Raw genomic sequence first — 72,089 nt, 5'->3', positions numbered from 1 at the left:
TTTAAATAAACCACACACAAATCTATCTCGAAGTGCCTCTGTCAGTCCCGTTCCAAACTGACAATATTTTGCTAGCTTACGTAATTCCATCAAATATTCAGCATTGCTTTCATTTTGCAGCTGTCTTCTATCGTAAAATTTAAATCATTCCGCTAGCATCAGCGGTGTGGGGTTAAGATGATTTTTTAGGACAGTAACAATCTGTTCGAACGTCTTATCTGCCGGTTCATCTGGTGATAACAGGTGTTTCAATTGCCCGTATGTCTTCGCACCCATTAAGTTTAGTAATGTTAGTGTTTTATCTGCCTCAGGAATTTTATTTGCCTTACAATAGTTTTGTATGCATTCTACATACATAGCCCAGTCTTCGATATCACTGTCGAAGGCATTAATGTTCCCATGTTTAGGCATTGTAGCAATTTATCGTATTTTTAATGTTATCTAAGATGGCAGCTTCCCGCTCTTGCCGTCGTCCTCCGCCCACAAAATGGCGGTTTTCCCACGCTTGGCGGTCTTCACCCGTCCCCCGACGTTGTCTCCGCTTCACCGCGGCTCTCGCGCCTTCAGTTTCCCCAGACGCTGCGCCTTTAGCCCGAATGCGGCCCTTATCACCGGTCGCGATCGATGTCCCGCGCTGCGCCTCTCGCTCGAAAGCGGCCCGGCCCTTATCTCTGGTCGCAATCGACCTCACCGCCCTTATTCCTCCGTCTTCCCAGCCCCGTCTGTACAGCCAACGCGGTTGACTTTCTGTCGCGTCGCTGCCCGGCTTACCCACCACGAGGTAGTAGAAGAAGCTGACAGTCGCTGATGGAGGCTTCGAGGTCAGGATGTCTTCTGCACTCCGGTTGCTCGATGCCTGCCGCTCGACGTGTCTTCCCGTAGGTGATGAGGGTGGAAACCTCTCTTCGACGTCCTGTCTGTGGACGAAGTCGCCGTGGAAATTACTGCAGCAGGGTAAGAATCGGACTCGTCGCCACTGTTAAGTCTGTGTGTTATAGTGAGAATTACTACACAGACCACAAGAGTAAACTCAACAGGTCTTTACTGGTTGGAGGTCGGACTATACTGAATACAATATTATTACACTGTGCTTATATACCGGTGTGGTCACCACCGGTATTACGTATACAGCAGCCAAAGAAAGTAGTACCTTTCTTAAGGTGGAACAGGCTTAAGTTCTCTTAAGGTGGAACAGGTTACATACACCACAACTACCATAAGTTCTTGCCGAATTTGTCTACCGTACTACACCCACTGAACACCCTACTGCAAACGGGAGTACCATGGAAGTGGAGTGACGAATGTAAATGAGCTTTCCAGAAGAGCAAAGCATTGATCACATCAAAAGAGGTGTTGGCTCATTTCAACCCAGCACTACCAATTCGGTTGGCGTGTGATGCATCACCCTATGGCATTGGAGCGGTGCTGTCGCACAAATTCCCGGACGGCTCAGAGAGGCCAGTAGCCTTTGCGTCTCGGTCACTAACCTCAGCCGAGCGTAACTACGCCCAGATTGACAGGAAGGCCCTCAGCTTAGTGTGGGGAGTGAAAAAGTTCAATCACTATCTGCACGGGCAGAAGTTCACCTTGCTGACTGACCACCAACCACTTGTCTCCATCTTTAATCCAAAGAAGGGCGTTCCGGTGATGACTGCGCAACGGCTACAAAGATGGTCCCTTTTTCTAGGGGCGCACCAATATGAAATCGAGTATAAGGGCACGAAACAGCATGGAAACGCTGATGGGCTATCACGCCTGCCACTGCCTACTGTGGAGGAAGCACCAGCAGTGGATCCTGTCGAAATATTTCATTTGACTATAATTGAATGCTTGCCAGTAACTAACGCTGGTATAGAGAGGGAGACTCGAAATGACCCGACACTGTCTCGGGTATATGATTTGACGGTGAAGGGATGGCCAGCACATGGCGACTCACTGTTGCCAGCATTCTCATCCAGAAGAGAACAGCTGTCAGTATGCCAGGGGACCTTGATGTGTAGATCCCGAGTGGTAATTCCACCCAAGTTAAGGGAGAGAGTGCTCAATGAGCTTCACGAAGGTCATCTGGGAGGGGTGAAAATGAAAAGCCTTGCTAGGGCTTATGTGTGGTGGCCGGGGATCGATCAGCAAATCGAGGACCTGACAAAGAGCTGCTCAGGATGCCAGAAGGTCCAAAATGCACCACCACATGCCCCTCTACACCCATGGCAGTGGCCCTCAACTCCATGGCAACGGGTGCATATTGATTTTGCTCGTCCATTCATGGACTCAATATTTTTAATAGCCGTGGATGCACACTCGAAATGGCCTGAGGTGATCAAAATGTCCTCCACCACCACGGAGTTACTATTGCAGTCCTACAGACCATTTCTGCCAGGAACGGCTTGCCAGAGCAGATTTGCTCTGATAACGGACCACAGTTTGTGTCCGAAGAGTTTCGAAGATTTATGAAAAGGAATGGGGTAAGGCATTACACATCCGCCCCGTATCATCCAGCCACAAATGGATTGGCTGAGAGGTTCGTACAAACCTTTAAAAAAGCAGTAAGGGCCATGTGCGATGACGACATTCCACTGCAGCATAAGGTGGACAATTTCCTGTTAGCCTACAGAAATGCGACACATGCAGTCACCAATCAGGCCCCGGCCATGATGTTCTTTAACCGAAGGTTGAGATCTCGTCTGGATTTGCTCAGACCAAATGTACGAAGAGATGTTGAGAATAAGCAATTCCAGCACATCAATGAGAAGCCGACAAGGAGCTTCAATGTAGGGCAACCAGTATTGGCCCGCGACTACCGAACAGAGAAATGGCAACCAGGAACGATATGCACACGGCAGGGGCCACTAATGCACACAGTGGACGTTGGGGAGAGCATCGTGAGACGCTATGCTGACCAGATTCTAGAGTCACAGGAACAAGCCAAAACCATACCACGAGCATGTGCACCTGGTAATAAACCCGAAGTACAGATTGCGTCTACCTCAGAAGCAGTGGTATTGGAAGCTGACGAGCCAACCAATGACAATGAGCCAGAATCGACTCCGCCGCAAGAACAGGATACTCGAGAAAGGCGCTATCCAGTCAGGATCAGGAAGCCTCCTCAAAGACTGAACTTATAAATGATTATTTCAGTTGCTGTATATAGTACAGAGAAAATTGTAATTGTAATTAGTTATCATTTAGTTGTTAAATGAATGTTATGTACTGTTTATCTAAAAGGGGAGGAATTGTTGTGTATGTACCTTTAAGAGAAGAACTGATTTTATACTGCAGTACTGGCAGTGACCAAACCTGTATATAAAGCCATAGCAGGCTTCTGTACTTCAGTCTTAAGTTACCCTCCGTTCAGTAAATACCTGTTATTATTGTTCTCCTGCAGTCCATGTATTTTTGATACTCAGCTAGTCCCACATGCTGACCAGATCCTAGAGTCACAGGAACGAGTCAACCCCATGTCTCGCCCATACGTACCTGGTGATGAACCCGACATACAGGTAGCATCTACCCCAGAAACAGTAGCATCGGAAGCGGATGAACCAACCGACGACAGGGGGCCAGAATCGCCTCTGCACCAAGAGAAAGACACTCGGGAAAGGCGCTATCCAGAAAGGATCAGGAAGCCTCCCCAAAAACTGAATTTATAAGTAGAGTATTTTCAGCTAATGTTGCATGTTAAAAGTGTTAATTGTAATTAGTTTGATATTTAATTGTTAAATGAGTGTTATGGACTGTTACTCTAAAAGGGGAGGAATTGTAATGTATGTACCTTTAAGGGGAGAACTACTTTTTACAGCTCCTGTATACTGTAGTACCAACAGTGACCACACCTGTATATAAACCCTGAGTAGTGATCTGTACAGTTAGTTCTAGAGTAACCCTCATTCAGTAAACACCTGTTGAATCGTTCCCTGCAGTCTGGTTGTCTAATTATTGAAGGACACAACATCAAGATACACGGATCTAACACTGGTCACCACACTTTAGGAAGCATGTGAAGGCCCTTGAGAGGGTGCAGAGGAGATTTACCAGAATGGATGGGGGATCTTAGCTATAAGGACAGGTTGGAGAAGTTGGATTTGTTTTCATTAGAGCAAAGGAGGTTGAGGGGTGATTTGATAGAGGTGTACAAGATTATGACGGGTTTGGATAGGCTAGACGGGGAAAGGCTCTTCCCACTAGTTGATGGCACAAGGACTAGGGGACACAGATTTAAGGAATTGGGCTAGAGATACAGGGGGGACGTGAGAAAAAACTTTTTTACACAGTGAATGGTGATGACCTGGAACTCGCTGCCGACGGAAGTGGCGGAAGTGGAGACACTCAATGTTTTCAAGGGGAGACTGGATAGGCACTTGAGGGAAATAAACTTGCAGGGCTATGGGAATAAAGCGGGGGAATGGAACTAGAACATAAGAACATAAGAACATTAGAAATAGGAGAAGGAGTAGGCCAATCGGCCCCTCGAGCCTGCTCCGCCATTCAATAAGATCATGGCTGATCTGATCCTAACCGCCAATCTACTATCACAGAACTATCTCCTGAATCTAACAGAATTAGACACATGAAATAGGAGCAGGATCAGGCTACACGGCCCCTGGGCCCGCTCCGCTACCCACAGGGCCATGACCGATCCGAACCTAGACTCATGTCCAAATTCCTGCCCGCTCCCCGTAACCCTTAATTCCCTTTACTTCTAGGAAACTGTCTATTTCTGTTTTAAATTTATGTAATGATGTAGCTTCTACAGCTTTTTGGGGCAGCATATTCCATGGACCTACCACCCTCTGAGTGAAGTAGTTCCTCCTCATCTCAGTTTTGAAAGAGCAGCCCCTTATTCTAAGACTATGCCCCCTAGTTCTAGTTTCACCCATCATCGGGAACATCCTCCCCGCATCCACCCGATCCAACCCCTTCACAATCTTATATGTTTCAATAAGATCGCCTCTCATTCTTCTGAACTCCAATGAGTAGAGTCCCAATCTACTCAACCTCTCCTCATATGTCCATCCCCTCATCCCCGGGATTAACCGAGTGAACCTTCTTTGTACTGACTCGAGAGCAAGTATGTCTTTTCTTAAGTATGGACACCAAAACTGTATGCAGTATTCCAGGTGCGGTCTCACCAATACCTTGTACAACTGAAGCAATACCTCCCTATTTTTATATTCTATCCCCCTAGCAATGAAAGCCAACATTCCATTGGCCTTCTTAATCACTTGCTGCACCTGCATACTAACCTTTTGAGTTTCGTGCACCAGGACCCCCAGATCCCTTTGTACTTCAGTACTTTCCAGTTTCTTGCCATTAAGATAATAATTTGCTCTACGATTTTTCCTGCCAAAGTGCATAACCTCACACTTTCCAGTATTGTATTCCATCTGCCAAATCTCTGCCCATTTACTTAGCCTGTCTATGTCCCCTTGCAGGTTTTTTATGTCCTCCTCACTCACTACTTTCCCTCCCATCTTAGTATCATCTGCAAACTTTGATATGTTACACTCGGTCCCCTCCTCCAAATCGTTAATATAGATTGTAAAGAGTTGGGGACCCAGCACTGACCCCTGCGGAACACCACTAGTTACTGATTGCCAGTCTGAGAATGAACCATTTATCCCAACTCTCTGCCTTCTGTTAGATAGCCAATCCTCTATCCATGCCAGAATATTACCCCCAATCCCGTGATTTTTTATCTTAAGCAATAATCATTTGTGTGGCACCTTGTCAAATGCCTTTTGGAAGTCTAAATACACTACGTCCATTGGTTCCCCTTTATCCACCCTATATGTTACTTCCTCAAAGAACTCCAGCAAATTTGTCAAACATGACTTCCCCTTGATAAAACCATGCTGACTTTGTCCTATTAAATTATGATTATCCAAATGTCCTGTTACTGTCTCCTTAATAATGGACTCCAACATTTTACCTACCACAGATGTTAGGCTAACCGGTCTATAGTTTCCAGCCTTCTGTCTACTGCCCTTTTTAAATAAGGGTGTTACATTAGCAGTTTTCCAGTCTGCCGGGACCTTTGCTGATTCCAGTGAGTTTTGGAAAATTATTACCAATGCATCCACAATCCCTACCGCCACTTCCCTCAAGACCCTAGGATGTAAGCCTTCAGGTCCAGGTGATTTATCCGCCTTGAGTCCCATTATTTTACCGAGTACCACTTCCTTAGTGATTTTGATCGTGTTTAGCTCCTTCCCTCCTATAGTCCCCTATTTGTCCAGTGTTGGGATATTCTTAGTACCCTCTACTGTAAAGACTGATATAAAATACTCATTCAGTATTTTTGCCATCTCCATATTTCCCACCATTAATTTCCCGGTCTCATCCTCTAAGGGACCAACATTTACTTTAGCCACCCTTTTTCTTTTTATATAACTATAAAAACTCTTACTATCTGTTTTTATATTATTTGCTAATTTACTTTCATAATCTATCTTCCCTTTCTTAATCAATCTTTTTGTTATTTTTTGCTGTCTTTTAAAGTTTTCCCAATCCTCTATCCTCCCACTAGATTTGGCTACCTTATATGCCCTTGTTTTTAGTCGAATACTATCTTTAATTTCTTTACTTAGCCACGGATGGCTGTCTTTTCTTTTACACCCTTTTTCTGACTGGATTGCTCTAAAGAGAGACGGCAAGGACTGGATGGGCTGAATGGCCACCAGCTGTGCCGTTATAACTCGATGACTCTACAACTCTATTCATGAATCCCAGGATCCCGTAAGCTTTTTTAACTGCTTTCTCAACCTGCCCTGCCACCTTCAATGATTTGTGTACATACACCCCTAGTTCTCTCTGTTCATGCACCCCCTTTAGGATTGTACCCTTTAGTTTATATTTCCTCTCTTCATTCCTTCTACCAAAATGTATCAGTTTTCTGCGTTAAATTTCATTTGTCACATGTCTGCCCATTCCACCAGCCTGTCTATGTCCTCTTGAAGTCTATCACTATCCTCCTCACTGTTCACTGCACTTCCAAGTTTTGTGTCATCTGCAAAGTTTTGTAATTGTGTCCTGTACAAACTTTACTCTGGCTGTGCAGTTTGGGTTTGATTGATTACCTACCGCAGTGTTCGGGCCACATGGGAAGAATGGGGTGAATCGATTCATTAGCCACCCAACAATGTGCATTTTAAATCCTAATCAAAGATTTTCTGTCTGCGGTGAGAATAAATTGCCCTGGAAATAATGATTTGGCGGGCACAAACTGACCCTTAAGTCTCATGATTTTCATTGCTTTGTATACAGCCCCAGTGGCCTAATGGATAAGACATTGGCCTCCTAAGTCAGGGATTGTGGGTTCGAGTCCCATCTGGGGTGATGTACTTTTAAGATTGGCACTACGGTATTGCCGTCAAGGCCCAGAATGTCAATGCAACCATCCAGAATAAACTCGTAGATGGTCAGGGCAGTGTTCGCAAGTTGATAGACATTTTGAAGGGATTTGGGAGGGCAGAGAAACCGAGAGGTACGCTGGAGGTGTTAATGTGGAGAAGTGTTATGTGGCAGAAAGCACTGGTGAAGTTGGAAGCCACCATAAGATCCAGAAATGGACGTCGGCCCAGGAGAGTGAATTTCTGGTCAGGACCCGGACAGCAGCAAAATAAACCAGTGGGACAGTCACAGACACAGCCGCGATGGGGGATGGGCTGCAAACTGGACAAAGTTACCTTCAAACTTAAGCAACTGATTCGAAGATCAGAGTCACAGCAGCTGAGTATTCCAGTGTAGTATTGATGGCAGAGAAGGCCAGGAATTGGGAATCAAATTTGAGCAAAGTTCCAGGGCTCACTGATGAAAGCAAAGACCAGGCCGGGTCGGGGAATGGACAGTGGGCACGGTATCTCCCTAAACATCGCTGCCTCTCTCTCCTCCTTTAAATGTTCCTTAAAACCTACCTCTTGGACCAAGGTTTAGGACTCCTGTCCTAATATCTCCTTATGTGGCTCGGTGTCAAATTTTGTTTGATAATGGCTCCTGTGAAGCACCTTGGAATATTTTACGAGGTTAAAGGTGCTATATGAATGCAAGTTGTTGTTGTAGGTGGCTCTGGTATGGCGCGAGCAGTGACAGATATGATGGGTGAAAATAGCTCCTATCTGTGCTTAACTTTCGAAGACTCTGAAAGTGAGGCAGATGTCACATTTCAGAGCGGTCAATTGTCCTTAGGCGGGTTTCATTGTGTATTCAGCCCCAGTGGCCTAATGGATAAGGCACTGGCTTCCAAAGTTAGGGATTGTGGGTTCAAATCCCATCTGGGGTTGATGTGTTTTTAATGATTGACACAACGGCAGTTTAGACGGGGCAAGTGGTGGAAGGTGCTGCCAGGCGGGGAGGCTGCATTAAGGAGGATTGTATTATCACCTGTAGCCAAGATTCCATCAAGACCGTAAGGTCAATGCAATCATCCACAACAAGGAGGGAGAGAGAAGACAGGCCAGTTAGCCTGACATCAGTCATCGGGAAAACTTTGGAATCCATTATTGAGGAAGTGGTAACAATGCACTTAGAAAATCATATGATTAGGTTTTTGTGAAAGAGAAATTGTGTTTAACAAATTTATTGGAGTATTTTGAGGATGTAACTAGCAGGGTAGATAAATGGGAATCAGTGGATGTTGTATATTTGGATTTCCAAAAGGCATTCAATAAGGTGCCACGTAAAAGGTTTTATTTTTATTTGTTCCTGGGACGTGGGCGTCGCTGGCAAGGCCAGCATTTATTGCCCATCCCTAATTGCCCTTGAGAAGGTGGTGGTGAGCCGCTGCCCTGAGGAACTCCTGCAGCGATGTCCTGGGGCTGAGGTGATTGACCTCCAACAACCACAACACTACGCAAGATAAGGTATCCTGGGGTTGGGGTAATATATTAGCATGGATAGAGGAGTGGCTAACAGACAGAAAACATCGGGTAGGGATAAACGGGTCATTTTCCGGTTGGCAGGCTGTAACTAGTGGGGTGCTTGGGCCTCAGCTATTTACAATCTATATTAATGTCTTAGATGAAGGGACCGAGTACAATGTATCCAGATTTGCTGACGATACAAAGCTAGGTGGAAAAGTAAGCTGTGAGGAGGACACAAAGAGCCTGCAAAGGGATCTAGACAGGTTAAGTGAGTGGACAATAAGGTGGGAGATAGAGAATAATGTGAGGAAAGGTGAGGTTATTCAGTTTGTTAGGAAGAATAGAAAAACAGAATATTTTTTAAATGGTGAGAAACTATTAAATGTTGGTGTTCAGAGAGATTTAGGTGTCCTCGTACAGGAAACACAGAGAGTTAGCATGCAGGTACAGCAAGCAATTAGGAAGGCAAATGGCATGTTGGCCTTTATTGCAAGGGTGTTGGAGCACAAGAGTAAGGAAGTCTTACTACAATTGTACAGGGCTTTGGTGAGACCACACCTGGAGTACTGCGCACAGTTTTGGTCTCCTTATCTGAGGAAGGACATACTTGCCTTAGAGGCGGTGCAACGAAGGTTCACTAGATTGATTCCTGGGATGAGAGGATTGTCCTATAATGAGAGATTGTGTAGAATGGGCCTATACTCCCTGGAGTTCAGAAGAATGAAACATATAAGATTCAGAGTGGGATTGACAGGGTAGATGCTGAGAGGTTGTTTCCCCTGGCTGGAGTGTCTAGAACTAGGGGTCACAGTCTCAGGATAAGGGGTCGTGCATTTAAGACTGAGATGAGGAGGAATTTCTTCACTCAGACGGTTGTGAATCTTTGGAATTCTCCACCCCAAAGGGCTGTGGATGCTGAGTCGTGGAGTATATTCAAGGCTGAGATCGATAGATATTTGGACTCTAGGGGGAACAAGGGATATGGGGTCGGGTGGGAAAGTGGAGTTGAGGTCGAAGATCAGCCATGATCTTATTGAATGGCGGAGCAGGCTCGAAGGGCTGTATGGTCGACTCCTGCTCCTACTTCTTATGTTCTTATTGCGATGGACATTGAAGTCCACCTGATGGTATGAGAATTCATGGGGTCAGGAGTCAGCGTTTAGGACTCCCAGGGCCACTCCCTCCTGTCTGTGTACCACTGGGCCGCCACCTCTGCTGGGTCTGTCCTGCTTGTGGGACGGGACATACCCAGGGATGGTGATGGAGGAGTCTGGGACCTTGGCTGATAGGTATGATCCTGTGTGGTTGCATTCTAGCCCAAGCTACAAGTTTAAAGTTACCTGGGCCCACTGACCATCCACCTCTTTGTTTACGTCAGTCAGCCCTGGAAATTTCCACGGAAATACCTCCATAAACCCTCTTGGTCACTCGGCCCTCCCAAATCCCTACTCCCGCTTCCTCGAATTGTCAATACACTTGTCCACAAGGCCCTTACCACCCTTGAGCTTATTGCGGATGGTTGCATTGACATCACAGCCTTGACGGAAACTTGGCTCAACAAGTTACGATTAATGCAGCCTCCCCGCCTGGCTGTACTTTCCACCATTTGCCTTGTCTAATCCGCCATAGTGTCAATCATTAAAAACGCATCACCCCAGATGAGATTCAAACACATAATCCCTGGCTTAGGAGGCCAGTGCCTTATCCATTAGGCCACTGGAGCTGAATACAAACAGCACCCCACCTGAGGACAATTGACCGCTCTGAAATTCCTCACATTTCCCAAATCCTGGAAAGTTAAGCACTGAGGGAAGCTATTTTCACCCATCATATCTGCCGCTGCTCACGTACCGTGCCAGAGCCATCTGCAGCAACAACTTGCATTTATATAGCGTCTGTAAAGTAGTAAAACGTCCCAAGGTGCTCACAGGAGCGATTATCAAAGAGAATTTGACACCGAGCCACATAAGGAGATACTAGGACAGGTGACCAAACGCTTATCATAGAATGGTTACAGCACAGAAGGAGGCCATTCGGCCCGTCGAGCCCGTGCCGGCTCTCTGCAATACCACTTCAGTTAGTCCCACTGTCCCTGCCCCTTCCCCGTAGCCCTGCAAATGTCTTTCCTGCAGGTACTTATCCAATTCCCCTTTGAAAGCCGTGATTGAATCTGCCTCCACCAGCCTTCCAGGCAGTGCATTCCAGATCCTAACCACTCGCTGAGTGAACAAGTTATTCCACACGTCACCTTTGGTTCTTCCACCAATCATCTTAAATCTGTGTCCACTGGTTCTTGACCCTTCCGCCAATGGGAACAGTTTCTCTCTATCTACTCTGTCCAGACCCCTCATGATTTTGAACACCTCTATCAAATCTACTCTCAATCCTCTCTGCTCTATGGAGAACAACCCCGGCTTCTCCAGTCTATCCACGTAACTAAAGTCCCTCATCCCTGGAATCATTCCCGTAAATCTTTTCTGCACTCTCTCTAAGGCCTTCACATCCTTCCTAAAGGTTCATCATAATTTCCACGATTTTCTACTCTATACCTCGGTGGCAGGACATATTGAGAGAGTGGTTAACAAAGCATATGGGATGTTGGGGTTCATAAACAGAGGCTTTAGGTTTTGAGTACAAAAGTAGAGAAGTTGTGCTGAACCTTTATAAAACGCTGGTTGGACCACAACTGGAGCATTGCATCCAGTTCTGGTCACCACAATTTAGGAAGGATGTGAAGGCCCTTGAGAGGGTGCAGAGGAGATTTACCAGAATGGTTCCGTGGATGGGGGATCTTAGCTACAAGGACAGGTTGGAGAAGCTGGATTTATTTTCATTAGAGCAAAGGAGGTTGAGGGGTGATTTGATAGAGGTGTACAAGATTATGACGGGTTTGGATAGGCTAGACGGGGAAAGGCTCTTCCCACTAGTTGATGGCACAAGGACTAGGGGACACAGATTTAAGGAATTGGGCAAGAGATACAGGGGGGATGTGAGAAAATCTTGTTTACACAGTGAATGGTGATGACCTGGAACTCGCTGCTGACGGAAGTGGCGGAAGTGGAGACACTCAATGTTTTCAAGGGGAGACTGGATAGGCACTTGAGGGAAATAAACTTGCAGGGCTATGGGAATAAAGCGGGGGAATGGGACTGACTGGATTGCTCTACAGAGAGCCGGCACGGACTGGATGGGCTGAATGGCCTCCCTCTGTGCCGTTATGACTCTAAGGCCAAAAATTGGGTATAGCCCCGCTTGAGGCGTTAGAACTGGCGCTGCGCAAAGTTTATAGCCAGACGAAACTTATCGCTGCCTGGCGAGATATTGGGTTGCATCGCCCCCAAAGGGGATTGAGGCGTTAACTCAGACGTTGCACGGGGCTCCTAAGGTGCAAAAGTTCAGGCGCTACCCAATATCGTCGCGGACGGGCGCAGCGCAGGTGATCTCAATTACAGGAAACCACGAGACTTCCAGGCGCAGGCTGGCTCTTAAAGGGGTGGGTCAGTCAGCCTGAGCTGCTACACTCAACGCCCTGTAGGCCTCAGAATCGGCGCTCGCCCTTCTCTGGCGCAACAAACTTGGTGAGGATGGAGAAGGTGAGACAGAGAGCAGAGCGCTTCAGCACTGAGGCCCTGGACCACTTGGTGTCTGCAGTTGAGCGCCGTCGAGATGTTCTGTATCCTGACAATGGCAAGAGGCCGAATCAAAAGGCTTACCAGCGATCTTGGAGGGAGGTTTCTCGGAGGGTCAACGCCAACAGCTTGGCGACCAGGACCCCTGTTCAGTGCAGGAAGAAATTCAACGACCTCACTCGGGTCGTTAGGGTGAGTGTTGGCTATGCAAACTTCTGATTCCCTCCATCTGCACCTAACTTCGAGGACCCTGTTGCCATGATGCCCCAATGGCCATCTGCCAGCAAGCACCCATGGCCCTTTCTGGGCACACACATGGACATTTCTCTCAAGGCCACATGTAAGGGCTCTTGCACCATGGGGGGCATGAGATGATCTCTCAAGGCCACATGTAAGGGCCCTTGCACCGTGGGGGGCATGAGATGATCTCTCAAGGCATCATGTAAGGGCTCTTGCACCATGGGGGGCATCAGATGATCTCTCAAGGCATCATGTAAGGGCTCTTGCACCATGGGGGGCATCAGATGATCTCTCAAGGTATCATGTTACAGAACTTCCCCTTCTTTCCCCTGCAGTCCAAGCTGGCGACGATGCGGAGGGAGCAGCGTCGAACTGGTGGCGGACCTCCACAAGTGGTCACTCTCACGGATCTCGAGGAGAGAGTGCACCAGATTCTTGGAGGACGTCTGTCTGGTCCTGTTACCACTGCAGCTGCCGACCCCATTCTCGACAGCGAGGGTAAGGCTCTCACCTTATGCAACTGTCTCCTTCCACTTAGTCCCCCCGCCAGCATGCTTCCTCAGTGTGCCGCAATCTGCCATGCCTTTCCGCCAACCTGTCCTTTTGCTAAAGTCACTCTTCCACCTCCCTGCTTTCAGATGATGCATCACCAACTGGGGCTCCACGCCCTGAAGCTGCCAGTGCCAGTGCCTCCAGAGTTGAGGATCAGGAGGAAGCCGGATCATCCGCTCCAATCTCAGAGCAGCATACACATGTACAGACTGGGGATAGTAGTTCCCTGGAGGGGAGGCGGGGGGTGCTCTGATGATCAGGTAGTTGCTGGACCAAGCGGCATGCAGCAACGCAAGGGGGGTAGGCAAGTTCGGCCACCGTCTCCCCGGAGGGCAAGGCAGGTAGTGATGACTGCTGCACAGAGTGCAGAGGAGGTGTGTCGCCTGGCTGAAATGAGCACCCAGGCCCGGCTCAGGCACACTGAGCTGATGGCTGCAGTGGAGAGGATGCCTCAATCAATAGATTCACTGGCAAAGATTGTGTTGGACTTCGGGGCAACAATGGAGAGGACTCTTCAGGGCTTCGGGGCAACAATGGACAGGACTCTCCAGGGCTTCGGGGCAACAATGGACAGGACTCTCCAGGGCTTCGGGGCAACAATGGACAGGACTCTCCAGGGCTTCGGGGCAACAATGGAGAGGTCTGTCGAGGGCTTTGCACCAACAATGGAGAGGACTGTCCAGGGCTTCGAGGCCGCTATGGAAAGGACTGTTGAGGGCTTCGGACAATCCCTGGAAAGGTCTGTCCAGGGCTTGTCCGAGGCAGTGGAGCGGTCAGCACCGGCCTTGTCCGAAGCAATGGAAAGAACTGTCCAGGGCTTCTCCGAAGCACTGGCACCTGGCTCACAGGTCCTCACTGCTGCCACGCAGTCACTTGCCGGCCTCGTCCACAACCAGATTGAGGCAACGCGAACTCTCACTGCAGCCACCCTCTCTGCATCAGCTAGGATCACCCCGGGCCCTTCCAGTCCCATACAAGGCCAGGAATCAGTGGAGCATGCGATTGTGGCGGATGAGCCGAGCTGGTCCCCTCAGAGAGCCAGTGTGTTGTCCGACAATGGTGCAGGTGTCCTCTCTCGGCAGGTGACCATTCCACATGCCAGCGCTGGCACATCTGCAGTGCAGCTGCCACCACCTGCAGTGCACACTGCTTCCAGCCATGCTCAGATCAAGCATCCTGCGTCCGCACCCTCCAAGCCCAGAGGTTGGCCAGGCCGTCCCTCAGGGGCTTCTGCGCTTCCAGACAGTCAGCAGGCGTCCCCCAGCCTTCACCCCGCTGTTGTGTATGTACCTTTAAGGGAATAACTGGTCTCAGACTGCAGTACCGGCAGTGACCACCCCTGTATAAAAGGCCCTAGCAGGCTTCTGTAGTTTCAGTTTCCAGGTTGTCTCCATTCAGTAAAGACTTGTTATAATCAACTCCTGCAGTCCGTGTCTCAATTATACACGGACATAATACTGGCGACGAGTAAGAAACGAACTTACCTGCAACTCGGCAGCACCTCAGATGACATTATTGAAGGTCGAAGCCAGAAGAAAGAAAAAAAAAATAATCCAAAGAAACTCAAGAAACGGGCGTCGACCGTGGGCAACCGCCCTCCAAATCATCGAATTGAAAAGTGCAGGAGAGACTGTCGAGAGCCAGGCTTGGTCTCCAGTCTGTGGTTTCCCAGCTAATCGGGCTGGTGGCAGGTAGTGCACTGATCCTTCCTGGGCCGCGGCGGACTAGAGCTCGATCGGGTGGCTCTGCAACAGGGCCGGGCAGCGAGTCGGGAAGCAAAGAGAGAGAGAGAGGGTGGAGCACACAGGGCGCGGCCGGTGCTTCGCAGCCGGGCAGCGTTCGGACCTAAGAATAGGGAGGGAAGTGTCCCAGAGGGTCCGCTCCATGACGGGAACGGTTCTTCATTTAACGGAGCAAATATTGAAGCGCGATAGAAAAATAAAAATACCGCGGAGAGCGGCGTTGGCAGCAGCGGCAGCGGCGGGAAAGCGTGGGAGGCGCCATCTTAACTCGGCGGGGAAGAAGGAAAAGCATGGGAGGCGCCATTTTGATCCATCGGGGACAAAGGCAAAGCGCGGGAGGCGCCATCTTAGATTTTCAAGATGCCAAAGACTGGCGATATCACTGCCTTCGATAATGCAATAGAAAACTGGACCACGTATGTGGAAAGAGTCGAGGTATATTGCGAGGCAAACGAAATAGCCGATGAGAAAAAGGCATCGGTATTGCTAAATTTAATGGGCGCAAGAACGTACGGCCTATTGCAGAACCTGATTACTCCAGCTAAACCGAAGGCGAAGAGTTTTAACGAAATTGTTGCTATCCTACAGGAACACCTAAATCCTACACCGCTGCTGCTAGCAGAAAGATTTAAATTCCACAGGAGAAATCAGCATAAAAATTAGAGCAATGCTGATTACCTTACGGAACTACGCAAGCTATCAAAGCACTGCCAGTTCATAGCAGGACTGGCAGATACCTTACGGGACAAATTTGTCTGTGGACTCCTGCGTGAACGAACCCAGAAGAGGTTACTCTCAGAGAAAGAGCTGACGCTAGATAAGGCTTTCAGCGTGGCAGTATCGTACGAAGCAGCAGCAAGGGGAGCTGCGGAAATACAACAAAAGCCACAGGAATACGGCACCCACGAAATGACACGGGGATTTGCAAAATGTTATCGCTGCGGCAGAACAAACCATGACCAGAAGGACTGCTGGTCCAAGGACAAAATATGCAGGCAATGCGGAAAGATGGGACACATTGCACGAGTTTGCAGGTCTGGGAAGAAGACCAACGACAACAAAAAGGCTACTAAGGAACCGTACAGGAAAGTACAAAAGATGACGGACAGTAGTTCCGAAGACCAGATGAGCAATAGTGAATCCGGGAACAAGAGACTAAGCTGTCTCAAACTTCACAACGTAATCGCAAAAGAGGATCACCGAACCATTTGGGTCGCCCTCACGATAGCAGGGTCCCAAGTCCAAATGGAATTGGATACAGGATCAGCTCTAACCATCATGAATCGACGAGACTACGAGCGGTTATTCTCACACATACCCTTGAGAGAGACATCCATTGTCTTGAGGACGTATACGGGGCGAAAAGTATACCCCAGAGGAAAAATAAGGGTGCCTGTCGAATACAACGGCAAGAAAATACAGAAATTGTATCTCTACATTCTGCAAGATGGTGGACCACCGTTATTGGGACGTGAATGGATTAGAAAGATAAGTTTAGACTGGCACTCCATTCAGGCACTGACAGTGGCTGGTAAAAAGGATGACGACGTCACTCCTGGACGATTGTCAACAATCTTAGCTGACGCCAAAGAGGTATTTCAACAAGAACTGGGCACTCTTAAAGGCGTAACTGCCTCGATAAAAATAGAGGAGAATGCAATTCCCAAGTTTTTCAAAGCAAGACCGGTACCATATGCAATTCGCCCAGCCATCGAGGCAGAGCTGGAGAATCTGGAGAAGGCAGGCGTGTTATCTAAGGTAGACTGGAGCGAGTGGGCGACACCCATCATTCCTGTCATGAAGAAAACGTTAAACAATAAGTCTGAGGAGCCAAGGAAGGTTCGCATCTGTGGGGACTTCAAGGTGACGATGAACCCAGTCCTTCACACAGTACAATATCCTCTTCCAAGGATAGAAGATATCTTCGCCTCACTATCTGGAGGGAAGCGTTTTACAAAAATTGACCTAGCACAAGCATATTTGCAGATGGAGGTTGAAGAATCCTCTAGGAAGTATCTCACGATAAATACTCACAAAGGTCTTTACCAGTATAATCGACTGGTATTCGGAGTAGCATCAGCTCCGGCAATATGGCAAAGAGCGATGGAACAAGTCCTGCAAGGGATTCCGGGGACTCAGTATTACTTGGACGACATCCTACTGACAGTTGAAGATGACAGTGAACACCTTGCCAACCTAGAGCAGGTGCTCACTAGACTACGGGAACATGGGCTACGAGCCAATCGCCCTAAGTGCGAGTTTTTTAAGAAACAGATATCGTATTGTGGCCACGTGATTGATGAAGAGGGGTTGCATAAGTCCCCTGACAAAATTGAAGCGGTAGTTAAGGCTCCAGCGCCTGAAAATGTGTCGCAACTGAGGTCATTCCTCGGATTGGGGAATTACTACCATAAGTTTTTGCCGAATTTGTCCACAATTCTGCATCCACTGAACGCCCTACTATGAACGGGAGTAGCATGGAAATGGAGCGATGAATGTAAGCAGGCCTTTCAGAAGAGTAAGGACCTAATCACTTCAAGAGAAGTATTGGCTCACTACAACCCATCACTACCAATAAGACTGGCGTGCGATGCGTCTCCCTACGGCATTGGGGCGGTACTGTCACATAAATTCCTTGATGGTTCAGAGAGGCCGATAGCTTTTGCGTCACGCTCGTTAACTTCAGGCGAGCGTAACTACGCCCAGATTGACAGAGAGGCCCTCAGCCTGGTGTGGGGGGTGAAGAAGTTCAATCACTACCTGCACGGTCAGAAATTTACTCTACTAACTGATCATCAACCTCTCGTCTCCATTTTCAACCCTCAGAAGGGCGTACCGATAATGACGGCACAACGGCTACAGAGGTGGTCCCTTTTCCTAGGGGCACACCAATATGACATTGAGTACAAAGGAACTAAACAGCATGGGAATGCTGATGGATTGCCGTGCCTACTGTTGCCAACGGTGGAAGAAGAACTGGCAGTGGATCCAGTGGAGTTATTCCACTCGACCATAGTCGAATGTCTCCCTGTGACGAATGCAAACATAGAAAAGGAAACACAAAATGGCCCGACACTCTCCTGGGTCTATGATTTAATGGTGAAGGGATGGCCAGCACATGGCGAACCACTGCTGCCAGCATTCTCGCCGAGAAGAGAACAGCTGTCAGTGTGCAGAGGAACCTTGATGTGTGGATCCAGAGTAGTAATTCCACCCAAATTGAAGGATAGAGTGCTCAATGAGCTTCATGAGGGTCATCTGGGAGGGGTATAAATGAAGAACCTAGCCAGAGCATTTGTGTGGTGGCCGGGAATCGATAGAGAAATCGAAGAGATGACCAAGAGCTGTACAGGATGCCAGAAGGTCCAAAACGCCCCACCACAAGCCCCTCTACATCCATGGGAGTGGCCCTCATCTCCATGGCAAAGGGTGCACATTGATTTTGCTGGTCCCTTTATGGACTCAATGTTTTTAATTGCGGTGGATGCACATTCAAAGTGGCCAGAGGTAATAAAAATGTCCTCAACCACCACAGAAAAAACTATCACAGTCTTACGAACCATATTCGCCAGGAATGGGCTGCCTGAACAGATTTGCTCTGACAATGGACCACAGTTTGTGTCTGAAGAGTTCCGGAGGTTCTTAAAGAACAATGGTGTTAAGCATTACACATCCGCCCCATATCATCCAGCCACTAATGGATTGGCCGAGAGGTTTGTTCAAACATTCAAGAAGGCTATCAAGGCAATGTGTAATGAAGATATACCCCTACAACACAAGGTGGATAACTTCTTGTTTGCCTACCGGAATGCGACACATGTGGTTACCAACCAAACTCCAGCCATGATGTTCTTCAATCGAAGACTACGATGCCGCTTGGATTTGGTTAAGCCAAACGTCAGAAGAGATGTGGAGAACAGGAAGTTTCAGAATATGAATGAAAGGCTGAACAGGAATTTTAAGATAGGTCAACCAGTTTTGGCCCAGGACTACCCCACAGAGAAATGGCAGCCAGGAACGATCTGTACACAGCAAGGACCTCTAGTGTATACCGTGGACGTTGGAGAGAGCATTGTAAGACGCCATGCTGACCAGATTCTAGAGTCACTGGAAAACGCCAACTCCACACCACGATCTGATACACCTGGCGATGAAACCGAAGTACCAATTGCATCTACCGCAGAATCGGTGATATTGGAAGCAGACGAACCAAACAACGACATTGATCCCGACTCAACCTTGCCAGAAGAACCTGATATCCCAAAGAGGCGTTATCCAGACAGAATCAGGAAGCCACCTCAAAGACTGAACTTATAATTGCTTAACTTCAACCAATGTATCTAGCAACTGTAATTGTAATTAGTTATTATTTAGTTGTTAAATGAATGTTATGTACTGTTTATCTAAAAGGGGAGGAATTGTTGTGTATGTACCTTTAAGGGAATAACTGGTCTCAGACTGCAGTACCGGCAGTGACCACCCCTGTATAAAAGGCCCTAGCAGGCTTCTGTAGTTTCAGTTTCCAGGTTGTCTCCATTCAGTAAAGACTTGTTATAATCAACTCCTGCAGCCCGTGTCTCAATTATACACGGACATAATACCCGCCACTGGGGTTCAATTACGTAGGAGCAGCAGGGTGGGAAGGGTCCGAGCGCGAAAGAGAAGTCGTTCTCCATCAAGGGGCCAGCAGTAGAGGGAGGTCCTGAGACATTTCTTTGGCCAAACTCAAGGAGACCCTCACCTGTTGGAATTGTTGGAAATAGTTTGTTCAGTTTTGCGGCTTTGCCGAAGAGTTTAGTGTTATTTTGTTTGTTATGGTTTCTGTTGACATGACGTTGTTTTGCTGTAATGAAAGACTTTTGTGCCAATAAAGAGAAGTTTAAATGTGCTATGGTGTACATGAATAATTACAGTGATGCTGGCCTTCAGATGCTTTCAAACATCCAAAGTGCGCAGCAGTTAGGACACTCATCATTCCGCCAGAGGGGCCTCGAGACGACTCCTCATGAGCCAGTGACGGATGGCCCTTCCACTTTCAGGAGCCCTTCCATCTTCCTCCTCCTGCTCCTCCTCCTCCTCATCCGCATGCTCCTCCTCCTCCTCCTCCTCCGCCTGCTTCTCCAGGGTCAGAGGGAAGGTGATGAATTGACGCCTTCTCCTATAAAGGGCAGCTGTAACTTGCCGGATGCAGCAGTGGACTGCAGCCTGGGAGATATTCACAATGTCCCCAATGGCTCACTGAAAGGATCCGTTGCCATAAAAATTGAGGCCAACAGTCAGTTTAGCGGCCACCGACAGAGAGGTCATGCACCATTGACGCGGCTGCAGGTCCTCAGTAAGCAGGTGGCACAGCTCAGTAACAATGTCCATCCCGATTCAGAGCCTTCGCACACACTGCTCCTCCGACATGTCAAGGTATGACCCCTAAAGACCCTCGCAGCATAGCCTCGGATTGGGCAACCTCCATTGCCCCTCCTCCTTCTGGCCAATCCCGGCCCTCTCTCCCGCCGTCTTTCTGCCCCTTCATAGTGTTCGGCCTGGAGCCCGTCGCCCTCCAAAGCATCTCCCATTCCGATGCCAGTTGGTCAGAAGGCTGTTAGGTCTAGTGCTCCAACTGCTCCGGACAGGTTTGAGGGTCCCAAGTACTGTAATGCTAAAATCCAAAAACTCTGCTCCACAGTAGCTCCCTAACTCTCTCCACCAACGATTGCAATGAACAGGCCAAGTGGCTGAAGCTTCTATACTAGAGCTGTCCCCTTTAAATAGCGCCCCCCCGACTCCGAGAAGGGCCTGCTAACGCTCCCTCGAACTGTCACTAATAGCGCTAGGCGTTAAGGCTCCGGGTGCCACCCAATATCTGCTCAGGTGCCCCTAAAAGACGTTGCACGATGAAATGACGTCATTATGTGCTTGCGCTCGTGGGCGCGCGCAAAAACTTAGCGCAGGTGTTAAATGTATAGTCAATATGGGAGTTGTCGCTATCTTCATTGCACCCGCCCCAACATTAGTCAACGCTCCAATTCTCGGTCTCTTAAGGCACTAACCGCTGGCGCAAACAACCGAATTTCTAGGCCTATGACTCCACAACTCTATTCATGAAGCCCAGGATCCCGTAAGCTTTTTTAACTGCTTTCTCAACCTGCCCTGCCTCCTTCAATGATTTGTGTACATACACCCCTAGTTCTGTCTGTTCATGCACGCACTTTAGGATTGTACCCTTTAGTTTATATTTCCTCTCTTCATTCCTTCTTCCAAAATGTATCAGTTTTCTGCGTTAAATTTCATTTGTCACATGTCCGCCCATTCCACCAGCCTGTCTATGTCCTCTTGAAGTCTATCACTATCCTCCTCACTGTTCACTGCACTTCCAAGTTTTGTGTCATCTGCAAAGTTTGAAATTGTGTCCCGTACAAACTTTACTCTGGCTGTGCAGTTTGGGTTTGATTGATTACCTACCGTAGTGTTCGGGCCACATGGGAAGAATGGGGTGAATCGATTCAGTAGCCACCCAACAATGTGCATTTTAAATCCTAATCAAAGATTTTCTGTCTGCGGTGAGAATAATTTGCCCTGTAAATAATGATTTGGCGGTCACAAACTGACCTTTAAGTCTCATGATTTTCATTGCTTTGCATACAGCCCCAGTGGCCTAATGGATAAGGCACTGGCCTTCTAAGCCAGGGATTGTGGGTTCGAGTCCCATCTGGGGTGATGTACTTTTAAGATTGGCACTATGGAAATTGCATTCAAGGCCCAGAATGTCAATGTAACCATCCAGGATAAACTCGTAGATGGTCAGGGCAGTGTTTGCAAGTTGATAGACATTCTGAAGGGATTTGGGAGGGCAGAGTAACTGAGAGGTATGCTGGAGGTGTTAATGTGGAGAAGTGTTGTGTGGCAGAAAGCACTGGTGAAGTTGGAGGCCCCCATAAGATCCAGAAATGGATGTCGGCCCAGGAGAGTGAATTTCTGGTCAGGGCCCGGACAGCAGCAAAATAAACCAGTGGGACAGTCACAGACACAGCAGCAATGGGGGATGGGCTGCAAACTGGACAAAGTTACCTTCAAACTGCAGCAACTGAATAGAAGATCAGAGTCACAGCAGCTGAGTTGTCCAGTGGAGCAGTTTAGTATTGATGGCAGAGAAGGCTAGGAATTGGGAATCAAATTTGAGCAAAGTTCCAGGGCTCACTGATGAAAGCGCAAAGACCAGGCAGGGTCGGGGAATGGACAGTGGGCACGGTATCTCCCGAAACATCTCCGCCTCGCTACCTCTCTCTCCTCCTTTAAATGTTCCTCCAAACCTACCTCTTGGACCAAGGTTTAGGGCACCTGACCTAATCTCTCCTTATGTGGCTCGGTGTCAAATTTTGTTTGATAATCGCTCCTGTGAAGCACCTTGGTATATTTTACTAGGTTAAAGGTGCTATATAAATGCAAGTTGTTGTTGTAGAGGGCTCTGGTATGTCGCGAGCAGTGACAGATATGATGGGTGAAAATAGCTCCTATCTGTGCTTAACTTTCGAAGACTCTGAAACTGAGGCAGATGTCACATTTCGGAGCGGTCAATTGTCCTCAGGCGGGTTCCATTGTGTATTCAGCCCCAGTGGCCTAATGGATAAGGCACTGGTTTCCGAAACCAGGGATTGTGGGTTCGAGTCCCATCTGGAGTGATGTATCTTTAGGGAGAAGTGGATCGATTAAATTGGGAACCGAAGGTTATGAAAATTAAAAAGATTTTGGGAAGATGGGAAAGAAGGTGGTTGAAAGTGCAAGGAAGAGCGACAGTGGTGTCTGCTCTCCTGCTGTCTAAGCTATGATACTTATTGACGGTGGAGGATATTCCTGAGTGGGCAGAAAAGTCCATCCAAGAGGCTTGTGTGAGGTTTATATGGGAAGGGAAACCAGCCTTGGTGGCCTACAATACCATCATTGGACGGAGAAATCAGGGAGGGCTCAACTTCCCAGATATTGATTTGAAGAAAAAATTCTTTAGAATCAAATGGGTGAAGAGATTTCTTCAGAAGTCAAGTTCAAGTTTTTGGAAGAGTTGTTTTGAGCATTTTTTAAAACAAAGTGGGATAGGAGGGCAGGGGATATTGTATATGGAATACAATAATATGTTTTTGAAATCGATTAAGCTCCTCCCTAGATTTTATAAGGGGGTGGTAGAGACTTGGGCTCAATTTTTAAAAAGTGTGCGGTTTATGCCTAAGGGGGCTGAGGAATTTTTAGAGCAGCCCTTATTTTTGAACAGGTGGGTCAACATCGAAGGAGAGGTTTTATTTAATCAAGCTTTTATAAAAGCTGGGATTATATCGGTGAAAGATGTATTATACGAGGTGATTCCAGGTTGGTTGCCGGAAGCGATTGTGAGGGACATGGTGTGGGAGGAGGATCAGGAGGTAGAAGGAAAAGCAATAGGAATCATGTATGAGAAGATTGTGAGGGCAATGCCACAGGATTGGATGGAAGAAATAAATGCGGAAATCTCCAAAGGAAGTAAAATGCGTCCTGCTTTTCCAAGCTTCGTACTGGAGAAAGGAGGAGAGTTAGTCCAATTTGACAACTGTAATACTCGAGATTTCTATGAGGTATTTAGAGAATGGAGATTCAAGACACCTGCTGGTCAGGAGTTTTGGCAGAGTATATACCCACTGCTGGACTTTAACAGGATTTGGAAAGGAATGTGGGCGAATTTTAAATGCCCAGAATGGATTGAGCTGGATTTCAAATTGGCTCACAACCGGATTTTTACCATGACGGTCTTGTGCAAGATTGGGCGTGTGGAGGCGGCAACTTGCCCAATGTGTGGGACACAGGATGAGACTCTGTCCCATTTACTGGTGTTATGTCCGCAGTTAAATGACTTTAAGTACTATGTTCGACAGTTGTGTGAAGCTTTTTTGCTGGGTGGGGACTGAATGGCAAGAAGGGGAATCCCGTGGGACTCAATTTTGAGATGGGGATTGCAGGAGAGTCTGCCCGAGTCTAGCGGAACGGCAATTAATTTAATGTTCAGTTTGGCTAGATTCGTGATTGTGCAAAGAAGGAATGCTCTGTTTTGTAAGGGGCGGAGAATCAATCTAAAAGAGTATTTTAAATATAAGCTAAAAGACCATTATAAGGCTCTGTGGATGTTTTATTCAGAAAGGAATTTAAGGACAGTATTTTACAACCAATTTTTAAAGCACAATCGATTAATATATGTTGCAGGTGACAAATTAAACTTCAGGTTTTGATGTTAAAATGTGGTGTCGGAATGGCGGTGTAGGGTGGTGGAATTGATTTGTATCATACGATGTAATGATCACGATGTTGTAAATGTTCTTAATGTTCAGTAAAGTATATTAATAAAATAAAAAATTTAAAAAAATGGATAAGGCACTGGCTTTTTAAGCCAGGGATTGTGGGTTAAAGTCCCATCTGGGGTGATGTGTTTTTAATGATTGACACAACGGCGGTTTAGGCGGGGCTAGTGGTGGAAGGTGCTGCCAGGCGGGGAGGCTGCATTAAGGAGGATTGTATTATCACCTGTAGCCAAGATTCCATCAAGACCGTAAGGTCAATGCAATCATCCACAATAAGGAGGGAGAGAGAAGACAGGCCAGTTAGCCTGACATCAGTCATTGGGAAAATGTTGGAATCCATTATTGAGGAAGTGGTAACAATGCAATTAGAAAATCATATGATTAGGTTTTTGTGAAAGGGAAATTGTGTTTAACAAATTTATTGGAGTATTTGGAGGATGTAACTAGCAGGGTAGATAAATGGGAATCAGTGGATGTTGTATATTTGGATTTCCAAAAGGCATTCAATAAGGTGCCACGTAAAAGTTTTAATTTTTATTTGTTCCTGGGATGTGGGCGTCGTTGGCAAGGCCAGCATTTATTGCCCATCCCTAATTGCCCTTGAGAAGGTGGTGGTGAGCCGCTGCCCTGAGGAACTCCTGCAGCGATGTCCTGGGGCTGAGGTGATTGACCTCCAACAACCACAACGCTACGCAAGATAAGGTATCCTGGGGTTGGGGTAATATATTAGCATGGATAGAGGAGTGGCTAACAGACAGAAAACAGCGGGTAGGGATAAACGGATCATTTTCCGGTTGGCAGGCTGTAACTAGTGGGGTGCTTGGGCCTCAGCTATTTACAATCTATATTAATGACTTAGATGAAGGGACCGAGGACAATGTATCCAGATTTGCTGACGATACAAAGCTAGGTGGAAAAGTAAGCTGTGAGGAGGACACAAAGAGCCTGCAAAGGGATCTAGACAGATTAAGTGAGTGGACAAAAAGGTGGGAGATAGAGAATAATGTGAGGAAAGGTGAGGTTATTCACTTTGTTAGGAAGAATAGAAAAACAGAATATTTTTTAAATGGTGAGAAACTATTAAATGTTGGTGTTCAGAGAGATTTAGGTGTCCTCGTACAGGAAACACAGAGAGTTAGCATGCAGGTACAGCAAGCAATTAGGAAGGCAAATGGCATGTTGGCCTTTATTGCAAGGGTGTTGGAGCACAAGAGTAAGGAAGTCTTACTACAATTGTACAGGGCTTTGGTGAGACCACACCTGGAGTACTGGGCACAGTTCTGGTCTCCTTATCAGAGAAAGGACATACAGGCCTTATGATGCAGTGCAATGAAGATTCACTAGATTGATTCCTGGGATGAGAGGGCTGTCCTATAATGAGAGATTGTGTAGAATGGGCCTATACTCCCTGGAGTTCAGAAGAATGAAACATATAAGATTCAGAGTGGGATTGACAGGGTAGATGCTGAGAGGTTGTTTCCCCTGGGTTGAGTGTCTAGAACTAGGGGGCATAGTCTCAGGATAAGGGGTCGTGCATTTAAGACTGAGATGAGGAGGAATTTCTTCACTCAGACGGTTGTGAATCTTTGGAATTCTCCACCCCAAAGGGCTGTGGATGCTGAGTCGTGGAGTATATTCAGGGCTGCGATAGATAGATATTTGGACTCTAGGGGGAACAAGGGATATGGGGTCGGGCGGGAAAGTGGAGTTGAGGTCGAAGATCAGCCATGATCTTATTGAATGGCGGAGCAGGCTCGAAGGGCTGTATGGTCGACTCCTGCTCCTACTTCTTATGTTCTTATGGCGATGGACATTGAAGTCCACCTGATGGCATGAGAGTTCATGGGGTCAGGAGTCAGCGTTTAGGACTCCCAGGGCCACTCCCTCCTGTCTGTGTACCACTGGGCCGCCACCTCTGCTGGGTCTGTCCTGCTTGTGGGACGGGACATACACAGGGATGGTGATGGAGGTGTCTGGGACCTTGGCTGATAGGTATGATCCTGTGTGGTTGCATTCTAGCCCAAGCTACAAGTTTAAAGTTACCTGGGCCCACTGACAATCCACCTCTTTGTTTACGTCAGTCAGCCCTGGAAATTTCCACGGTAATACCTCCATAAACCCTCTTGGTCACTCGGCCCTCCCAAATCCCTACTCCAGCTTCCTCGAATTGTCAATACACTTGTCCACAAGGCCCTTACCACCCTTGAGCTTATTGCGGATGGTTGCATTGACATCACAGCCTTGACGGAAACTTGGCTCACAAGTTACAATTAATGCAGCCTCCCCGCCTGGCTGTACTTTCCACCACTTGCCCCGTCTAATCCGCCATAGTGTCAATCATTAAAAACGCATCACCCCAGATGAGACTCAAACACATAATCCCTGACTTAGGAGGTCAGTGCCTTATCCATTAGGCCACTGGGGCTGAATACTAACAGCACCCCACCTGAGGACAATTGACCGCTCTGAAATTCCCCACATTTCCCAAATCCTGGAAAGTTAAGCACTGAGGGAAGCTATTTTCACCCATCATATCTGCTGCTGCTCACGTGCCGTGCCAGAGCCATCTGCAGCAACAACTTGCATTTATATAGCGTCTGTAAAGTAGTAAAACGTCCCAAGGGGCTCACAGGAGCGATTATCAAAGAGAATTTGACACCGAGCCACATAAGGAGATACTAGGACAGGTGACCCAAAGCTTATCATAGAATGGTTACAGCAGAGAAGGAGGCCATTCGGCCCGTCGAGCCTGTGCCGGCTGTCTGCAATACCACTTCAGCTAGTCCCACTGTCTCTGCCCCTTCCCCGTAGCCCTGCAAATGTTTTTCCTGCAGGTACTTATCCAATTCCCCTTTGAAAGCCGTGATTGAATCTGCCTCCACCAGCCTTCCAGGCAGTGCATTCCAGATCCTAACCACTCGCTGAGTAAAAAAGTTTTTCCACACGTCACCTTTGGTTGTTCCACCAATCATCTTAAATTTGTCCTCTGGTTGTCGACCCTTCCGCCAATAGGAACAGTTTCTCTCTATCTACTCTGTCCAGACCCCTCATGATTTTGAACACCTCTATCAAATCTACTCTCAATCCTCTCTGCTCTAAGGAGAACAACCCCAGCTTCTCCAGTCTATCCACGTAACTAAAGTCCCTCTTCCCTGGAATCATTCTCGTAAATCTTTTCTGCACTCTCTCTAAGGCCTTCACATCCTTCCTAAAGTGCGGTGCTCATAATTGGACACAATACTCCAGTTGGGGTCGAACCAGTGTTTTATAAAGGTTCATCATAATTTCCACGATTTTCTACTCTATACCTCGGTGGCAGGACATATTGAGAGAGTGGTTAACAAAGCATATGGGATCTTGGGCTTCATAAATAGAGGTTTTAGGTTTTGAGTACAAAAGTAGAGAAGTTATGCTGAACCTTTATAAAGCGCTGGTTGGACCACAACTGGAGTATTGCGTCCAGTTCTGGTCACCACAATTTAGGAAGGATGTGAAGGCCCTTGAGAGGGTGCAGAGGAGATTTACCAGAATGGTTCCGTGGATGGGGGATCTTAGCTTCAAGGACAGGTTGGAGAAGCTGGATTTGTTTTCATTAGAGCAAAGGAGGTTGAGGGGTGATTTGATAGAGGTGTACAAGATTATGACGGGTTTGGATAGGCTAGACGGGGAAAGGCTCTTCCCACTAGTTGATGGCACAAGAACTAGGGGACACAGATTGAAGGAATTGGGCAAGAGGTACAGGGGGGATGTGAGAAAAACTTTTTTACACAGTGAATGGTGATGACCTGGAACTCGCTGCCGACGGAAGTGGTGGAAGTGGAGACACTCAATGTTTTCAAGGGGAGACTGGATAGGCACTTGAGGGAAATAAACTTGCAGGGCTATGGGAATAAAGCGGGGGAATGGGGCTGACTGGATTGCTCTAAAGAGAGTCGGCATGGATTGGATGGGCTGAATGGCCTCCATCTGTGCCGTTATGACTCGATGACTCTACAACTCTATTCATGAAGCCCAGGATCCCATAAGCTTTTTTAACTGCTTTCTCAACCTGCCCTGCCACCTTCAATGATTTGTGTACATACACCCCTAGTTCTGTCTGTTCATGCACCCCCTTTAGGATTGTACCCTTTAGTTTATATTTCCTCTCTTCTTTCCTTCTACCAAACTGTATCAGTTTTCTGCGTTAAATTTCATTTGTCACGTGTCCCCCCATTCCACCAGCCTGTCTATGTCCTCTTGAAGTCTATCACTATCCTCCTCACTGTTCACTGCACTTCCAAGTTTTGTGTCATTTGCAAAGTTTGAAATTGTGTCCTGTACAAACTTTACTCTGGCTGTGCAGTTTGGGTTTGATTGGTTACCTACCGTAGTATTCGGGCCACATGGGAAGAATGGGGTGAATCGATTCATTAGCCACCCAACAATGTGCATTTTAAATCCTAATCAAAGATTTTCTGTCTGCGGTGAGAATAATTTGCCCTGTAAATAATAATTTGGCGGTCACAAACTGACCCTTAAGTCTCATGATTTTCATTGCTTTATGTACAACCCTGGTGGCCTAATGGATAAGGCACTGGCCTTCTAAGGCAGGGATTGTGGGTTCGAGTCCCATCTGGGGTGATGTATTTTTAAGATTGGCACTATTGTAGTGTCCGTGTGTTGATCGAGACACTGAAGACAGGAGTTGGTTCATCGGTGTTTATTCAGCAAAGTCTGGCGGGGGGTTCTGACGGATATACAGGCTTATGTAGCCCGAGTGGCCATTCCCGGCATTACAGCACACCTGGGGCTCTTAAAGGCACATACACTACAATTCCTCCACTTTTCGTTAACCAGTGCATCATATTTTAAGTAATTATTAATTACATGTTATAAGAAAAATAATGTACACATTGCTGCAGTTAATCAAGTATAAGTCAGTCTCTCAGGAGGCTTCGTGAATTGGTCCGGATAACGCCTCGGTGGTGTAGTAGTTTCTGGTGGTGTAGTAGGTTCTTTTGGCAAGGCTGATTCGGCTTGAATGCCAGTGTCGGGTTCATCGGGTTCCAGTATCACCGGATCGGAGGTAGATATGGGTATCTCTACTTCATTGTTAGACGTATAGAGTTGTGGTGTAGGTTGTTCCTTTTCGGATGAGTCTATGATTTGGTCAGCATGGCGCCTTATTGTGCTTTCTCCGATGTCCACGGTATACATCAGTGGTCCTAGTCGTGTGCAGATAGTTCCAGGCTGCCATTTCTCGGTACGGTAGTCCCGGGCTAAAACTTGTTGACCTATCTGGAAGGTTCTAGTTGGCCTTTCATTCATGCCTTGAAACTGCCGGTTCTCCACGTCCCTTCTGATGTTGGGCTTGACCAAATCCAGCCGGCATCTTAGGTTTCTATTGAAGAACATCATGGCGGGAGTTTGGTTGGTAACTATATGTGTTGCATTCCTGTATGCGAATAAGAAGTTATCCACCTTGTGTTGAAGTTTTATGTCTTCATTACCCATGGCCTTTATGGCCTTCTTGAAGGTCTGGACAAACCTTTCAGCCAATCCATTGGTGGCGGGATGGTATGGGGCGGACGTGTACTGCTTAACCCCATTGTTTTTTAAGAACTTCCTGAATTCTTCGGACACAAATTGCAGTCCATTATCAGAACAGATCTGTTCCGGCAGCCCATTCCTGGCAAATATGGTCCTTAATACTGTGATGGTTTTTTCCGTGGTGGTGGAGGACATCTTTATTACCTCCGGCCACTTGGAGTGTGCATCAACCGCGATTAAGAACATTGAGTCCATAAATGGACCAGCAAAGTCGATGTGTACCCTTTGCCAGGGAGATGAGGGCCACTCTCATGGATGTAGAGGGGCTTGTGGTGGAGCGTTTTGGACCTTCTGGCACCCTAGGCAGCTCTTGGTCATTTCTTCGATGTCTCCATCGATACCTGGCCACCATACAAACGCCCTGGCTAGGTTCTTCATTTTCACTCCACCCAGATGCCCCTCGTGAAGCTCCTTTAGCACTTTATCCTGGAGTTTGGGTGGAATCACCACTCTGGATCCACACATCAAGGTCCCTCGGCACACTGACAGCTGTTCTCTTCTTTGCGAGAATGCTGGCAACAGTGGTTCGCCATGTGCCGGCCATCCCTTCACTGTTAAATCGTAGACCCGTGAGAGAGTCGGGTCATTTCTCGTCTCCCTTTCAATGGCAGAATTTGTTACTGGTAGACATTCCACTATGGTAGAGTGGAACATCTCCACTGGGTCTACTGTAGGTGCCTCTTCTACCGTTGGCAACGGTAGGCGCGATAAACCGTCAGCATTCCCATGCTGTTTTGATCCTTTGTATTCTATGTTGTATTGGTGTGCCCCTAGAAAAAGGGACCACCTCTGTAGCCTTTGCGCTGTCATAATGGGAACACCCTTTTTAGGGTTGAATATGGAGATGAGGGGTTGATGATCAGTCAACAAGGTAAATTTTTGTCCGTGTAAGTAATGGTTGAATTTCTTCACTCCCCATATCAGGCTGAGTGCCTCCCTGTCGATTTGGGCATAGTTACGCTCAGCTGAGTTTAATGAGCATGACGCAAAAGCTATCGGCCGTTCTGAGCCATCAGGGAATTTATGTGATAATACTGCTCCTATGCCGTAAGGGGATGCATCGCACGCCAGTCTGATTGGCAGTGATGGGTTGTAATGAGCCAAAACTTCTTCGGATGTGATTAAGTCTTTGCATTTATGGAAGGCACGTTTACAGTCTTCGTTCCATTTCCAAATCACTCCTGTTTGTAGCAGTTCATTAAGAGGGTGTAGAAGAGTTGATAAGTTCGGTAAAAATTTATGATAGTAATTTATTAATCCCAGGAACGACCTTAATTGTGAAACATTTTCAGGTGCTGGGGCTTTTATGACCGCTTCAATTTTTTCAGGTGACTTATGCAACCCTTCCTTATTAATTATGTGGCCACAATATGATGTTTGATTTTGGAAAAATTCGCACTTGGGGCGATTTGCTCGTAGGCCCCGTTCTCTCAGCCTAGTGAGCACCTGCTCCAAATTGGCAAGGTGCTCGTTGTCGTTTTCTCCTGTTACAAGGATGTCGTCTAGGTAGCATTGAGTACCCGGAATCCCTTGGAGGACTTGCTCCATAGCTCTTTGCCAGATAGCTGGAGCGGATGCTACACCGAAAACCAGTCGATTGTACTGGTATAGACCTTTGTGTGTATTTATCGTGAGATATATTTTAGAGGCCTCTTCAACCTCCATCTGTAGATATGCCTGTGCCAAGTCAATTTTGGTGTAACGTTTCCCTCCGGATAGTGAGGCGAAAATATCTTCTATCCTCGGAAGAGGATACTGTACTGTGTGAAGGACCGGGTTTACAGTCACCTTGAAGTCTCCACAGATGCGAATTTTTCTCTGTTCTTCAGATTTATCATTATTCAATGCTTTCTTCATGACTGGAATGATGGGTGTTGCCCACTCGCTCCAATCTATTTTGGATAATACGCCTGCCTTTTCCAAATTCCCCAGCTCTGCCTCGACTGCTGGACGAATTGCGTATGGCACCGGTCTTGCCTTAAAAAACTTGGGAATTGCTGCATCTTCCACTTTTATTGAGGCGGTGATGCCTTTCAAGGTTCCTAGTTTCTCTTGAAACACTTCTTTGGCGTTGGCCAAGATGTCTTTTAATCGTTCAGGTATGATGTCATCATCGTTTTTTTCCTTACTGGTCACCGTCAGTGCCTGAATGGAGTGCCAGTCTAAATGTATCTTTCTGATCCATTCACGTCCCAACAACGGTGGACCACCATCTTGTAGATTGTATAAATACAACTTTTGTATTTCTTTGCCGTTGTATACAACAGGCACCCTTATTTTTCCTTTGGGGTATACTTTCTGCCCCGTATATGTTTTTAAGATAATGGATGTGTCTTTTAAAGGTATATGCGGAAATAGCCTCTCGTAATCCTGTCGATTTATTACAGTTAGAGCTGATCCTGTATCTAGTTCCATTTTAACTGGGGACCCTGCTATCGTGAGGGTAACCCAAATGGTTTGGTAATCATCTTTGGCAAGCACATTATGTAATTTGAGACAGCTTAGTCTCTTGTTTTTGGAGTCCCTATCGCTTTTCTGGTCTTCGGAGCTACTGTCCGTCATCATTTGTACCTTTCTGTACTTTTCTTTATTGATTTTTTTTTTTCTGTCTGTGGATTTATTTTGTCCAGATCGGCATACCTGTGCAATGTGTCCAATCTTTCCGCATTGCCTGCATGCTTTGTCCTTGAACCAGCAGTCCCTCTGGTTATGGGTGGATCTGCCGCAGCGATAACATCTTTTGAAACCCTGTGTCATTTCATGGGTGCCGAAGTCCTGTGTCTTTTGTTGTATCTCTGCAGCTCCTCTTGCTGCTGCTTCGTATGATACAGCCATACTGAAAGCCTTGTCCAGTGTTAAATCTTTTTCACAAAGCAGCCTTTATTGTGTTCCTTCACTTAAGAGACCGCAGACGAATTTGTCTCGAAGATAATCTGCTAGTCCTGCCCCGAATTGGCAGTACTTTGATAGCTTTCTTAATTCGGTGAGGTAATCAGCGTTACTTTCATTCTTGTGTTGATTTCTCTTGGAGAATTTGAATCATTCCGCTATCAGCAGCGGTGTTGGGTTTAAGTGCTCCTGCAGGGTATCAACAATTTCTTTAAAATTCTTGTCCTTTGGTTTGGCTGGAGTGATTAAATTTCATAACAGCCCGCATGCCTTTGCGCCCATTAGGTTCAGCAGTACTGAAGCTTTTTTTTTCATCTTCTATTCCATTTGCAGTGCAATATACCTCTACTCTTTCCACATATGTGGTCCAATCCTCTATTTCGCTATCAAAAGCATCAATATTGCCAGACTTAGGCATCTTAGAAAAGATATGGCGCTTCCCACGCTTTTCTTTCTGTTCTGCAGAAAAGATATGGCGCTTCCCGTGCTTTCCCGCCGCTGCTGCCGATGACAACGCTGTTTCCCGCGGTTTCCTTTCTTTTTTATAAATGTATTCACAGTTGGAGACTCGTTCCCGCCGGACTTTCTCTCCAGGTCTGAACGCCGACCTGCTTGCAGCGCCGGCCGTCTCCCGAGTGCTCCCTCCCAGTCCGTTATTGCTTGCCTCCGATTTCGCTGCCTGCCTTATCTGTAGAGCCAGCCGCTGGAGCCCCAGCCTGGCGCCCAGGAAGGATTAGCGCAGTACCTGCCACCAGCTTGGCCAGCTGGTGAAACCACAGCTTCTCTCACGTTCTTGATTCTTCTGGACGTCCGAGGAATCGATTATCTTGAGGTGCTGCCGAATTGCAGGTAAGTCCGTTTCCACTTCGTCGCCACTGTAGTGTCCGTGTGTTGATAGAGACACTGAAGACAGGATTTGGTTCATAGCTTTTTACGAAGCAAAGTCTGGGGGGGGGGTTCTAACGGATATACACAATATACAGGCTTATTTAGTCCGAGTGTTCATTACCGGCATTACAGCACACCTGGGGCTCTTAAAGGCACATACACTACAACTATGATATAGCCGTCAAGGCCCAGAATGTCAATGCAGCCATCCAGAATAAACTGGTAGATGGTCAGGGCAGTGTTCGCAAGTTGATAGACATTCTGAAGGGATTTGGGAGGGCGGAGTAACCGAGAGGTATGCTGGAGGTATTTCTGTGGAAATGTGGAGAAATGCTGTGTGGCAGAAAGCACTGGTGAAGTTGGAGGCCACCATAAGATCCAGAAATGAACATTGGCCCAGGAGAGTGAATTTCTGACCAGGAACCCAGACAGTAGCAAAATAAACCAGTGGGACAGTCACAGACTCAGCAGGTGACAGCAGCGATGGGGAATGGGCTGTAAACTAGACAAAGTTACTGTCAAACTGCAGCAACTGACTAGAAGATCTGAGTAGTCCAGTGGAGCAGTGTAGTATTGATGGCAGAGAAGGCCAGGAATTGGGAATCAAATTTGAGCAAAGTTCCAGGGCTCACTGATGAAAGCAAAGACCAGGCCGGGTCGGGGAATGGACACTGGCCACGGTATCTCCCTAAACACCTCCGCCTCGCTACCTCTCACTCCTTCTTTAAATGTTCCTCCAAACCTACCTCTTTGACCAAGGTTTAGGGCACCTGACCTAATCTCTCCTTATGTGGCTCGGTGTCAAATTTTGTTTGATAATGGCTCCTGTGAAGCACCTTGGGATATTTTACTAGGTTAAAGGTGCTATATGTTATGTTCATTAATAACTAGTCGTTTTTATTAAGAACAGCTAGCTTTTGCTAGACACTTTATTGAGCACATGTGGACTAGGCACAGTATCTGTAGAGGCCTCCATCTTGACTGCTGCCTTGTGGGTAGCCTAGTGCATCGTGGGTAGCCCACTCTTATATACATACAGCACCACCTAGTGTACCATTCCAGAATGACAGGTCACTGATCATTACATCCCCCTTTCTTTGAGGTTAAACAAAATCAGTATCAATCAATATCAATCAATAACAACATAAACATCTTCAACAGTCAATGCATTTTCAATGTAGTTTTCTTTGTACTCAAAGATTAAGTCTATCAGGCTTTTTTACTTCACGTGTGGATCTTCTCAGCACAGGTAAGCCTGATGTGTTTTCATGAGAGCCTGTATGTGTATTTGTGTTTGATTGTTCTGGTGGTGAGTGACAAGATTCAGTTGTGGCATTGTCATCGATTTGCTCTTCGATAGTCTCTTGTGTTTTTAGGAGGGAACGGCGGTTCCTCCTGAGAATCTGTCCTTCCTCAGTTCTAACAGTGTATGACCTTGGTCCTACTTCCTCAAGAACTGTAGCTTTCCTGTTCCATGCATCTGGACCCTCAATCCTGACAACATCATCCCTTGTCAATGGTTTCAGAGTTTTGAATGACTTTTCAGAGTGTGATTTCTGTTTCAGCTTTAACAGTCTCTGTCTCTGTCTCAGTTCCTTACACTGCTTTTCTTTTGCACAGCAGGGTTGCGTGGTATGCAACTTGTGACCCATTAGGAGTTCAGCAGGTGAAGAACCAGAGTCTAAAGATGAGGCTCGGTAGCTCAGCAGGGCGAGATAAGGATCAGACTTGCTTTCTGTCGCTTTCTTCAGCAGCTGCTTGAGAACTTGAACACCTTTCTCTGCCTTACCATTCGACTGAGCATACAAAGGACTGGATGTGATGTGTTGAAAGTCATAATGTGCTGCAAACTGTTGCCACTCCTTACAGTTGAAGCACGGACCATTGTTCGCTAACGGCAATCCTGGGAATTCCATGTCTGGCGAAGATGGATTTCACATGCATTATGACACTGCTTGCTGTGGTGCTTGAGAGCAGCGCCATCTCAGGATAGTTAGAATAGTAGTCAATCACTATTAGATAGTCTTTACCATTTAAATGAAAAAGGTCCATACCAACCTTTTGCCATGGTGCTGTTGGTATGTCAGCTACTATCATTGGTTCCTTTGCTTGTTTGTTTTTGTGTTTCTGACATGTCTCACATTTGCCTATCATGTTCTCAATGTCCTTATTTATGCCAGGCCAATAAACAGTGTCTCTTGCTCTCCTTTTGCATTTTTCAATTCCGAGGTGTCCCTCATGAATCCTTTTGAGCATGTCTTGACGTAGAGCCTGTGGAATGACTATTCTGTTCTGTTTTAGTAATAGTCCACTTGCGACACTCAATCCTGACCTTATGTGAAAATATTTTGGACAGGAACCTTTTGGCCAACCATGATGAATGTTTTCTATTAATGTTTGTAATACCGTATCTTTTACTGTTTCTTCTGCTATTTGCTTTGATTTTGTGTCTGACACGGGCAGCGCAGCAGTGACCATACTCACATGAACATCCACGTCTTCTTCAGTACAGCTCACATGACTCATTGTGGGTGCTCGGGATAGTGCATCTGCTAACACTATGTATTTGCCTGGTGTGTAGATCAGTTCAAAGTCATATCTTTGCAGCTTCATCGTGAGTCGTTGAATCCTTGGAGACATCTCATTCAGGTTCTTTTTTATGATGGCAACCAATGGGTTGTGGTCTGTCTCAACTGTGAAGGTGGGAAGTCCATATATGTAGCCATGAAACTTTTCTAGTCCAACTACCAAGCCTAGACATTCCTTTTCAATCTGGGCGTATCGACACTCAGTATCAGCCATAGACCTGGAGGCATAGGCAACAGGCTTCCAATCTTCACCCTCTGCTTGTAGCAAGACCGCATCTAGGCCATCTTTTGATGCATCCGTTGACACTTTGATTCTTTTTGTTGGGTCAAAGAAGGTGAGTACAGGTGTGGTTGTCAGCACTGTTTTGTGGTTTATCCACTCTTGTTCATGTCTTTCTGTCCATGCGAACTCATTTGTTTTACGCAGCAGGTCTCGCAGACAGGCTGTCTTGGCTGACAAGTTAGGAATGAACTTTCCAATGAAGTTTATCATCCCCATGATGCGTCGCACTCCTTTTTCGTCAGTGGGTCGGGGCATTTTGAGTATGGCGTTTACTTTTTCCATATCTGGCTCTATTCCTTTACCAGATAGATTATCTCCTAGGAAAGTGACTTCCTGGACGCCAAACTGAAACTTGGCTTTGTTGAGCTTCAGTCCAATCCGGCGTATGCTCTGTAACACTTTAGTCAGTCTCTCATTGTGTTCTTTCAGTGTGGAGCCCCAGATGATGATGTCATCAACATAGACCTGAACTCCTTCCAGACCTTCAATTATGTGTTCCATCGCTCTATGAAAGATTTCAGATGCAGATATTATCCCAAAAGGCATTCTGAGGAAACAATACCTGCCAAATGGTGTGTTGAAGGTACGTTATTTGGTGCTCTCTTCATCCAGTTTTAGTTGCCAAAATCCTTGTGATGCATCGAGCTTTGTAAAGTATCTGGCACCTGACATTTCACTGGTGATTTCTTCTCGCTTGGGAATCTGGTAGTGTTCACGTTTTATGTTTGCATTTAAGTCCTTTGGATCCATGCATATTCTTAGATCATTGTTCTTTTTCTTTACACATACCATGGAGTTAACCCAGTCTGTTGGCTCTTCGACTTTCCTGATGACTCCTAGTGTGGTCATTCTGTCCAGTTCAATCTGGAGCCAGTCACGCAGGGGTGCTGGAACTCTTCGTGGAGCATATACCACTGGCTGAGCATCCTCCTTTAGCTGGATCTTGTAAGTGAATGGTAGAACTCCAAATCCTTTGAACACATCCTGGAAATTATTTACTACAGAATCCACTGAGTCATCTGGTCTGCTTATGGCACAGTTTATACGGTATACTCTCTTGACCAGTTCTAAGTCCTCACAAGCTTTGTCACCCAGTAGTGAATCAAGCCCTTCAGCCACAACAGAAAACATGAGATGATGCACTTTGTCTTTGACTGTCACTTTAAGTCTGCATACACCTCAGCTATCTATTTTCTGTCCATTATAGTCCTTCAGTAGTACTGACTTTTTCTGTATTTTGTGCTTTTCTTTCATGTTTTTAATGTCACTCATACTGATTAAATTTGCTCTTTGCCCCAGTGTCCAGTTTCAATGTAACTAATGCTCCATTTATCTGCAGTGGGATCATCCATTTGTCCTCTTTGACTGCATTAATTTTATGTTCAGCATTGTCCATGTCTGAGGGCTGCACATTTTCTGTATCATTTTTGACATTGTCACATGACACCACTCATACAAAAAATGTCTCACTTAAATCAGTGTCCTCAATCACATTAACTCGTTGCCCTTTCTTTGTTTTTAGTTTTGAAAAGCATTGTTTGGCAAAGTGATTCTTTCCATTACACTTTGTGCACATTTTTCGAAACGCTGCGCATTTTCTTAACTGGTGTTTGTAACCACAGCCTTTACAATTAAAAATTTCATCCTCCGATTGCTTTTCATTTCTGTTCTGCCCGCATTTCTTCCCCTTGTAGGACACAGCACCGACAGCAGCATTATCACTCATTACAATCGCATCATTATTGATTTCACTGAAAGTCTTCGCGTGCTTTCGAGCTAGCTCGCTGGCTTGGCATATTTTCATAGCAATTTCCAATGTTAGTTCGGTTTCTCTCAACAGACGTTCCCTGACTTTTTTTTATCATGAATACCAAACACAATCTGGTCACGAATCATGGATGCTTTCAGATCAGAGAAATTACAAATCTGTGCTTTCAGTTTCAGATCAGTTATAAAGCTATCAAAAGTCTCATTTTGCTGCTGTGTCCGAGAACAGAAGATGTACCTCTCATAGGTTTCATTCTTTTTGGGAGAACAATGTGTATCAAACTTCTTTAGCACATCGTCTAATTTTCCTCTGTTCTCCTCTGGATTAAATACAAATGTATTAAATATCTCTATCGCCTGTGGACCTGCAACCATGAGCAGCAACGCTATTTTCCTTGCGTCTTGCTTCGTACCGAATCCGATGGCAGCAATGTAGAGTTCGAATTGTTGTTTAAAAGTCTGCCAATTGTAGTCGATATTTCCTGTGAGTTTCAAACGCTCTGGTGGCTTCAAATTCTCCATGTCGCGTTGCACAATATTCAGCAGATCTTACCAATCCCGGTACCATGTTATGTTCATTAATAACTAGTCGTTTTTATTAAGAACAGCTAGCTTTTGCTAGACACTTTATTGAGCACATGTGGACTAGGCACAGTATCTGTAGATGCCTCCATCTTGACTGCTGCCTTGTGGGTAGCCTAGTGCATCATGGGTAGCCCACTCTTATATACATACAGCACCACCTAGTGTACCATTCCAGAATGACAGGTTACTGATCATTACACTACATAAATGCAAGTTGTTGTTGTAGAGGGCTCTGGTATGGCGCGAGCAGTGACAGATATGATGGGTGAAAATAGCTCCTATCTGTGCTTAACTTTCGAAGACTCTGAAACTGTGAGGGAGATGTCACATTTTGGAGTGGTCAATTGTCCTCAGGCGGGTTACATTGTGTATTCAGCCCCAGTGGCCTAATGGATAAGGCACTGGCCTCTTAAGTCAGGGATTGTGGGTTCGATCCCTATCTGCGGTGATGTGTTTTCTAATGATTGATAAAACGGTGGTTTACGTGGGGCGTGTGGTGGAAGGTGCTGCCAGGCGGGGAGGCTGCATTAAGGAGGATTGTATTATCACCTGTCAGCCAAGAATCCATTACAGCCATAAGGTCAATGTAATCATCCACAATAAGGAGGGAGAGAGAAGACGGGCCAGTTAGCCTGACATCAGTCCTGGTTTTGGGAGATGCTGCCGAAGAAGCCTTGGCAAGTTATTGCTGTGCATCTTGTAGATGGCACACGGTGTGCCGGTGGTGGAGGGAGTGAATGTTCAAGATGGTGGATACATAGATACATAGATACATGGAGATAGGAACAGGAGTAGGCCATTCGGCCCTTCGAGCCTGCTCCGCCATTCAATGAGATCATGGCTGATCTTACCAGTTCAGTACCCCGTCCCCGCCTTTTCTCCGTAACCCTTAATCCCCTTAGCCTTCAGAAATATATCCAATTCTCTCTTGAAAATATTTATTGAATTAGCCTTCACAGCCCTCTGTGGCAGGGAATTCCACAGGCTCACCACTCTTTGAGTGAAGAAATTCTTCCTCATCTCTGTTTTAAATGATTTGCCCGCTATTTTTAGACTGTGGCCCCTGGTTCTGTGCTCCCCGGCCATTGGAAACATTCTCTCTGAATTCAGTCTGTCCAGGCCTGCCATAATTTTATATGTTTCGATGAGATCCCCTCTCAATCTTCTAAACTCCAGTGAGTACAAGCCCAAACTATTTAATCTCTCTTCGTAGATCATTCCCGCCATTCCAGGTATCAGCCTGGTGAATCGCCGTTGCACTCTTTCCATGGCAAGAACATCCTTCCGCAGATGGGGCGACCAAACCTGTACACAATACTCCAGATGCGGTCTCACCAGCACCTTGTACAGCTGTAGTAAGGTATCCCTATTCCTATACTCGAACCCCCTTGATATGAAGGCCAACATACCATTTGCCTTCTTAATCGCCTGTTGCACCTGCATGCTCTCCTTCAGTGACTGGTGCACAAGAACACCCAGGTCCCTCTGCACTTCCCCATCTCCCAATCTATTGCCATTTAGATAATAATCTACCCTCCTGTTTTTACCCCCAAAGTGGATAACCTCGCATTTATCCACATTATAGTGCATCTGCCACGTATCCGCCCATTCCCCCAACCTGTCCAAATCGCACTGTAGCCTCCTGACATCCTCATCAGAGCCCACCCCTCCTCCTAGTTTAGTGTCGTCAGCGAATTTGGAAATATTGCATCCAATTCCCTGATCCAGATCATTTATATATATTGTGAACAGCTGGGGTCCCAGGACAGATCCTTGCGGCACCCCGCTGGTCACTGCCTGCCACTCCGAAAACGAGCCGTTTATTCCAACTCTCTGTTTTCTATCCGCCAGCCAGTTCTCTATCCACGTTAATACTTTGCCCCCAATTCCATGAGCCTTAATTTTGCATGATAATCTTTTGTGTGGAACCTTATCGAAGGCTTTCTGGAAGTCAAGGTACACCACATCCACTGGCTCTCCCCCATCTATTTTACCAGTTACTTCCTCAAAAAATTCCAGCAGATTAGTCAAACACGATTTACCCTTTGTAAATCCATGTTGACTCTGTCCGATCCTTTCCCCATTTGTCAAGTGCTCCGCTATTTTATCCTTAATAATGGACTCTAGCATTTTGCCCACAACCGATGTAAGGCTTACTGGTCTATAATTCCCTGCTTTCTCTCTACCCCCCTTTTTAAATATTGGGGTAACATTAGCTACCCTCCAATCCACGGGTACTGTTCCCGAGTCAATGGAGTTCCGGAAGATGATCCTTAGAGCATCTGCTATCTCCAGGGCCACCTCCTTAAGTACCCTAGGATGTAGTTTATCAGGCCCCGGGGATTTGTCGGCCTTCAGTCCCCTCAACTTACCCAACACCATATCCCTAGAGATACTAATTTCTGTCAGCTCCTCCCTCTCATTAGTCCCCATGTTTGCCGATATTCCTGGGAGGTTATTTGTGTCCTCCTTTGTGAATACAGAACCAAAGTATGAGTTTAATTGGTCTGCCATTTCCTTATTCTCCATTATATATTCTCCCGAATCGGACTGCAAGGGACCGACTTGGGATTTTACCAGTCTTTTCCTCCTGATATACCGATAAAAGCTTTTGCAGTCTGTCTTTATGTTTGCTGCAAGTTTACTTTCGTATTCTATTTTCCCCTTCCTGATTAATCCCTTTGTCCTCTTTTGCTGTATCCTGTACTGCCCCCAATCTTCCGGTCTGGTGCTTTTTTTTGCCAGTTGATATGCCCTTTTTTTTGATTTTATGCTGTCCCTAATTTCCCTCGTTATCCACGGTTGAGTCACCTTTTTAGGTTTATTTTTATGCCAAACCGGTATAAACATGTTCTGGAATTCTTCCATTCTATCTTTGAATGCTTGCCATTGTCTCTCTACTGTCAATCCCCCCAGAAACACCACCCAATCAATCTTACCCAATTCCCGTCTCAGACCCTCGTAATTCCCTTTATTTAAGTTCTGGACCTTAGTCTCTGATTCAATTTCCTCACTCTCCATCTCGACTGAGAGCTCGATCATATTATGATCGCTCTGACCCAAGGGGCCTCGTACAAGAAGATTGCTGATAAGTCCCTTCTCATTGCACAATACCCAGTCTAAAATGGCATGATCTCGAGTCGGCTCCTCGACATATTGGTCCAGATAACCGTCCCGAAAACATTCCAGGAATTCCTCCTCCTCAGAATTTTTACTAATTTGGGTAGTCCAATCAATATGTAAATTAAAGTCACCCATGATGACAGCTGTGCTCTTATCGCACGCTTCTCTAATTTCCCTTTTTATGCCTTCCCTCACCTCGATATTACTATTTGGAGGCCTATATATCACACCCACTAACGTTTTCCTCCCCTTGCTATTTCTCATTTCTACCCATACAGATTCCGTTTCCTCCGAGTTAATATCCTTCCTTTCCATTGCATTAATCCCCTCCTTTACCAGCAATGCTACCCCACCTCCCCTACCTTTTTGCCGATCCTTCCTAAATATTGTATATCCCTGGATGTTAAGTTCCCAGCCTTGCCCACCCTGCAGCCACGTTTCTGTAATCCCAATCAAATCATACTTGTTTACCTCTATTTCCACAACTAATTCATCCACCTTGTTCCTAATGCTTCTAGCATTAAGATACAAAGCCTTCAGGTTTGCTTTTTTCACACTCTCATTATGAATTAGTTTGGCCCTTTGTGTTTCTCTCCTTTGCTTATTGCTTCTCACCTTTCTACCATCTATTTCTGACTTCATATGACTTCCCTCTTTTCCACTACCTAGGTGTGGTAAACCACTTTTATCGTTACACTATAGTTATCACTGTTGTATTGTTATCACCGTTATCACTGTTGTATCACGATACGAGGTCGCCTCTTGTCGCGCTGTTATACCTGGGCTGACCACCTCCGACTCCGCCCATGGCTCCACCTACCTGCCCAGGTATAAAGGTAGTCGACTGGCTGGTATTCCTCCTTGTTGGACCCGATCACCCACGAGGGTGGGCTCTGTTATTTAGTCAATAAAAACCTTTAGTTACGTTCCTAACTCGTCGCTTTTTATTGGACGAATTGATAGGTATATCAATTTTATTGACTAAATTTTAAAGATGTCTACTACTGGCCAGCCAGAAGCCCTCCCAGAAGCACAGCCACACCAGCCGGCTTGGCTGCAAGCCCTCAAACCACCGTACCTGGATCTAAACCCACAGGCAGCAAACGCAGCCCTCAACTTCAAACACTGGCTGGACTGCTTCGAATCCTACCTGGAAGAATCCGGCGCCCCGCAGAGATCCAAACTAAGACTTCTGAACGCCCAAGCGAGCCCGAGAGTATACGCACTCATACAGGACACGACTACGTACGAGGCCGCTATCAACCTACTGAAACAGCAGTACCGCAGCCCGGTAAATTACATGTACACCAGGCACCTCCTAAGATCCCGCCCGCAACAGCCAGGAGAGTCTGTAGCTGAATTTTTACGGGCGCTAAGAGCACTCGGCAGGAACTGTGACTTTAAAGCGGTGACGGCTGTTGAAAATACGGAAGATAATATCCGCGATGCCTTTGTGAAAGGCCTACGGTCCGACTACTCACGGCAAAGACTGCTTGAAGCTAAAGACCTCGACCTGGACAAAGCTGAAGCCCTCGCTCTCTCCCTGGAGGTGGCCCATCAGGACCAGGAGGCGTTTTCCAGGTACTGCTCGCGACCCTGGGACTCGGGCCCGACCCCTACCGCAATACCCTTCGCAGCGCCGCCCCCGGGACCTACCTCAGCGTCGGCGTCCCGGACCCGACCGGGCCCGCCACCCCCGGTACCGGCTCCGACATTGGGCACCCGCGATCGGGCCGCCGGCTGCTTCTTTTGCGGCCAGGAGAAGCACCCGAGGTCGCGCTGCCCAGCCAGGAACTCTACCTGCACAACCTGCAGGAAGAAAGGCCATTTCTCTAAGGCCTGCAGGAGCGGATCTTCAGAGGCCAGCAGTGCCTCATGCGAACTGTGGGGGCGGCCATCTTCTTTCATGGCAACTGAGGCCAGTATCCCCACACGTGAGTCATGGGGGCGGCCATCTTTGATCAAGGCAACCGACCCCAATAGTGCCTCATGTGAGTTATGGGGGCAGCCATCTTCTCCGCCATTTTGTCCTACCTTGTGGGAGACGCCATTTTACCCACCACGCCCGACTGCCACCGGGCCCCCGGACCCGACGACCGCCTCGCCCGCAGACGACAACGACTCGCTTACCTACACGCTAGCCTCCGTCACTCTGGATCAAGCCCGCCCACACCACCTGTCCAAGTCGATGATGGACATCAAAGTAAACGGCCACGCCACGACCTGCCTGTTCGACAGCGGAAGCACGGAGAGCTTCATCCACCCAGACACGGTGAGCCACTACTCCCTCCCTGTCCTGCCAACGCGCAACCGAATCTCGATGGCATCGAGGTCCCACGCCACGGACATTAGCGGCTACTGTGCTGTGACCTTGTCGGTTAAGGGTACAGAGTATAAAAACTTTAAACTCCTCGTCCTCCCCCAGCTCTGCGCTGCCGTCCTACTAGGGCTGGACTTCCAATCCCACCTCCAAAGTGTAACCCTAGCATACGGTGGACCCCTCCCCCCACTCACAGTTGACAACCAGCGAAGGTTAAACCGCCCACCGCGTAACACCTGCAGCCTATCCACCCTCAAGGTGCCGCCACCTTCCCTGTTCGCTAACCTCACCCCCGACTGCAAACCCGTCGCTACCAAGAGCAGGCGGTACAGCGCTGGGGACAGAGCTTTCATTAGCTCTGAGGTGCAGCGTCTCCTGAAGGAGGGCATCATCGAGGGGAGCAACAGCCCCTGGCGTGCCCAGGTCGTGGTCGTTAAGACCGGCGATAAAAATCGCCTGGTCATCGACTACAGCCAGACCATAAACAGATACACCCAGCTGGACGCATACCCCCTTCCCCGCATATCTGACATGGTCAATCAGATTGCACAATACCGCGTATTCTCGACCATCGACCTTAAGTCGGCCTACCACCAACTCCCTATCCACCCCGAGGACCACCAGTACACCGCCTTCGAGGCGAATGGGCGCCTATACCACTTCCTTAGGGTCCCCTTCGGTGTCACCAACGGGGTCTCGGTCTTCCAAAGGGAGATGGACCGGATGGTTGACCAGAACAGACTGCAGGCCACATTCCCCTACCTAGATAACGTCACCATCTGCGGCCGCGACCGGCAGGACCACGACGTGAATCTGGAGAAATTCCTCCGTACAGCCCAACGGCTGAACCTCACCTACAATAAGGAGAAATGTGTGTTTAACACCTCGCGCCTTGCCATCCTTGGCTGTGTAGTAGAGAACGGACTCATCGGCCCCGACCCCGAAAGAATGCGCCCCCTCATGGAGCTACCCCTCCCCCACTGCCCTAAGGCACTTAAGAGAACCCTGGGGCTCTTCGCCTACTATGCCCAATGGGTGCCCAATTATGCGGACAAAGCCAGACCCCTCATGAAGTCCACATCCTTCCCCCTTACGGAGGAAGCGTGCGCAGCCTTCTCCCTCATTAAGGGAGACATTGCCAAGGCCACTATGCATGCAGTGGATGAGTCCATCCCCTTCCAAGTCGAGAGCGATGCATCCGACTTCGCCCTAGCCGCCACCCTTAACCAGGAGGGGAGACCGGTGGCCTTCTTCTCAAGGACCCTACAGGGCCCTGAGATCCGACACTCGTCGGTCGAGAAGGAGGCCCAGGCGATTGTGGAGGCGGTACGACGCTGGAGGCACTACCTGGCAGGCAAACGATTTACCCTCCTTACTGACCAACGTTCGGTCGCTTTTATGTTTAATAACAAGCTGAGGGGCAAAATCAAGAATGACAAGATCTTGAGGTGGAGAATCGAGCTCTCCACCTACGATTATGATATCTTGTACCGGCCAGGTAAGCTGAACGAACCCCCCGATGCTCTGTCACGAATTACATGCGCCAGCGCGCAAAGTGATAGACTTCAGACCCTCCACAACGACCTCTGCCACCCCGGGGTCACCAGACTTTACCACTTCATTAAGGCCCGCAACCTGCCCTACTCCATCGAGGAGGTCAGGACCATAACCAGGAACTGCCAGACCTGTGCCGAGTGCAAACCGCACTTCTTTAGGCCGGACAGAGCAAGCCTGATCAAGGCCACCCGCCCCTTCGAGCGCCTGAGCATCGACTTTAAGGGGCCCCTCCCGTCCTCTGACCGTAATGTGTACTTCCTCAACATTGTTGATGAGTACTCCCGTTTCCCCTTTGCCTTCCCCTGCCCAGACATGACCAGTACCACGGTCATTAAATGCCTGAACGACCTCTTCGCCTTGTTCGGGTTCCCAAACTATATACATAGTGACCGGGGCTCCTCTTTCATGAGCGAGGAACTCCGTCAGTTCCTACTAGCGAGAGGTATTGCAGCAAGTAGGACCACCAGCTACAACCCCCAAGGGAACGGCCAGGTGGAAAGAGAGAACGCGACGGTATGGAAGGCCGTCCTCTTAGCCTTAAAGTCTAAGGGCCTCCCAACCTCCCGCTGGCAGGAAGTCCTCCCGACAGCGCTGCACTCCATCCGGTCACTACTTTGCACTGCCGTTAACGCCACCCCCCATGAACGAATGTTTGTTTTCCCCAGGAAGTCGACTACGGGAACCACTCTACCAACCTGGCTGACCTCTCCGGGGCCCGTCTTGCTGCGAAAGCACGTGAGGGCCCATAAAACAGACCCCCTGGTCGAAAGGGTGAACCTCCTGCACGCCAACCCCCAGTACGCCTACGTGGCTTACCCAGACGGGCGGGAGGACACTGTCTCCTTACGAGACCTCGCACCCTCGGGCACTCCGGAGACACCACCTTTACCCCCCCCCACCACCCCCCCCCAATTCCAGCCCAGGTAGACGGCATGCCGGAACCCCATGAGCCTTCGCCGACCACGCAGACACCAGCACTAACACCGGATAATGCAGCACCGCCGCTGCGACGATCGGAGAGGCTTACGAGGCCTCCGGACAGACTGACATACCAGAACTGGTAGTACACTTCACCCCGCCGGACTCAAATCTAAACAAGGGGTGAATGTGGTAAACCACTTTTATCGTTACACTATAGTTATCACTGTTGTATTGTTATCACCGTTATCACTGTTGTATCACGATACGAGGTCGCCTCTTGTCGCGCTGTTATACCTGGGCTGACCACCTCCGACTCCGCCCATGGCTCCACCTACCTGCCCAGGTATAAAGGTAGTCGACTGGCTGGTATTCCTCCTTGTTGGACCCGATCACCCACGAGGGTGGGCTCTGTTATTTAGTCAATAAAAACCTTTAGTTACGTTCCTAACTCGTCGCTTTTTATTGGACGAATTGATAGGTATATCACTAGGTTCCCATCCCCCTGCCAAATTAGTTTAAATCCTCCCGAACCGCCCTAGAAAATATTACCCCGAGGACATCGGCTCCCTCACAGTTCAGGTGTAGACCGTCCCCTTGGTACAGGTCCCTCCTCCCCAAGAACTGGTTCCAATGCCTCAAGAATTTAAATCCCTCTCCCTTGCACCACTGCTCAAGCCACGTATTTAGCTTATCTATCTTACTCTCTCTAAACTTATTAGCTCGTGGCACTGGTAGCAATCCAGAGATTACTACCTTTGAGGTCCTACTTTTCAATTTAGCTCCTAACTCCCTAAATTCAGCTTGTAGGACCTCCTCCCTCTTTTTACCTACATCGTTGGTACCTACATGTACCACGACAACTGGCTGATCCCCCTCCCCCTTCAGAATGCTCTGCACCCGCTCTGAGACATCCTTGACCCTTGCACCAGGGAGGCAACATACCATCTTGGAGTCTCGGTCTCGGCCACAGAAACTCCTGTCTATCCCCCTTACAATTGAATCCCCTATCACTATAGCTCTATCCCTCTTTTTCCCGCCCTTCTGTGCAGCAGAGCCAGTCATGGTGCCCTGAACCTGGCTGCTGGTGCCTTCCCCTGATAAGTCATCTCCCCCAACAGTACCCAAAACGGTAAACCTGTTTTGGAGGGAGATGACCGCAGGTGACTCCTGCACTACCTTCCTGCCGTTACCCTGCCTTTTGGTCACCCATTTACTGTCTGAGCTAGCCTTTACCTGCGGTGTGACCAACTCACTGAATGTGCTATCCACAAGATCCTCAGCATCGCGTATGCTCCAGAGTGAGTCCATTCGCAGCTCCAGCGCCGCCATGCGGTCCGCTAGGAGCTGCAGCTGGACACACTTCCTGCACACATAGTTGTCAGGGACAGTGTCCCTGATTTCCCACATGGCACAGGAGGAGCATGACACGGGTCTGAGCAGCCCTTCCATGACTTAACCCTTACAAGACCCTTTTATTTACTACGATTTAGCTTAATTATTGAATTCTACTTAGAATAAGTTTGTGAAAGTACTCACCAACCAGTCACCTACCTGTTTTCTGGTGTTGTATTTTCACTGCCGCCTCCTGTCCTGGAACCTTTTCCACCTAGGTTAGGCTCCTGAAATAAAATAAATTGAACCTACCTTTTCAACTTCCCCTAACCCCTAAAAGGTTAGAGGAGGTGGAAGGGTGGGAGACACTACACTGTAGTGTTTCGGGTTTAGCAACAGCTCCACCTATATAAGAGTTACTGGCCTCCTGCTCTCCCGACTGCACCAGCTGCTCCCTGGTGACGTCACACACTGATTACTATTTACCCCTCTCCTCTGCTGTTGATTTGGTACGCCTCGCAACTGCCGCCGGTTTTTAAGCCAGGCTCCTCCTCGCTGCTCTCTGCTGCTCCAAGTGCTCTCGGGCCTCGCGGGTTTTTATACCCGACTGCTCCTCCTCTGCTCCCGCTGCTCCGAGTGCTCTCGGGCCTCGCTGGTCGTGGGTTTTTATACCCGACTGCTCCTCCTCTGCTCCCGCTGCTCCGAGTGCTCTCGGGCCTCGCTGGTCGTGGGTTTTTATACCCGACTGCTCCTCCTCTGCTCCCGCTGCTCCGAGTGCTCTCGGGCCTCGCTGGTCGTGGGTTTTTATACCCGACTGCTCCTCCTCTGCTCCCGCTGCTCCGAGTGCTCTCGGGCCTCGCTGGTCGTGGGTTTTTATACCCGACTGCTCCTCCTCTGCTCCCGCTGCTCCGAGTGCTCTCGGGCCTCGCTGGTCGTGGGTTTTTATACCCGACTGCTCCTCCTCTGCTCCCGCTGCTCCGAGTGCTCTCGGGCCTCGCTGGTCGTGGGTTTTTATACCCGACTGCTCCTCCTCTGCTCCCGCTGCTCCGAGTGCTCTCGGGCCTCGCTGGTCGTGGGTTTTTATACCCGACTGCTCCTCCTCTGCTCCCGCTGCTCCGAGTGCTCTCGGGCCTCGCTGGTCGTGGGTTTTTATACCCGACTGCTCCTCCTCTGCTCCCGCTGCTCCGAGTGCTCTCGGGCCTCGCTGGTCGTGGGTTTTTATACCCGACTGCTCCTCCTCTGCTCCCGCTGCTCCGAGTCCCAATCAAGCGGGCTGCTTTGTCCTGGGTGGTGTCAATCTTCTTGAGTGTTGTTGGAGCTGTACTCATCCTGGCCAGTGCAGAGTATTCCATCACACTCCTGACTTGTAGATGGTGGAAAGGCTTTGGGGAGTCAGGAGGCGAGACACTCACCGCAGAATTCGGCGATGGTAATGCTGTTGAATATCAAGGGGTGGTGGTTAGACTCTCGTAAGTTGGAGATATTCGAGAATCAGAGGGCACAGATTTAAGGTGATTGGCAAAAGAAACAAAGGCGACATAAGAACATAAGAAATAGGAGCAGGAGTAGGCCATACGGCTGCTCGGCCATTCAATAGGATCATGGCTGATCTGATTCTAGACTCACATCCACTTCCCTGCCCTCTCCCCGTAACCCCTAATTCCCTTATCTGCTCGGAAAATGTCTATCTCCATTTTAAATGTATTTAATGTTGCAGCTTCCACAGCTCTCTGGGGTAGCAAATTCCATAGATTTACTACCCTCTGAGTAAAGAAGTTTCTCCTCATCTCAGTTTTGAAAGGGCAGCCCCTTATTCTAAGATTATGGCCCCTAGTTCTAGTCTCACCCTTCAGTGGAAAAAACTTTTTTACGCAGCGAATGGTTAAGATCTGGAATGCGCTGCCTGAAAGGGTGGTGGAGGCAGACTCAATCTTAACTTTCAACAGGGTGTTGGATAAGTATCTCAAGGAAAGAAAATTGTAGGGCTACAGGGAAAGGGCAGGGGAGTGGGACTAGCTGAGAGCCGGCACGGGCCGAATGGCCTTCTTTTGTGCTGTAACCATTCTATGATTCTATGATAGTCACTGCCTGGTACTTGTGTGGTGCCAATGTTACTTGCCACTTATCAGCCCAAGCCTGACTGTCATCCAGGTCTTGCTGTATGCGGACATGGACTGCCTCATTATCTGAGGAGTTGTGAATGGAACTGAACTCTGTGCAATCATCAGCGAACATCCCCACTTCTGACCTTATGATGGAGGGAAGGTCATTGATGAAGCAGCTGCAGATGGTTGGACCTAGGACACTGCCCTGAGGAACTCCTGCAGCAATTTCCTGGGGCTGAGGTGATTGACCTCCAACAACCACAATCCAGAGTAACTGAGAGGTACGCTGGATGTATTTCCGTGGAAATGTTGGAGAATTGTTGTGGGGCAGAAAGCGGTGGTGAAGTTGGAGGCCAGCATAAGATGCGGAAATGGTGGAGAAATGGACGTTGGCCTAGGAGAGTGAATTTCTGGCCAGGACCCAGACAGCAGCAAAATAAACCAGTGGGACAGTCACAGACTCAGCAGGAAACAGCAGCGATGGGGGATGGGCTGTAAACTGGACAAAGTTACCTTCAAACTGCAGCAACTGAAAAGAAGATCAGAGTCACAGCAGCTGAGTCTTACAGTGTATTCCAGTGGAGCCCAGTGGAGTAGTGTAGTATTGATGGCAGAGAAGGCCAGGAATTGGGAATCAAATTTGAGCAAAGTTTCAGGGCTCACTGATGAAAACAAAGAGCGGGCAGGGTCGGGGAATGGACAGTGGGCACGGTATCTCCCTAAACATCTCCGCCTCGCTGCCTCTCTCTCCTCCTTTAAATGTTCCTTAAAACCTACCTCTTTGACCAAGGTTTAGGGCACCTGTCCGAATATCTCCTTATGTGGCTCGGTGTCAAATTCTATTTGATAATCGCTCCTGTGAAGCGCCTTGGGACATCTTACTATGTTAACGGCGTTATATAAATGCAAGTTGTTGTTGTAGGTGGCTCTGGTATGGCGCGAGCAGTGACAGATATGATGGGTGAAAATAGCTCCCATCTCTGCTGAACTTTCGAAGATTCTGAAACTGAGGCAGATGTCACATTTCGGAGCGGTCAATTGTCCTCAGGCGGGTTACATTGTGTATTCAGCCCCAGTGGCCTAATGGATAAGGCACTGGCCTCCTAAGCCAAGGATTGTGGGTGCGAGTCCCATTTGGGGTGATGTGTTTTTAATGATTGACACAACGGTGGTTTAGGCGGGGCAAGTGGTAGAAGGTGCTGCCAGGCGGGGAGGATGCATTAAGGAGGATTGTATTATCACCTGTAGCCAAGATTCCATCAAGGCCGTAAGGTCAATGCAATCATCCACAATAAGGAGGGAGAGAGAAGACAGGCCAGTTAGCCTGACATCAGTCATTGGGCAAATGTTGGAATCCATTATTAAGGAAATGGTAACAATGCACTCAGAAAATCATATGATTAGGTTTTTGTGAAAGGGAAATTGTGTTTAACATTTTGAGGATGTAACTAGCAGGGTAGATAAATGGGAACCAGTGGATGTCGTATATTTGGATTTCCAAAAGGCATTCAATAAGGTGCCATGTAAAAGGTTTTATTTTTATTTGTTCCTGGGATGTGGGCATCGTTGGCAATGCCAGCATTTATTGCCCATCCCTAATTGCCCTTGAGAAGGTGGTGGTGAGCCGCTGCCCTGAGGAACTCCTGCAGCGATGTCCAGGGGCTGAGGTGATTGACCTCCAACAACCACAACACTATGCAAGATAAGATATCCTGAGGTTGGGGTAATATATTAGCATGGATAGAGGAGTGGCTAACAGATAGAAAACAGCGGGTAGGGATAAACGGGTCATTTTCCGGTTGGCAGGCTGTAACTAGTGGGGTGCTTGGGCCTCAGCTATTTACAATCTATATTAATGACTTAGATGAAGGGACCGAGTACAATGTATCCAGATTTGCTGACGATACAAAGCTAGGTGGAAAAGTAAGCTGTGAGGAGGACACAAAGAGCCTGCAAAGTGATCTAGACAGATTAAGTGAGTGGGCAATAAGGTGGGAGATAGAGAATAATGTGAGGAAAGGTGAGGTTATTCACTTTGTTAGGAAGAATAGAAAAACAGAATATTTTTTAAATGGTGAGAAACTATTAAATGTTGGTGTTCAGAGAGATTTAGGTGTCCTCGTACAGGAAACACAGAGAGTTAGCATGCAGGTACAGCAAGCAATTAGGAAGGCAAATGGCATGTTGGCCTTTATTGCAAGGGTGTTGGAACACAAGAGTAAGGAAGTCTTACTACAATTGTACAGGGCTTTGGTGAGGCCACACCTGGAGCACTGGGCACAGTTTTGGTCTCCTTATTTAAGGAAGGATATACAGGCCTTAGAGGCGGTGCAACGAAGGTTCACTAGATTGATTCCTGGGATGAGAGGACTGTCCTATGAGGAGAGATTGTGTAGAATGGGCCGATACTCTCTGGAGTTTAGAAGAATGAGAGGTGATCTCATTGAAATATATAAGATTCTGAGTGGGATTGACAGGGTAGATGCTGAGAGATTGTTTCCCCTTGCTGGAGTGTCTAGAACCAGGGGTCACAGTCTCAGGATAAGGGGTCGTGCATTTAAGACTGAGATGAGGAGGAATTTCTTCACTCAGAGTGTTGTGAATCTTTGGAATTCTCCACCCCAAAGGGCTGTGGATGCTGAGTCGTGGAGTATATTCAAGGCTGAGATAGATAGATATTTGGACTCTAGGGGGAACAAGGGATATGGGGTCGGGCGGAAAAGTGGAGTTGAGGTCGAAGATCAGTCATGATCTTATTGAACAGCGGAGCAGGCTCGAAGGGCTGTATGGTCAACTCCTGCTCCTACTTCTTATGTTCTTATGGTGATGGACATTGAAGTCCACCTGATGGCATGAGAGTTCATGGGGTCAGGAGTCAGCGTTGAGGACTCCCAGGGCCACTCCCTCCTGTCTGTGTACCACTGGGCCGCCACCTCTGGTGGGTCTGTCCTGCTTGTGGGACGGGACATACCCAGGGATGGTGATGGAGGAGTCTGGGACCTTGGCTGATAGGTATGATCCTGTGTGGTTGCATTCTAGCCCAAGCTACAAGTTTAAAGTTACCTGGGCCCACAGCCCAACTGCCTCTTTGTTTACATCAGTCAGCCCTGGAAATTTCCACGGAAATACCTCCAGCAAACCTCTCGGTCACTCAGATAAGCAGATATTAGGGCAGGTGTCCCAAACCTTGGTCAACGAGGTAGGATTTAAGGAGCATCTGAATGGAGGAGAGAGAAACTTTAGGACAGAGATGAGGAGGAATCTCTTCACCCAGAGTGGTGAACCTGTGGAATTCTCTACCAGAGAAGGCAGTAGAGGCCAATTCATTAAATATAATCAAGAAGGAGTTAGATATATTTCTTGAGGCTAAAGGGATCAAGGGATATGGGGAGAAACCAGGGACAGGGTACTGAATTTGGATGATCAGCCATGATCTCATTGAATGGTGGAGCAGGCTCGAGGGGCCGAATGTCCTACTCCTGCTCCTATCTTCTATGTATCTATGTATCTATGAGAGAGGTAATGAGGCGGAGATGTTTAGGGAGATACCGTGCCCACTGTCCATTCCCCGACCCTGCCCGCACTTTGGTTTCATCAGTGAGCCCTGGAACTTTGCTCAGATTTGATTCCCAATTCCTGGCCTTCTCTGCCATCAATACTACACTGCTCCACTGGAATACACTGTAAGACTCAGCTGCTGTGACTCTGATCTTCTATTCAGTTGCTGCAGTTTGAAGGTAACTTTGTCCACTTTACAGCCCATCCCCCATCGCTGCTGTTACCTGCTGAGTCTGTGACTGTCCCACTGGTTTATTTTGCTGCTGTCTGGGTCCTGACCAGAAATTCCCTCTCCTGGGCCGACGTCCATTTCTCCACCGTTTCCGGATCTTATGGTGGCCTCCAACCTCACCAGTGCTTTCTGCCCCATGGCAATTCTCCACTTTTCCCGCTGTGATTATTTGCACGAACACGTTTGTGGCCTTCTGCGCACATGCGCCGTAGACCGGAGCCGTGCATGTGTGCCCGATCTCCGTCTGCGCAGGTGCGCTGTATCCCGGAGCCTCACCTGTGCAGCACCCAACGGTTGTGGCCTGCACCGTGGGCCCGGCGTTCCTCGGCTCCGTGCGGAGAAGACCACTCAGGGGAGCCGCTGGTGGCCAGGGAAGAGGGGGGTGGGGAAAATCGAGGATCCAAAGGGGAGAGAGAGAATCAACGGGGGGAGAGAGAGATGGGATGGAGGGGCAAAGTGAGAGAGGATCGAAGGGGGAAGAGAGAGAAGAGATTGGAGAAGAAAGAGAGAGAGAAGGGAGGAGAGAGAGAGAGGAGATCGGATGGGGAAAGAGAGGAGAGGGAGAGAGGGAGAGGGGGCTGGAGAGAGAGAGAGATCAGAGAGAGAGAGGGGAGAAGAGAGGAGATTGGGGAGAGAGAGGAGATCAAATGGGGAAAGAAAGGAGGGGGCGAGAGAGAATGGGGAGTGAGAGAGAGGAGATTGGAGGGGGGAGAGAGGAGATCGGAAAGAGAGAAAGGAGGAGGAGATAGAGAGGAGAAGAGAGAGAGATCGGAGAGAGAGAGGAGATCAGATGGGGAAAGAGAGGAGGGGGAGAGAGAGAATGGGGAGTGAGAGAGAGGAGATTGGAGGGGGGAGAGAGGAGATCGGAGAGAGGGAGAGATCAGAGAGAGAGGAGGAGGAGAGAGAGGAGATCAGATGGGGAAAGAGAGGAGGGGGAGAGAGAGGACGGGGAGTGAGAGAGAGGAGATTGGAGGGGGGAGAGAGGAGATTGGAGAGAGGGAGAGATCAGAGAGAGAGGAGGAGGAGAGAGAGAGGAGATCAGATGAGGAAAGAGAGGAGGGGGAGAGAGCAGGGGGTGTGAGAGAGAGGAGGGGAGAGCAAGGAGATCGGTGGGGGAGAGAGAGGAGGGGAGAGAGAGAGGAGGGTGAGAGAGAGAGGAGATCGGAGGGGGGAGAGAGGAGGGGAGAGAGAGAGAGGAGTTCGGAGGGAGAATGGGGAGGAGCTCGGAGGGGGAAGGAAGAGGGGAGATTGGAGGGGAGAGAGAGGAGATCGGAGGGGGGAGAGAGGAGATCGGAGGGAGGAGAGAGGGAGATCGGAGGGGGAGAGAGGAGATCGGAGGGGGGAGAGAGGAGATTGGAGGGGGGAGAGAGGGAGATCGGAAGGGGAGAGGAGATCGGAGGGGGAGAGAGGAGATCGGAGGGGGAGAGAGGTGATTGGAGGGGGAGAGAGAGGAGATCAGAGGGAGAAGTGGGGAGGAGATCGGAGGGGGGAGTGAGGAGATTGGAGGGGGGAGAGAGGGAGATCGGAAGGGGAGAGGATCTAATGGGGGGAGAGAAGTTCAGGAACTCGGAGGGGGGTAAAGAGCACGGAGAGCAGAGTGGGGATGGGGGAGGAACGTGATCCCGGTCTAAATCTGGAAGTCCTGACACTGTCATTCCCTGAAATGAATATTTATTTGTGCTGATACACAAATTAGCATTGATCCATTTGTTCTTTGTACCTTACCTCAAACTTTACTCTGGCTGTGCACAGTTTGGGTTTGATTGATTATCTACTGTGCTGTTCGGGCCACATGGGGAGAATGGGGTGAATCGATTCAGTCCCCAACCAACAATGTGCATTTTAAATCCTAATCAAAGATTTTCTGTCTGCGTTGGGAATAGTTTGCCAGGTAAATGTAAATGCCACGACTGGAGAATTTTAGCTGTGAGGAAAGATTGGATCGGCTGGGGTTGTTTCCTTTGGAACAGAGGAGACTGAGGGGAGATTTAATTGAGGTGCATAAAATTATGAGGGGCCCAGATAGAGTGGATGGGAAGGATCTATTTCCCTTAGCAGAGAGGTCAATAACCAGGGGTCATAGATTTAAAGTAATTGGTAGAGGGGATTAGAGGAGATTTGAGGGGAAATTTCTTCACCCAGAGGGTGGTGGGGGTCTGGAACTCACTGTCTGAAAGGGTGGTAGAGGCAGAAACCCTCATCACATTTAAAAAGTACTTGGATGTACACTTGAAGTGCCGTAACCTGCAGGGCTACGGACCAAGAGCTGGAAAGTGGGATTAGGCTGGATAGCTCTTTGTTGGCCGGCGCGGACACGATGGGCCAAAATGGCCTCCTTCTTTGCTTTAAATTTCTATGATTCTATGATTCTAAATAATGATTTGGACGTCACAAAATGGCCCTTAAGTCTCACGATTTTCAGCAAGTTATTTGTAGCCCCAGTGGCCTAATGGATAAGGCACTGGCTTCCTAAATCAGGGATTGTGTGTTTGAATCCCATCTGGGGTGATGTGTTTTTAAAGATTGCCAGGGGCGAAAGGTGCAGCCGGGGGGGATTTTATCGGCACCTGTCAGCCAAGTTTCGGTCAATATCATAATATCAGTGTAATCGTCCAGAATAAGCTCGTAGATAGTAAGAGCCGAGTTTGCAAGTTGATGGGCGTTCCAAAGTGAGTGAGGATTTGGGAGGGCAGAGCAACCCAGAGTTACGCTGGAGCTATTACTGTGGAAATGTGGAGAATTGCCGTGGGGCAAGAAAGCACTGGTGAAGTTGGAGGCCACCATAAGACCCAGAAACAGTGGAGAAATGGACGTCGGCCCAGGAGAGTGAATTTCTGGCCAGGACCCAGACAGCAGCAAAATAAACCAGTGGGACAGTCACAGACTCAGCAGGTAACAGCAGCGATGGGGGATGGGCTGTGAACTGGACAAAGTTACCTTCAAACTGCAGCAACTGAATAGAAGATCAGAGTCACAGCAGCTGAGTCTTACAGTGGAGTACTGATGGTGGAGAAGGACATGAATTGTGAATCAAATTTGAGCAAAGTTCCAGAGCTCACTGATGAAAACAAAGAGCGGGCAGGGTTGGGGAATGGGCAGTGGGTACGGTATCTCCCTAAACATCTCCGCCTCGCTACCTCTCTCTCCTCCTTTAAATGTTCCTTAAAACCTACCCCTTTGACCAAGGTTTAGGACACCTGTCCTAATATCTCCTTATGTGGCTCGGTGTCAAATTCTGTTTGATAATCGCTCCTGTGAAGCACCTTGGGACATTTTACTATGTTAACGGTGCTATAGGTACTTGAGGGAAATAAACTTGCAGGGCTATGGGAATAGAGCGGGGGATTGGGACTGACTGGATTGCTCCAAAGAGACCTGGCATTGACTCGATGGGCTGAATGGCCTCCCTCTGTGCCGTTATGACTCGATGACTCTACGACTCTATTCATGAAGCCCAGGATCCCGTAAGCTTTTTTAACTGCTTTCTCAAGCTGCCCTGCCACCTTCAATGATTTGTGAACATACACCCCTAGTTCTGTCTGTTCATGCACCCCCTTTAGAATTGTACCCTTTAGTTTATATTTCCTCTCTTCATTCCTTCTACCAAAATGTATCAGTTTTCTGCGTTAAATTTCATTTGTCACATGTCCGCCCATTCCACCAGCCTGTCTATGTCCTCTTGAAGTCTATCGCTATCCTCCTCACTGTTCACTGCACTTCCAAGTTTTGTGTCATCTGCAAATTTTGAAATTGTGTCCTGTACAAACTTTACTCTGGCTGTGCAGTTTGGGTTTGATTGATTACCTACCGTAGTATTCGGGCCACATGGGGAGAATGGGGTGAATCGATTCATTAGCCTCCCAACAATGTGCATTTTAAATCCTAATCAAAGATTTTCAGTCTGCAGTGAGAATAATTTGCCCTGTAAATAATGATTTGGCGGTCACAAACTGACCCTTAAGACTCATGATTTTCAGCATTTGCTGTACAGCCCCAGTGGCCTAATGGATAAGGCACTGGCCTCCTAAGCCAGGGATTGTGGGTTCGAATCCCATCTGGGGTGATGTGTTTTTAAAGATTGGCACTACGGTATAGCCGTCAAGGCCCAGAATGTCAATGCAACCATCCAGAATAAATTCGCAGTTGGTCAGGGCAGTGTTCGGAAGTTGTTGGGCATTCTAACGGGAGTGGATTCGGGAGAGCTGGAGGTATGTCTGTGGAAATGCTGCAGAATTGCCGTGGGGCAGAAAGCACTGGTGAGGTTGGAGGCCACTGTAAAGTCTGTGTGTTATATGGCGAATTAATACACAGACTACAAGAGTAACTTTAACAGGACTTTACTATTCGAAGGTCAGGGCAAATCTGCCCAATAAATCCTTACACAGCACTTATATACCAGTGTGGTCACCACCGGTATTGCAGTATACAGTAGTCAAGATAAAGTAGTGCAACCCTTAAAATAGTTCTCTTAAAGGTGGAACGTTACATACACTACAATCCTCCCTTTTTAGGTTAACAGTATATATATATTCCCATTAATATAACATCATAACATATATACAACTTTATGTAAAACAGTTCACAGATTCAGTCTCTCTGGAGGCTTCCTGACTCTGTCCGGATAACGCCTTGGTGGTGTAGTAGTTTTCGGTGGTGTAGTAGGTTCTTCTGGCAAGGTCGATTCTGCTTGAAGGACAGTGTCAGGTTCATCTGATTCCAGTATTACCGGATCGGAGGTAGATGCTCTGGGTATCTCTGCTTCAACATTAGGCGTATAGAGTTGTGGAGTAGGTTGGCCCTTTGTGGATGACTCTATGATCTGGTCAACATGGCGCCTTATTATGCTTTCACCAATGTCCACGGTATACATCAGCGGTCCTAGCCTTTTTCCAATAGTTCCAGGCTGCCATTTCTCGGTACGATAGTCCCGGGCCAAAACTTGTTGACCTATCTGGAAGGTTCTAGTTGGCCTTTCATTCATGCCTTGAAATTGCCGGTTCTCTACATCCCTTCTGACGTTTGGCTTAATCAAATCCAGCCGGCATCTTAGTCTTCTATTGAAAAACATCATGGCGGGAGTTTGGTTTGTGACCGCATGTGTTGCATTCCTGTACGCCAACAAGAAGTTATCTACCTTATGTTGTAGATTTATGTCTTCATTACCCATGGCCTTTATGGCCTTCTTGAAGGTCTGGACAAACCTTTCAGCTAATCCATTGGTGGCGGGATGGTATGGGGCGGACGTGTCGTGCTTAACCCCATTGCTTTTTAAGAACTTCCTGAATTCTTCGGACACAAATTGCAGTCCATTATCAGAACAGATCTGTTCCGGCAGCCCATTCCTGGCAAATATGGTCCTTAATACTGTGATGGTTTTTTCCGTGGTGGTGGAGGACATCTTTATTACCTCCGGCCACTTGGAGTGTGCATCCACCGCGATTAAAAACATTGAGTTCATAAATGGACCAGCAAAGTCAATATGTACCCTTTGCCATGGAGATGAGGGCCACTCCCATGGATGCAGAGGAGCTTGTGGTGGGGCGTTTTGGACCTTCTGGCATCCTAGACAGCTCTTGGTTATTTCTTCGATGTCTCCATCAATACCTGGCCACCACACAAACGCTCTGGCTAGGTTCTTCATTTTCACTCCATCCAGATGCCCCTCATGAAGCTCCTTTAGCACTTTATGCTGGAGTTTGGGTGGAATCACCACTCTAGATCCACACATCAAGGTTCCTCGGCACACTGACAGCTGTTCTCTTCTTTGCGAAAATGCTGGCAACATTGGTTCGCCATGTGCTGGCCATCCCTCCACCGTTAAATCGTAGACTCGTGAGAGAGTCGGGTCATTTCTTGTTTCCTTTTCGATCATAGAATTTGTTACTGGTAGACATTCCACTATGGTTGAGTGGAACATCTCCACTGGGTCCACTGTAGTCGCCTCTTCTACCACTGGCAACGGTAAGCGCGATAACCCATCAGCATTTCCATGCTGTTTGGACCTTTTGTATTCGATGTCATATTGGTGTGCCCCTAGTAACACGGACCACCTCTGTAGCCTTTGCGCTGTCATAGTGGAAACGGCCTTGTTAGGGTTGAATATGGATACCAACGGCTGGTGGTCTGTCAGCAATGTAAACTTCTTGCCCTGCAGGTAATGATTGAATTTCTTTACTCCCCACACAAGGCTGAGAACCTCCCTATCTATCTGAGCATAATTGCACTCAGCGGAGGTCAATGATCGGGATGCAAATGCGACTGGCCTTTCCGAGCCATTTGGCAACTTGTGTGAGAGTACTGCTCCAATACCATAAGGGGAAGCATCACAAGCTAGACGAAGAGGTAGCGTTGGATTGAAGTGAGCCAACACTTCCTCAGAGGTGATCAATGCCTTGCTTTTGCGAAAGGCCTTCTTACAGTCCTCGCTCCACTTCCATGGTACTTCTTTCCGCAACAGAGCATTCAGCGGGTGCAGCACCGTGGATAGATTTGGCAGAAACTTATGGTAATAGTTAATCAACCCCAGAAACGACTTCAACTGTGATACATTTTCCGGAGCGGGGGCCTTCACGACAGCTTCGATCTTTTCAGGTGACTTGTGCAGGCCCTCTTGGTCAATGACATGACCACAGTACGAGATCCGTTTCTGAAAGAACTCACATTTCTGGCGGTTAGCTCGAAGGCCATATTCCTTCAACCTGGTGAGCACCAGTTTCAAATTTGTGAGGTGTTCCTCCTCATCCTCTCCCGTAATCAGGATATCGTCCAAGTAACACTGAGTGCTTGGAATACCCTGTAAGACCTGCTCCATGGCCCTCTGCCAAATTGCTGGAGCCGAAGCCACTCCAAAAACCAGTCTATTATATCGATACAAGCCTCTGTGCGTGTTGATTGTGAGATACTGGCGCGACTCTTCCTCGACTTCCATCTGTAAGTATGCTTGCGCCAGGTCTATCTTGGTGAAGTGTTTCCCGCCAGACAATGAAGCAAAGATATCCTCAATCCGCGGAAGCGGGTATTGTACCGTGTGAAGCACCGGATTAACTGTGAGCTTGAAGTCTCCGCAGATGCGGACCTTTCCCGGTCCCCCTGGCTTGATACTTGACGAAGGCTTCATGACGGGAACAATGGGCGTGGCCCACTCACTCCAGTCCACCTTAGACAGTACCCCTGAACATTCAAGCTCTTCCAGTTCTGCCTCCACAGCAGGTCGTATCGCGTAAGGTACCGATCTAGCTTTGAAAAATTTTGGGCTTGCATGTTCTGCAATCTTGATTTTTGCCTTAATTCCTCTCAGTATTCCCAGTCCCTGCTGGAATACCTCTTTAGCCTCGTCCAATATTCTGGACAATCGTTCAGGTTTGACATCTTTCTTTCTGGAATCTACCGTCATTGTGTTTAGGGAGTGCCAGTCTATCTTTATTTTCCTGATCCACTCCCGCCCCAGAAGTGGTGGACCTCCCTCGGGTAGTACATATATGTCCATTTCTTGGTGTTCTTTGCCCTTGTGTCTCACCTTGACTTTTATCTTTCCGATGGGGTATACTTTATGCCCCGTGTATGTCTGCAATACTATCTCCGTATCCCGTAGGGGAATATGTTTGAATAACTTTTTGTAATCTTGCTTATTCATGACCGTCAATGCCGATCCGGTGTCCACTTCCATCTTCACTTGGACTTTTGCAATCTGTAGTGTGACCCAGATAGTTTGTCGGTCAGTTTCCTTACTCACATTGTGAATTCTCAGACTACCCAGTTCCTTGCTGTTGGAGTCTGAATCCGAATTCTGTTCATCTGAACTCTTCACAGTCACCTTATGTACCTTTCTGTACTTCTTCTGCGGTGACTTATCGTTGCTGGTCTTCTTTCCTGACCGGCATACTTTAGCTATGTGACCAAGCTTGCCACATTTTCTACATTCCTGGTTTTTAAACCAGCATTGGTTCTGGTCGTGTGTTGTCTTCCCACAACGATAACATTTCGTTGTACCCGAAGTCATTTGATCCACGCTGAGTACCGCTGTCTTCAGCTGCATCTCCGCCGTGCCTCTCGCTGCAGCTTCGTGCGATGCTGCAATAAGGACAGCCTGATCAAGTGTAAGATCGTTCTCGTCGAGCAGTCGCTTTTGTGTTTCTTCCTTCGACATCCCACACACGAACTTGTCTCTCAGTGCCTCTGTCAGATTTTCCCCAAACTGACAGTATTTTGCTAGCCTACGCAGTTCAACCAAGTACTCCGCGTTGCTTCCCTCTTTTAGTTGCGTTCTCACGTAAAATTTAGATCGTTCCGCTAACATCAGCGGTGTGGGGTTCAAATGATCCTTCAGGACAGCAACAATATTAGCGAAAGACTGATCCGCCGGTTTAGCTGGTGATAGAAGATGCTTCAATAGCCCGTATGTCTTCGCACCCATTGAGTTTAGTAAGGTTAGAGCTTTATCATAATTTGCTATCTTATTGACCTTACAATATATCTTGATGCGTTCTACATACGTGGCCCAATCTTCCACATCGGAATCGAAATCGTTGATGTTACCACACTTAGGCATCTTCACAATCTTTCTGAGAACAACAACGAAATTTTTCTTTATTTTTAACTTTTTTTTTCAAAAATGGCGGTTTCCCGCGCTTATCTTCTTCCCCGCCTCCGAGGATGGCGGTTTCCCACGCTTGTCTTCCTCTGGCGGGGGGTAAGCTTTGCCCTCAGGCGACGACCGCTGGCTTTCGGGTTTCGCAGCCTGCGCGCCGGCTTCAGTTTATTCTGAAGCTCTCCCGCTCGCTCGGGCTCTGTCTCTCCCTCAGCGGCTTTCAATCGCGCCTCCCCAGCCCTCTCGCAGTCCGGTCCTTTCCTCCCCCGGCTGCGGCTGAGCTCTCTGCAGTTTTATTTATTTATTTCTTCCCGCGCCTTACGATCCCGGTCGCAGCGCCTCGCGGCCTCGGTAGCTGCCCGGCCTTTTTCGCCGGTCGCGGTCGAGCTGTCTCCCGACGCTGTTGCGTCTCCCAGCCCGCTTGTAGCCCGGTCTCTCACAATGGCTGCGTTCCCACTTGTAGCCCGGTCTCTCACACCGGCTGCGTTCCCGCTTGTACCGCGGCTTCCGTGCCCTACGCTGCCCCAGTCTCAGCGTCACTGGCCCCGACTTCTGTCCGGCTCCTTTCCCCCGACCGTGGTCGAGTTCACCGCCCTTATCCTCCGTTTCTTTTTATTTCCCCCCTACTCACAGTCAACGTGGCCGACTTGCTTCTCGTGGCTGATCGGCTCACTCACCACCGTGACAGAAGGGACGATCACTGCCTGTTGCTGATGGAAGGCTTCGTGTCTGAATTCTTCCTTCTTCCTTGCTCTGCAGACTCGAGTCTTCTCTCAGCAGAACGACGAGGGCGGCTGCCTCTTCTCGATGCTCGTTAACTGCTTCGGATGTATCGCTGCCGCAGGGTAAGATCGAACTCGTCGCCACTGTAAAGTCTGTGTGTTATATGGCGAATTAATACACAGACTACAAGAGTAACTTTAACAGGACTTTACTATTCGAAGGTCAGGGCGAATCTGCCCAATAAATCCATACACAGCACTTATATACCGGTGTGGTCACCACCGGTATTACAGTATACAGTAGCCAAGATAAAGTAGTGCAACCCTTAAAATAGTTCTCTTAAAGGTGGAACGTTACATACACTACAGCCAGCATAAGATCTGGAAACAGCCAAGAAATGGATGTCGGCCCAGGAGAGGGAATTTCTGGTCAGAACCCAGACAGCAGCAAAATAAACCACTGGGACAGTCACAGACTCAGCAGGTAACAGCAGTGATGGGGGATGGGCTGTAAACTGGACAAAGTTACCTTCAAACTGCAGCAACTGAATAGAAGATCAGAGTCACAGCAGCTGAGTCTTACAGTGTATTCCAGTGGAGCCCAGTGGAGCAGTGTAGTATTGATGGCAGAGAAGGCCAGGAATTGGGAATCAAATTTGAGCAAAGTTCCAGGGCTCACTGATGAAAACAAAGAGCGGGCAGGGTCGGGGAATGGACAGTGGGCACGGTATCTCCCTAAACATCTCCGCCTCGCTGCCTCTCTCTCCTCCTTTAAATGTTCCTTAAAACCTACCTCTTTGACCAAGGTTTAGGACTCCTGTCCTAATATCTCCTTATGTGGCTCGGTGTCAAATTCTGTTTGATAATCGCTCCTGTGAAGCACCTTGGGATATTTTACTATGTTAACGGCGCTATATAAATGCAAGTTGTTGTTGTAGATGGCTCTGGTACGGCGCGAGCAGTGACAGATATGATGGGTGAAAATAGCTCCCATCTCTGCTGAACTTTCGAAGACTCTGAAACTGAGGCAGATGTCACATTTCGGAGCGGCCAATTGTCCTCAGGCAGGTTACATTGTGTATTCAGCCCCAGTGGCCTAATGGATAAGGCACTGGCCTCCTAAGCCAGGGATTGTGGGTGTGAGCCCCATCTGGGATGATCTGTTTTTAATGATTGACACAACAGCAGTTTAGGCGGGGCAAGTGGTGGAAGGTGCTGCCAGGCGGGGAGGCTGCATTAAGGAGGATTGTATTATCACCTGTAGCCAAGATTCCATCAAGGCCGTAAGGTCAATGCAATCATCCACAATAAGGAGGGAGAGAGAAGACAGGCCAGTTAGCCTGACATCAGTCATCGGGAAAATGTTGGAATCCATTATTGAGGAAGTGGTAACAATGCACTTAGAAAATCATATCATTCGGTTTTTGTGAAAGGGAAATTGTGTTTAACAAATTTATTGGAGTATTTTGAGGATGTAACTAGCAGGGTAGATAAATGGGAACCAGTGGATGTTGTATTTTTGGATTTCCAAAAGGCATTCAATAAGGTGCCACGTAAAAGGTTTTATTTTTATTTGTTCCTGGGATATGGGCGTCGCTGGCAAGGCCAGCATTTATTGCCCATCCCTAATTGCCCTTGAGAAGGTGGTGGTGAGCCGCTGCCCTGAGGAACTCCTGCAGCGATGTCCTGGGGCTGAGGTGTTTGACCTCCAACAACCACAACGCTACGCAAGATAAGGTATCCTGGGGTTGGGGTAATATATTTGCATGGATAGAGGAGTGGCTAACAGACAGAAAACAGCGGGTAGGGATAAACGGTTCATTTTCTGGTTGGCAGGCTGTAACTAGTGGGGTGCTTGGGCCTCAGCTATTTACAATCTATATTAATGACTTAGATGAAGGGGCCGAGGACAATCTATCCAGATTTGCTGACGATACAAAGCTAGGTGGAAAAGTAAGCTGTGAGGAGGACACAAAGAGCCTGCAAAGGGATCTGGACAGATTAAGTGAGTGGGCAATAAGGTGGCAAATAGAGAATAATGTGAGGAAAGGTGAGGTTATTCACTTTGTTAGGAAGTATAGAAAAGCAGAATATTTTTTAAATGGTAAGAAACTATTAAATGTTGGTGTTCAGAGAGATTTAGGTGTCCTCGTAAAGGAAACACAGACAGCTAGCATGCAGGTACAGCAAGCAATTAGAAATGGGAATAGCATTGCAATGAAATCTGTTTGTCTTGATCCTGTATTCGTTTTGCACTCATGTATATTACCTTCCCCCACTGTGTATAGGTTCACTTCCTCTTTCCCGACTAACCTGGGAGGTTCCAGGTCTTGGCTCTTGGCTCCACCCCTGACTTCTCTTACATAAACATCCCAGGATCTGTATGACTCATTCCTGTGAACCAGTCGGCGTGTTGAGATGTTAGCTCTGATCTTAGTGATTAAAAGCCAACTTGTTTAAGTCTATAACTTCTTGTTTTGTGGTTATTGAAGGCCCATCAATTTTAATCACTAAGATAATCACCATGCTACTTCTGCGGCCAGGCCAAGCACCCCAGACAACGATGCCCAGCGAAGGACGCTACATGCTTCAAATGTAAGAAAAAGGGGCATTTTAGCAAAGTCTGCAGGGGGAATCCGATTTCCAACTCCGTCACCGCCTCGTGCGTGCCATGCGGGCCGCCATCTTGGGATCCGCCATCTTTTCCCGACTCAACGGCCGCCCAGGGCCCAACAGTGGCTTCGATCACGGTGGATCAATCCAGGCCACACCCGTTGACAAAATTCATGATGGATATACAGGTAAACGGGAATTTAAGGAAATGTTTAATTGACTGTGGGAGTACCGAGAGTTTTATCCACCCTAGCCTGGTACAGCGGCACTCATTAACGGTAACCCCTACACGGAGCAGAATTGCTATGGCTGCTAAGCCCCACACTTCAGACATTTTGGGCTACTGTGTGGTAACACTGACTGTAAAAGGCACGGACTACAAGGATTTTAAACTCCTCGTGATGCCAGAACTCTGTGTTAATGTAATCTTGGGCCTGGACTTCCAGTGCCACCATGAAAGTGTCACGCTAGCATATGGCGGGTCCCAGCCGCCACTCACAGTCTGTGGCCTATCAATCTTAAAAATCAGCCCGCCCTCTTTATTCACTAATCTCGCTCCGAACTGTAGGCCCACAGTGACCAAAAGTAGACGGTACAGTCTGGAAGACAGACACTTTATCAAGGCGGAAGTGGACAGACTCCTGCGGGAAGGCATTATTGAATGCAGTACCAGCCCGTGGCGTGCCCAAGTAGTCATAGTTAAAAATAGCGAAAAGAAACGGATGGTAATTGACTACAGCCAGACTGTTAATATTTATACCCAGCTGGACGCCTACCCTTTACCCCGCATATCAGAAGTGGTCAACCAGATTGCGCAATACCGAGTCTTCTCGACTATCGACCTCAAATCCGCGTATCACCAGCTCCCCATTAGAACGGAGGACAGCCCATACACCGCCTTCGAGGCGAACGGGCGCCTCTACCATTTTCTCAGAGTGCCCTTCGGGGTAACAAATGGGGTCTCGGTCTTCCAACGTGAGATGGACCGCATGGTTGACGAGAATAAACTACAAGCTACCTACCCCTATCTGGACAATGTCACTATCTGCGGGCACAACCAGCAAGACCACGATCTAAATCTTGCGAGATTTTTAAAAACTACCCTAAAGCTGAATCTAACCTACAACGAAGACAAATGTGTCTTCAACATAGCCCGTCTCTGTATCCTCGGCTGTGTGGTGGAAGATGGGGTAATTGGACCGGACCCTGACCGATTACGCCCCCTAAAGGAACTGCCCCTGCCACACAATCCCAAAGCTTTAAAAAGGTGCCTGGGATTTTTTTCGTATTATGCCCAATGGGTGCCCAATTACTCTGATAAGGCCCGACCCCTCATTAAATCAACGTCCTTCCCACTATCAGCTGAAGCTCGGGAGGCTATCACCAGTATTAAACAGGACATTGAAAGGGCTGCAGTGTGTGCAGTGGACGAATGCATTCCCTTTCAAGTCGAAAGCGATGCGTCAGACTTTGTCTTAGCTGCGACCCTCAATCAGGCTGGGAGACCTGTGGCCTTCTTCTCCCGAACCCTTCAGGGACCTGAAATCAGGCACTCTTCTGTCGAGAAGGAGGCACAGGCTATAGTGGAGGCAGTGCGGCACTGGAGACACTACCTAGCCGGCAAACGTTTCACCCTGCTCACCGACCAGCGGTCGGTGGCTTTCATGTTTAATAACAAACAAAGGGGGAAAATCAAGAATGACAAAATACTCAGGTGGAGGATCGAACTATCCACGTTCGACTATGATATTATGTACAGGCCGGGAGCCCTTAATGAACCCCCAGACGCCCTATCGCGGGGAATGTGTGCCAGCATTCATACGGACAAATTACAGGGTCTCCACAACGACCTCTGTCACCCAGGGGTCACCCGACTATACCATTTTATAAAGTCCCGCAATCTGCCCCACTCCATCGAGGAGGTCAGGGCAATGACCAGAGCCTGCCGCATCTGTGCGGAATGCAAGCCTCGTTTCTACAGGCCTGACCGTGCACACCTTATCAAAGCCACACGGCCATTCGAGCGCCTAAGTCTGGACTTCAAGGGACCCCTTCCCTCTGCCGACCGTAACGTATACTTCCTCAATATCATTGATGAATATTCCCGCTTCCCCTTCGCCATTCCCTGCCCAGACATGACCAGTGCCACGGTCATCAAGTGTCTCTGTAATCTATTCTGCATGTTTGGCATGCCGAATTACATACACAGCGATAGGGGGACGTCATTCATGAGAGACGAGCTGCGCCAGTTCTTGCTCTCGAAGGGGATAGCCACTAGCAGGACCACGAGCTACAACCCCCGGGGTAATGGGCAAGTGGAAAGGGAGAATGCTACTGTTTGGAATGCTGTCACGTTAGCCTTAAAGTCAAAAGGCCTTCCGACCTCCCGCTGGCAGGAAGTCCTCCCAGACGTGCTCCACTCCATAAGGTCTCTGTTATGTACTGCCACTAACGCTACCCCTCATGAAAAGATGTTCGATTTCCCCCGGAAATCCACCTCGGGCATATCTCTACCCACGTGGCTGACGTCTCCGGGGACAGTACTATTGCGGAAGCACGTGAGAGGCCATAAAACGGACCCCCTTGTGGAAAAGGTACAGCTCCTCCATGCAAACCCTCAGTACGCCTATATCGAATACTCTGACGGGCGAGAGGACACTGTTTCCATAAAAGACCTCGCTCCCTCGGGGAGCGGAGAGAACGATGGGAGACTACCCGATGAAGACCTACACTACAAAGAGACAGGACACCCAGAGGTATCAATACCCAACTTTAACCTGGAGGACACTGCAGATAACCTGGAAGACACTGCAGAGGCCCGGACAGCGGAGGAACCAGAATCCACTCCCCAAGAGGCACCCCAACCGGCTTTGCGCCGATCACTGAGAACTGCAAAACCTCCTGACAGACTCACTTATACCAACTTTTAAGAAACATCACCCCGATGGACTAAATCTATAGAAGGGGTGAATGTAATGAAATCTGTTTGTCTTGATCCTGTATTCATTTTGCACTCATGTATATTACCCTCCCCCACTGTGTATAGTTTCACTTCCTCTTTCCCGACTAATCTGGGAGGTTCCAGGTCTTGGCTCTTGGCTCTGCCCCTGACTTTTCTTACATAAAGATCCCAGGATCTGTATGACTCATTCCTGTGAACCAGTCGGAATGTTGAGATGTTAGCTCTGATCTTAGTGATTAAAAGCCAACTTGTTTAAGTCTATAACTTCTAGTTTTGTGGTTATTGAAGGCCCATCAATTATATGTTGCTGTTCGAAGAGATTTAGGTGTCCTCGTACAGGAAACACAGACAGTTAGCATGCAGGTACAGCAAGCAATTAGGAAGGGAAATGGCATGTTGGCCTTTATTGCAAGGGTGTTGGAGCACAAGAGTAAGGAAGTCTTACTACAATTGTACAGGGCTTTGGTGAGACCACACCTGGAGTACTGTGCACAGTTTTGGTCCCCTTATCTAAGGAAGGATATACTTGCCTTAGAGGCGGTGCAACGAAGGTTCACTAGGTTGATTCCTGGGATGAGAGGGCTGTCCTATGATGAGAGATTGAGTAGAATGGGCCCATACTCTCTGGAGTTTAGAAGAATGAGAGGTGGTCTCATTGAAACATATAAGATTCTGAGGGGGATTGACAGGGTAGATGCTGAGAGGTTGTTTCCCCTGGCTGGAGAGTCTAGAACTAGGGGGCATAGTCTCAGGATAAGGGGTCGGCCATTTAAGACTGAGATGAGGAGGAATTTCTTCACTCAGAGGGTTGTGAATGTTTGGACTTCTCTGCCCCGAAGGGCTGTGGATGCTGAGTCGTGGACTATATTCAAGGCTGAGATTGATAGATATTTGGACTTTAGGGGGAACAAGGGATATCGGCTCGGGTGGGAAAGTGGAGTTGAGGTCGAAGATCAGTCATGATCTTATTGAATGGCGGAGCAGGCTCGAAGGGCTGTATGGTCGACTCCTGCTCCTACTTCTTATGTTCTTATGGTGATGGACATTGAAGTCCACCTGATGGCATGAGAGTTCATGGGGTCCGGAGTCAGCGTTGAGGACTCCCAGGGCCACTTCCTCCTGTCTGTGGACCACTGGGCCGCCACCTCTGGTGGGTCTGTCCTGCTTGTGGGACGGGACATACCCAGGGATGGTGATGGAGGAGTCTGGGACCTTGGCTGATAGGTAAGATCCTGTGTGGTTGCATTCTAGCCCAAGCCACAAGTTTAAAGTTACCTGGGCCCACTGACCATCCACCTCTTTGTTTACATCAGTGAGCCCTGGAAACTTCCACGGAAATACCTCCATCAAACCTCTTGGTCACTCGGCCCTCCCAAATCCCTGCTCCCACTTCCTCGAATTGTCAATACACTTGTCCACAAGGCCCTCACCACCCTTGAGCTTATTGCGGATGATTGCATTGACATCATGGCCTTGACGGAAATTTGGCTCACAAGTTACGGTTAATGCAGCCTCCCCGCCTGGCTGTACTTTCCATCACTTGCCCCGTCTAATCCGCCATAGTGTCAATCATTAAAAACACATCACCCCAGATTAGACTCAAACACACAATCCCTGGTTTAGGAGGCCAGTGCCTTATCCATTAGGCCACTGGGGTTGAATACAAACAGCACCCCACCTGAGGACAATTGACCGCTCTGAAATTCCTCACATTTCCCAAATCTTGGAAAGTTAAGCATAGAGGGAAGCTATTTTCACCCATCATATCCGCCGCTGCTCATGTGCCGTGCCAGAGCCATCTACAGCAATAACTTGCATTTATATAGCGTCTGTAAAGTAGTAAAACATCCCAAGGGGCTCACAGGAGCGATTATCAGACAGAATTTGACACCGAGCCACATAAGGAGATACTAGGACAGGTGACCAAAAGCTTATCATAGAATGGTTACAGCACAGAAGGAGGCCATTCGGCCCGTCGAGCCCGTGCCGGCTCTCTGCAATACCACTTCAGCTAGTCCCACTGTTCCTGCCCCTTCCCCGTAGCCCTGCAAATGTTTGTCCTGCAGGTACTTATCCAATTCCCCTTTGAAAGCTGTGATTGAATCTGTCTCCACCAGCCTTCCAGGCAGTGCATTCCAGATCCTAACCACTCGCTGAGTGAACAAGTTATACCACACGTCGCCTTTGGTTCTTTTGCCAATCATCTTAAATCTGTGTCCTCTGGTTCTCGATTCTTCCGCCAATATGAACAGTTTCTCTCTATCTACTCTGTCCAGACCCCTCATGATTTTGAATACCTCTATCAAATCTACTCTCAATCCTCTCTGCTCTATGGAGAACAACCCCAGCTTCTCCAGTGTATCCACGTAACTAAAGTCCCTCATCCCTGGAATCATTCTCGTAAATCTTTTCTGTACTCTCTCTAAGGCCTTCACATCCTTCCTAAAGTGCGGTGCTCATAATTGGACACAATACTCCAGTTTGGGTCGAACCAGTGTTTTATAAAGGTTCATCATAATTTCCACGATTTTCTACTCTATACCTCGGTGGCAGGACATATTGAGAGAGTGGTTAACAAAGCATATGGGATCTTGGGCTTCATAAATAGAGGCTTTAGGTTTTGAGTACAAAAGTAGAGAAGTTATGCTGAACCTTTATAAAGCGCTGGTTGGACCACAACTGGAGTATTGCATCCAGTTCTGGTCACCACACTTTTGGAAGGATGTGAAGGCCCTTGAGAGGGTGCAGAGGAGATTTACCAGAATGGTTCCGTGGATCGGGGATCTTAGCTATAAGGACAGGTTGGAGAAGCTGGATTTGTTTTCGTTAGAGCAAAGGAGGTTGAGGGGTGATTTGATAGAGGTGTACAAGATTATGATGGGTTTGGATAGGCTAGACGGGGAAAGGCTCTTCCCACTAGTTGATGGCACAAGGACTAGGGGACACAGATTGAAGGAATTGGGCAAGAGATACAGGGGGGATGTGAGACAAAACTTTTTTACACAGTGAATGGTGATGACCTGGAACTCGCTGCCGACAGAAGTGGCGGAAGTGGAGACACTCAATGTTTTCAAGGGGAGACTGGATAGGCACTTGAGGGAAATAAACTTGCAGGGCTATGGGAATAAAGCGGGGGAAT

The 72,089-nt window shown here is 48.0% G+C and overlaps 4 non-coding genes across 4 annotated transcripts; all 4 read left to right on the top strand.

The window, feature by feature from the left end:
- Nucleotides 1-21,656: 21,656 nt before the first annotated feature.
- trnar-ucu (transfer RNA arginine (anticodon UCU)) lies at nucleotides 21,657-21,729 on the top strand. The gene has a single exon. It is a non-coding gene; the product is annotated as a tRNA-Arg (tRNA).
- Nucleotides 21,730-22,618: 889 nt separating this feature from the next.
- On the top strand, nucleotides 22,619-22,691 carry trnar-ccg (transfer RNA arginine (anticodon CCG)). The gene has a single exon. It is a non-coding gene; the product is annotated as a tRNA-Arg (tRNA).
- A 6,185-nt stretch (nucleotides 22,692-28,876) lies between these two features.
- trnar-ucu (transfer RNA arginine (anticodon UCU)) lies at nucleotides 28,877-28,949 on the top strand. The gene has a single exon. It is a non-coding gene; the product is annotated as a tRNA-Arg (tRNA).
- Nucleotides 28,950-58,056: 29,107 nt separating this feature from the next.
- trnar-ccu (transfer RNA arginine (anticodon CCU)) lies at nucleotides 58,057-58,129 on the top strand. The gene has a single exon. It is a non-coding gene; the product is annotated as a tRNA-Arg (tRNA).
- Nucleotides 58,130-72,089: the final 13,960 nt, after the last annotated feature.

Source organism: Somniosus microcephalus, chromosome 28 (genome assembly GCF_052327205.1).
Source record: "Somniosus microcephalus isolate GS21.2 chromosome 28, FLI_Smic_1.0, whole genome shotgun sequence".
Classification (NCBI taxonomy): domain Eukaryota; kingdom Metazoa; phylum Chordata; class Chondrichthyes; order Squaliformes; family Somniosidae; genus Somniosus; species Somniosus microcephalus.
Note: the sequence above shows the minus strand (reverse complement) of the source record. Positions and strands in the feature narration are given on the sequence as shown.